At 42.6% G+C, this 72,089-nt stretch overlaps 1 protein-coding gene across 1 annotated transcript; it reads right to left on the bottom strand.

The window, feature by feature from the left end:
* Positions 1-13,322: 13,322 nt before the first annotated feature.
* Positions 13,323-68,293, bottom strand: LOC147683817 (retinoic acid receptor responder protein 1-like). Its single transcript, XM_086944221.1, has 6 exons — positions 67,988-68,293; positions 31,652-31,714; positions 28,384-28,558; positions 21,452-21,588; positions 15,088-15,150; positions 13,323-14,997 (listed from the first exon to the last, which is right to left on the bottom strand). The coding sequence occupies exons 1-6, from the start codon at positions 68,207-68,209 to the stop codon at positions 14,842-14,844; spliced, it is 816 nt and encodes a 271-aa protein (XP_086800347.1). The 5' UTR covers positions 68,210-68,293; the 3' UTR covers positions 13,323-14,841.
* Between the last annotated feature and the right edge of the window lie 3,796 nt (positions 68,294-72,089).

Below are 72,089 nucleotides of genomic sequence, written 5' to 3'. Positions count from 1 at the left end.
ACAATTTGAAAAATTTCTTTAGTTTGATTTTGGGATTTCAGAACTTTCTCCAAGAAATAAGATGTTTTCTTCTCAAGTAAGGTTTTCTTATATTTTTTTCTGGTTTGTAGATAAGTCTCCTTATCTGATGTATGATAATGAGATCGCCATTTCCTTTCACTCTGGCGGACTTCTAGTTTAAGTTGTTTTAGGTCGGGGGTGAACCATTTGTGAGCCTCACTGTGCCGGGAGCGGGAAAAGGTCGCAGCGGGTGCATGCATGTCAGCAGCTTTGAGAATGGCTGCAGTGAGGGTGGAATTCATGCAATCTACATCTCCGTCATTATCATGATGTGGCAGGGTGGCGGACAGGGTATCTAAGAAAGCTGGTAGATTTATATTCCTCCATTTACGGGTTGTCCCGGCCACTGCTGTTGACACTTTCTGGTACCCCTTAACCATAAGGGTGAAGTGAATAAGATGGTGGTCAGACCAGATACAGGGCAGAATCGTGATGGGGGGGACAGTAATGTTCTGTGACCAGATTTGATCCAAGTTGTGGCCTTTTTCGTGCGTTGGGGATAGTACATGCTGGATCATGTTGATGTCATTAAGAGATTCTAGGAGTTCTCTTGCCTGCAGATCGACATTAGGTTTGTCGAACCAGAGGTTTAAATCCCCCACTAGAACAGTTTTAGAATAGTTGGTTACCATTGAGGCCATTTGTTCTGTGAGACATGTAGTAAATGTGGGCATGGAGTGAGGGGGGCGGTAAAGTAGGACTATGGCTAAAGCACCGCTGTCGGTATCAGTTTTCAAGACAATGTTCTCCGTACCAGTCAGTGACAACTAGCCCACCAGGTGCCTCCAGTAAGCGCCACAGAGCTGTGTTGCAGAGAGGTGTAAAAAGGGGCGTTGACTCAGAACACCTCTCTGCAACACAGCCCCCTGGCGCATACTGGAGGTTCCTGGTGGGCTAGTTGGCCCCCAGGGACCCCCAGTATTCAAGGGGAGTTTGTTCCCCCCCTGCAAACGCACCAGGGGGCGCGTTTGCAGAGTGGTGCAAGGAGGGGGTGGGGCCTAGGGACGGTCGCGTGTTTTTAAAAGAAAAATAAATAAATTTGGGCCCTGGGGGTCCTTGTGGGACCCCCTGAGCAGGCCTAGGGGGTCAGGGTGTGTCTACCCTGCCCCATTTTCATACGTTCCACACATATTTCAATGACTTCCTCAGACTCGCTTCTATCGAGGCACAAAATGGCTGCCAACAGTTCCTGATTTCGAATGTTTACAACCACTTGACAGCCAATTAGAATGGAGCGCGTGATCAGGACGGTGCGCTTATCCTACATTGCCAATCCTTGCACAATCTGCGAATCCTCCACGCCCATAGATATATAAATGACTTTAACCGTAATTTTCAAAGAAACTACTGAACAAATTGACACCAGAAATACCAAAGGCACAAGTCGGAACTGAGGACTACCTCTCTGCCAAATTTGGTGTAATTCCGTTCAGCCGTTCGAGCTGTAGCCGTGGCTAAAGGTCCTATGGGAAATTGCATGGGGAAAACACGTTTTGGGACCCCCCCCTCTTTTCTCTGCCCCCGCTTCACCAATCACCCCCAAACTTTCAGGGAAGGAGCGGAACTGAGCTGGCATGTAAAGTTACTGGCATTCTCAACATCAATCTTAGATGGGGTCTGCTATTCATTTAGAACATTTATCATGTGGTGACATTTGAAATCGAAGAGTGAAAGGGATTACACCACGTGGCAGAGGAAGAGGGCTTGAGTAGAGGCCCTGGTAACTGTGCCAGAAGAGGTGCTTGAAGAAGAGTAGACTAACCCCTACCTCAGTGTTTGCATTCTGCTGTTTTGCAAAGTACTGGAAGACTCCCGAGTAATGATTTTTTTTTTTAAGTGGCTGGTACCCTAAACAATTGTTGAAGTATAGAGAAAACAACACAGGAAAGGAATGTACAAAACATCTGCAAAAAATTTCTTTATTTCATGAACCCCCCAAAATGTTTATTTTAGAGTTTATCTCCAATAAAACTTCAGCAGGTTGGTAAGGGGCATGGCTGCAAGACATAGCCTGAGCATAAGCACAGCTGACCACCGGCAAAGGCTGTGTGTACTAGACGTTTGGGTGGCAGGCCCTGCAGTCAACCTCCACTGTGGAATGCAGAGGGCCATAGCAGGTTGTGCACAGCGCTTGGCTACAGTAGACAGCCCAGAGGGCAGGGCGCTGTGTATTTAAAAGTTGGACAAGTACTTTTTGAGTTTTACATGTCCTGGTAGTAGAAACTCTAACTGATATGTATATGTATTCAAAAGGAAGGGTTGGGCCTTGTAATAATATTATTTTCTATGTTGAAATGTCAGTTTCAAACTGCACACACAAATTGCAGTGGCAGGCCCAAAACATATTTAATTGCCTACTCTTAAAGTTTTTCACTAATGCAAGGACTACCTCTTCCATAGGATAACATTGGAGCTAACTCGTTACATCTAATAAGCTGAAATATCTAAATGGGAGTAGGTACTCAGTACATGTTTGGTGTCTTTGACATTTTTATGAAAAATCCCAACTTATGGTGAAGTTGGATTTTAAATTTCACTTTTGAAAATGTCACTTTTAGAAAGTTAATCAAGGGGGTTGGATGCACACCAAGTTTACTCCAAGTTAATCCATTACATGCTGAGTCCTCAACACCAGCTTGCTTATCACTGGGAGCGTGCCTTGCCCTGTGGCGCGCATTTCAATGTAATCAAGTATGTGGAGCGGCATTTCACCCCACGACCCAGTGGCACAGCAAAACTTAATTTTCCAAAGTCATCTGAACATTCCACAATTTTTCAAAAAGCTATTCCATGCTACCTACTTTATCCCTCTTCAAGGCAGGAAGTGAGTGTGTTAAAGCTGGTGACATCAAGGGGAAGTTAATGCGTTTTTGAAATGTAAGGAGAGAGCGTTTTCTGGCAGGTATGTGCTGATGGATTTAGTTAAAAGAGATTTGAATGGTTAGATAAGAAGTACACAAGGGAGGATAATTTAGAGTGAATGGGAATAAGATAAGATAGATAGGAAATGCGAATGAGGAGGGTTTGATTTACAGCGGTAGAAGTTTAGAATAATTAACATGTGAAGGTGAAAGGGAACGGAGAAAGGAGATTCGGGTTCAGGAAGCAATAGAGTAGAATGTGTATAAAGAATGATAGGATTGGGTGATAATGAGCTTTATTAAACAGCACACAGGAGCTTTTGGAGACTTTGTGATAAATCACTTTAAGAGCAGAAAGGTCAAACGTAACTCGTAGGAGAAATATAAACTCCCTTTGAAGAGGGATAAAGTAGGTAGTAATGTTTGAATTTAGGTATAATGATGCAATGGTTGAGGAAATACATATTATATTGTGACATTATTTTGAGGTGAATAAAAGATTATTATTATGTTTTAGTGTAATACAAAAGTAATATTTACGAGTGAAATGTTCACTAAAAACATTTTTACTGAGAATGTTTGTTTGTTTACAGTAACCCCTGACGAAGGGCCTGTGATGTTGCCCGAAATGCATTGGGTTCAATAAAAGAACACTGCTTCGAACTACCTGCTTTTCAATTGTGTTCTTTAACAAGGTCTGGATGGACACATTCAGAGCACTAGAAGAGTGTGAAACAGCAGGGTTCCATCCACGTGGCAAAACATGAAAAAGTATCGACCAGATGAATTAAGCATGGAATAGCTTTTTGAAAAATTGTGGAATGTTCAGATGACTTTGGAAAATTACGTTTTGCAGTGCCACTGGGTCGTGGGGTGAAATGCCGCTCCACACACTTGATTACTTTTAGAAAGTTGGCATTTTCCTGCCTTAGTGTTTTAAGGCCTGTAGCCTGTGTCTGGGTTGCATGACTGGGTATAGCTGACAGTTGGACTTTGTGTATTTCTCTTAGACAGCCACACGCAATAGAAAGCTTAGGTGTGCCTGGATGGGCCATCACTGGCAGGATGGGAGCGTGGAACTGAGCACAGCCCTACTTACACTTGAATAGGCTGTGTCCTGCCTCCACACAAAGGGTTGCATACCCCCTGTAGTTAGTCTGGAGCCAGGACAAGGAAGGCGGGATGCCTGGGGACTTGAAAGGAAAACCTCTAGAAGCTTTTTCCCCACTACGAAAGCACAAGTGGGTATACATACTAGACATCACACATCAACTCTTCAGTACACTTCTGGACCTGTGGATACTCTGCTGGAAAGGACAGCTGTGCTGCGGAAAGGACTGCCACTGTGCTGGACTGCTGCTCTAAAGGATTGCTGCCCTGTTGTGCTACCCTGCTACCTTCTTGCCTGGATGAGAAGGACTGGCACTACATCTCTTCAACCTCAACTCCAGAGTGACACCAAGGTCTAGTTGGCTGGCCTCCTTACTAGAGCCTCAAGGACAGAAGGCTCTAACTTCCTTGAACCCAGCACCTGGACTTTGCCATCTGTGAGTCTACTCTGCCAAGTGGCGCCACCCTAGACCTGGATTGTTGGAAGTGGGCTTAAGTGCTCTGGCTGCGTCTGTGGATCCAGCAGAACAGACGCATTTTCTCTGCTTCACGGCGCAACCCCAAGCAGAACCAATGCATTGAGCAATGCGTCCTCTGCGCAGGCCCTTGCATCCCTCATTGACCACAGCCTCGACGATTACACCGGACTCTGCATTGCAGCCATGCATCTCATCGGAACCAATGCATCGCCCCGACTGCATCTCATATCTTCAACGCCAGACTTTTTTATCACAAGCCCTCATTAACAGGATCCTAGACAATGATGCAGGATCTGGCACCACATTCTTGCCGCATCTCAGAATCGTGCATTGCTTCAGCTGTGCAACACATCTTCAAAGCAGTCCCTCCCAAACCTCTGCAAACTAGGATTTAAGTATTTTGTTCGGTGGGTCTGACTGGGTCAGTGTACCCGACCCACACTCCATCACGGTCAGCCTGAACTTGCGACTCTGTCCGGGTCTTTTGCGACCAGATAGCCACCATTGACACTTCATGCCTTTTGGTGCTATTTGTACTAAAATCTTTAAACATGCTTATATCTGGTTCTACTGATTGGGTTTGTGTCATTTTGGTCTTGTTTTATTTATTAAAAATTACTCTTTTATCTAAATCTGGTGTGGGATCCGTTTGTGGTGTGTTCACTGTGCCACTGTTTGAAGTGCTGTACAAATAGTTTAAACTTTGCCTCTGAGTTAAGCCTGACTGCTTTGTGGTAAGCTACTGAGGGTTGCATAGGTTAATTTACAGTTGGCTTGCGACTTCCCCCTGAGAAGAATGGTGGTTGCTGCTTGAAATTGGTTTCAACCCCCTAACGTGTAACCCAATTTCTTACATTGGTCTATTTGCATAATACAGATTGTTAAGGGTTACAATAGTGATTCTATTATTTATTTGCATAAAATCATGGCACCCCGCATGTTTCAGACTTAGAGAATCTATGTGGCCCATGTGCTTTATCAGGGGTGACAAAAAATATTGGTCCTCTGGTAATCATCTATCTTGTTCAAACAGTCCATTCCTTGTAATTTTGGGCCTCACGTACAATGATCCCAATCACTGAAGTAGTTGCAAATTAAGCACCGGCTTTCTGTAAATGAAATCTAATTTTGTGACTGATTCTATATACTTATAGATCAGTTCACAAAAACAACCATAGGGGGTTGTAGAACATCCTGTCAAATTAATGTTCAGTAGAGTGCAATTTGTGACGCCTGCAATTTGGCTACAATCACTTGGGTGATGGCCTACAACTTGGTGCAGCAGATCACCATTCTTCTGATAGCATTTCAATACGAAAAACGTTTTTTAAAAGCAACCTCAAATGAAGGACATCTAACATGGGCTTCAATTGGAATTTCATAGAGCATATTATTAAGCTCATTATCGCCGTTTTAGCAGCAGTTTTCTGCCGCTAAAGCGGCGATAATTTTATTGCCTGTCTTGACAATGTGCCTGCATGTCTTTAATGCCTTTCTGAACTGCCCCTCCCGTTCAATTATAAGTTTCCTGGGCATACAGTTCCAAGCCTTTGCTCCCAGTACAATGGCTGATTTCCCACCTCTAGTTACTAATTTGAAGCCCGGCACTTTGAGCAAGCTTTCAGCAATAGATCTTAGTGTTCTTGCTGTAATATATGGCTTAAATGTTGCTGAAAGATATATCGGGCCCAAATGATGATGTGCTTTAAAAGTCGTCAGTAGTAGTTTGTACAAAATTCTTTTATGAACTGGAAGCCAGTGGAGGGTCTTCAGGGCAGCCGAGGCCAGCACCCTACGCGGAAGCCCTAGGACCAGTCTAGCTGCAGCGTGCTGTACTACCTGTAGTCTCCTCAGGATGGTTTTGTTAATTCCTGCGAGGAGGCTATTACAGTAGTCAAGCCGTGATAGTATAAGAGCCACCGCCACCGTTTTCTTGGTAGCCAACGGAATCAGATTAAAGAACTTTCTCAAAGTTTTTATAAGCCCAAAACAAGTCCCGGTTGTCTTCAGGACATGGGGCTTAAATGAAAGGGAAGAATCAAACCAAACCCCCAGATTTGTTGCTACCCCCACTGTCAATGGGTGGGGGGGTGGGGGGGCTGTAGTGTCGTCTGGCCACCAGTCCTTTGGTTGAAAACAATTGTTTTTATCGATAGGTAAAATCTCTGTTTTATCAGTGTTACAGCAAAGGCGATTATCTTTCATCCATTTTATAACTGCTGTAAAACAAGATTTAAAATTTTCTTCAGCATCGGTAGAATTTTATCCAGTGACAGAATCAACTGAGTGTCATCCGCGTATGATGTGATTTCGATCCCATAGGTCGAAATCAACGAGATAAGAGGGGCCATATATATATTGAATAAAAGTGGACTGAGTGAAGCCCCCTTTGGCACACCAGTGGAAACGGTCCGTGCTGGTGAAAGAAAAGATCCCAGTGAGATTACCTGCTTCCTATTTGACAGGAAAGATGTAATCCATGCCAATGCGGAATCAGAAACGCCACAAGATTTCAATCTGGCTAACAAGATGTTATGTGAAATGGAATCAAAAGCGGCGGACAAGTCTAAAAGAATCAAGACTGCCTTCTTGCCGTTGTCTGTTATAAATGTAATGGTGTCCGATATCTCGAGTAACGCAGACTCAGTTGAGAGTTTTGGTCGAAAACCGGATTGGCGGGAATGGAAAATCTGTGTTGACTCTGAGTTCTTTATATACTATTCTCTCTGTAGTCTTGCCCACAATTGGTCACAGGGATATAGGCCTGTAATTATAGAGATTAGAAGGATCAATGTTAGGTTTTTCCTTCAATGGCTTCACTGTGGCAAATTTCCATTCCTCTGGTACAATACTGGTAGAAAGTGATGAGTTCACAATATTATTGATCACCGATTCACAATATCGATGATGTGATGTAGTAAGATCGGGGGAAATGCGTCCAATGGGGAGCCCGATTTGCAGGCCAGTATCTTCTCCTTGGTCTGGGAGAGTGTGGCTATTTGAAAGGCATGGAGGCCAGACCTGTCATCTCTATTATCTGACACCTGACCCTCAATAAACTCCGAGGAATTATGGATCTCAAAGTTCTTTTGAATGGCCTTGATCTTGTCTTCGAAGATTTAGAGAATGTTATCCTGCATGGTCACAAATGTGAATGTATGTCAAAAGTCACTGTGTTATGAGAGAAGGCCCCATCTGCCCCAGTATATCTTGGATTCACCTGGTGGACACATCTGCAATATTATTTGATTAGAGGGTTCCATCGGATTCACAACTATTTTTCTCCTTCTTGTCGGAGCACCTTTCGAGTGAAACCTCATACTATCTTTAATAGTTATGCAGATCACTATTACACATTACAACGAAAGCAATCCAGCAGATGCTGAATGATGTACTACATATACTCCAAGAGAAACCTTGTTGACACTCCTGGATTTGATCATCTTCTTGTCCAAAATATCTTAAGTTAATTAGACTTCAAGTTAATTAGTCTTCTAGGTCACATTTTTTTGCTTACCACTTCTAATGCTGGATGTGATACCATTGTCACATGGTCAGGATAGGCCTAGCTAGCAACCCCACCATCTTACATGCTTCAGTTTCTTATGGGGCCTTCTCTCATAACACAGTGACTTTTGACATATATTCGCATGTGTGACCATGCAGGATAACATTCTCTATATCTGCATTGCTTGCATTTCCACTTCATAGGCACACAATCACAGCACCTTGAACATTCAGTACTAGGCCTGGGTGGAGTTTGTGAAGTTTCACTCCATGGTATTCGATGTAGTTAAGAAACAACTATGCCAAATTCTGTGACGTTGCACGAGTGGGTGGAGTAGTCACCTTAAACTATTCTATTGCGGATGTGTTTGAAAAAGGCAATTAGCCAGTGCGGTGGAACTCAACAGCTAACAATCTCCTGTTCATGTTGGTCTGTTGAGGTGGCTTATTCAGATATCTGTGTGCAGGTCATACCGTACCCAAACTAGATCTGTGTGGATAATAACAGCTACTGTTAAAGACACAATATGTAATTTAGTTTGTTCAGATGTGCACACACTACGTTCCATCACGCTCCACCTTCTCTGTGCATGGTATTCAACCTTTCACAGTGCCACCCCTACAGCCACGAACTGCTGATCAAGTACGATCTATCTATGGCAGGTGCCATTACTGGCAGTCAGTTTGTGCAGTCCATAGTGCAAGTCCCCTTCACTGCTCAATCAATTTATTAGCTGCAGCATCATGATTCATGATCAGACTCACCTCCTGGGTACGGCCCACACAACGATGTCTTCGGCCGGCCCAAGCTCCCACTGTGGCACAATTGCTTCTCAGAGCCGGCTGAGCCCCATGTCGGAGTCACACTCAAGACTAGTTCAACTTTCGTTGAAGGTAGGAAGAAGGGCCAATTGAGCATCCCGAGGCTAGGGTATGGACATAGAAGGTGGACAGGACCGCCTCTCTGAACACGACCCTCACCACCGTGATGACATTAATGGCCATCTTGACAGGTGTCACTCCTTCACGATATCATAGGAAAACATTGTAAGGGTGTTTTGGCTAAAACACACAATTGCCTTACTTAAATACTGTATGCCCTTTTTAAGGACATATGAGCTAAAACTGTCTAGGTAATGGTAGCTTATTTTTTGAGTTGGCTGTTATTTGTATTTATTAAATAAACATAAACAGTGTTAAACTGTGTTGGACCTGTTCTGAAATTGCAAAGCAACTTTGATTTCTCACACAAATATTATTCATCATTTCACAGCTACAGTTAATGTTTTTGGTTTTCTTTTGCATGTTTTATGTCAACCCATGACTACTAGAATCATAGGGACAAAAGCTTATTAGACTGGTAGCGGGCGGTTACAATAGCCTCTTTCTTCTTTCAGCGATCACTTGCAGGAAATAGGAGAAATTCTCTTTAGGTACTCAAAAATTGCAGGCTTGAAGTCTGAGACTTAAGAAAGAAAGAAACAATAAAGAAAGGGAACTGACGAACATAAGATAAGAGGAAGCACAAAAGGAAAGCAGAATCAGTATGTTAAGGTAGGATAGAGAGAAACAGTGCACGCAGCACAGCTAGTGTTGAAAACGCACAGTAGAAGCAGGTGCACCACAGCGGTCTGCCAGCTCTGACAACGTGACCCATATATGCACATGTAAAACGAGCACACAGTTCCTATGCTTTTGGAAACACTGGCATTTTGAAAGAATGTTTAGGGAAACATTCCGAACACTGGAGAGCAAGTAATGTTCTTTGGCTTCACACTTGTAGAATTGCTACAACTTAGCATGAAAGCTTCTGCCGCAGTCTTATTACATATTAATTGCAGTGTGACTGTGCATGCGGCTGGGTGATGCCAGCAAACTGTGCTCTCTCGGCGAATGGCAGAGTTTTTCTTGCCAAACTTTGGTGCAGTTTATTATATATACAGAACCACTTCCTTGCTTGGAGGAAAGGAGCACTCAGCGGACACTGAGAGGTCACTGCATGCGGGAGTTCCAGCTCAGCTGAATCCTTTTTACCGACACAAGGGTTGTCCAGCTTCACACCAAGAAGGACAGCCTGATGACACTTACCTCCAGGCAATGCAGACGTTAGACCACCCAGCAGGGATTTAGCAAATCACCTACCCTAGGAAAGACTAGGTTAAGGAGCGCCAGGTAAGAGTACATATACACAGTACTTCTATGCCATCATGCATTCACTGTTTTAGCACAATGATGGAATTGTTAATCTTTTTCACTATTCTCTTAATGCTAATTACGCTATTCTGTTTCCTTCTATTTCTCTTGCAGCATACATATTTTACTCAAGAATCACAATTCTTCATGTTGTGTATTTCTTTGGGTATGCGTGAGAGTCCGAACAAAAGGTTCTAGATCTGTTACCGTGATTCCCTGGGGAGTCAGAATTGTCATGTGCTGAGGTTCCATCGTCCAACTGTTACCTGGTTAGGTTTGGGCGTACAGATGGTACACTGTGGGCTAGCAGGACTTAGACCAACCTATCCTGAGGGTGTGCACATAATCAGTCTGGCAAAATCTTGATGTTTAAGTTGACTAATAAATGCGCAGTTTCACTTGGGAAAAGTACAAGCCATGCAAAATCATTGCCCCTACTTTATTGTTTTTTCATGAAACCTTTGGGGGGGGGGGGGTTCCTAAAAACAACCCTTATCTCACAAACTGCACACATTCAAAATTAGTATTTGCTATTTCGACCTCTATGGACACTCAAGGCAGTTCATTAGTCTGAAGATTATTTTGTCAGTGAAGCAACGGATCCATGTCGAATCACAATCCTCATGCTTTATTGCCTCTCTTAATGTTCCAAATTTGCTGTGTCTTCTCCAAGTGTCAATCAGTCTTTATGCTGCTACAAAAAGCTGAAATAAGTTCTGGCTTTGCTTGAAAACCACCTGGGTCACCACTGTCCATATCCAGTTGGGGTGTCTGAAAGCAGTACTCTGTTGTGCATTTAGTTAGGTCTGCTCTAAAAGTACCTGTAATATATGAATTCTAAATAAAGAGCAGCACAGGGCATGACTGACACATAAATAACTAAGTAAATGTGAGGGTGCTGCAAATACACCAGGGAGCGAAATCCGACACTGCGTAACGTCATGTAGAAGAAGAGTGGCATCTACTGACCAGGATCATTACACAACAATTGTAGCTCTTATCAACCACTATTTTCTACATTGCCTGAGACATTACCATTCACATTGTCTCCTGCTTCTTCTCTTGGACATATACCACTTTTCTTTAAAGAGTGCAGCATTACCTCTGCATTTTATTGATCGTTGTCTTGGTTACAGCTGAGAAAGGAAATATGATTAAAACTGAAATATTAGTGTGTGGTGGGGGGAGGTGGATCTACATGCAGATTTAGCTGGTTGTATTAACGTAAGACCAAAACGATATTATGTGGTTATGTTTTCTACCTTGGTATCAGATTTAGTTAAGCTGAACTTTGACCCACTTTTTAGAAAGGTACAATCCTTATTTACTAGATGGGATTATTTACCATTTACTATTATGGGACGGGTGGCACTCATAAAGATGTCTGTACTTCCACTATTTAATTTTTTATTTTCTGCTATTCCGTGTTTCTTACCTAGTAGGTTTTTTTCAAAAGTAGAATCATTATTTTCAAGCTTTATATGGGCTAAAAAACGCCCTAGGATTGCACTGAAGACACTTTACGTGGATATCGAATCAGGAGGCTTATCTGTTCCTAATCTTAAAGATTATTATAGTGGATATTTCGCCCAATATTTAGAACAATTTAAACAGGAACACTGAATCCCAAATTATTCATTAATTTTTTTAATGACAAAATTAGTCAAGAGGCTCAAACCCCAGTTCCTCTGCACATCCCTAAATCGCCAAAATTCACCCGATATAAAATAATGCATTGGTTCTTTAAACGTCGCAACTCTTCTAAAAAGGCATTCTCTCCCGCAGTTCAACTTTAGAACTCCTTTAAGAAATGCTCTCATTTTCAAGGGAATCAAAATTGGAGTAGATATTGTTTTTCTATGGGAGCGGGCTGGGTTTAGCACTCTTTCAGATTTTTTAATAGAAGGGTCCTGGCTGTTACCAGGAGAGATGCAGCAATTAATCTCAGGGAATTTTATGTTATTAAATTCATATGTTTCGATTTTCAAAGTACTGCGACAAGTTGAGCCAAGAATGATCGATTCTTCTTCCCAGTTGTGGGATGATCTGTTTTTGATTCCTCAGAGAAAGAAGCCAGGAGCATGGAAACGTTATTTAGCTCAACATATTGAATTAGACCTTAGCACAAGAGTTATTAAAAAATGGCAGGAGCAAGAAAATCATGTTCTTACTGTGAATACATGGAAATGTATAAATAAATTGAATTTTAGTGTTCTTCGAGGTTCTAACTGGAGGAGAATGTTTTTTTTTCACTAAATGGCTCCTATATCGAACTCCTGCCGTCATCTCTAAAATGCATCCGAATGTTAGTGCCACCTGTTTTAGATGTCAGCAATACAGTCCCGCTAATTGGTCCCACACTATAGCTCACTGTTAAAATTGTTCCTTACTGGAATGAGATTTTAGAATATTTACAAAAGTACTTTGGTGTTCAGATTGCTTACAACGTCAAATTAATACTTTATGGTTATGATTCTGATCTTGGATTGTCAGAACAGATGGTAAAACTATTATTTATTGTGATGGCAGTAGCAAGGTCTCTGGTGCTCCAGAACTGGAAATTAATACAAGCTCCTTCATTTAATGCCTGGCTTCAGAAAATGAGAAATGTTAGAATGAGTGAATTTTGTTATGCACAGCGAATTGGGGGGTTGAGGAAATTTGACAAAATTTGGAAATCGTTTTTCGAGTAATTTTGGAAATTGTATTCTGTAAACTATGATTTTGTATTCTTGGTTGTCAATATATGCATTTCTTGCTTATTAATTGAAATTATGATACAAGAACTTCAATAATAAAAAGTTTTTTTTTTTAAAAAGAGAAAGGAAATAGGAGTCGAAATGTGTACTATTTCTAAACATTTACAACTCAAATGACTCCTCCTTAGTATGATGAAGAACCAATCCACATCAAAGACACTGCAAAGTGTGTTAGGCCTACTCGGTAATGTGTATGTGCAGTACACTGACGTTTTAACTATTATAGCCTTGCCTAACCTTTCATGGAGAGACACTTCAACCAAAACCCTACTCGCCATCCTTGTACAAAAGTCAACACAGAGCTTATTTTTACGTAAGCCACCAATAATATGATGTCACAGAGATCCACGGAGTTGATTGAATTATAATTTATTGGCTTTACAAAGTGCTGACTGGTTCTCAGTGCGGTATAATGGACACATAAAACACAGTAAACGTTGTATGACATGATGGAATAAAGTAGACAGTTTTCAATGATCCATGACATATTTCAGTGTTGTGGACATGGTCCAAGGAGAAATACACTTCCTGACTCACAAATGCTTGCTCTGGAAGTCTAAGGATGAACAATTGTGGGTGCACATAGTACCAAATAAAAGTCTGGACTGAAGACATAGCGTACACATATATTCATAAACTGACAATGATAGAGGTGGAGTGTGGGATCAGAAACACTTTATCAGAATTACATAATTATCCTCTACAAAGATGGCGCCCCACTGGAGTTAGTGATAGAAATTCTACAACTGTGGGAAAATATATTTGTAAACGATATTCAGGACATGATAGTTATGTTGAGCAATATTTCATTATACAACACTCTGACATACAACTAGAAGTGTGCGTGTGTGTGTGTGTGTGTGTGTGTAGGGGGAGGGGGTGTTATAGAACAAGAAGCAGAGAAAGGCAGGAAAGAAAAGATTGAGTCAATGAAATAAGTGGCACTATTCTAGCATAATATAGCCCCTGATGAACAAGGATAGAAACCTGCTGAGGAACCCCTTTGGAGCCATGGAACATTGGTATGGTTGTTTTAGTGACGCCAAGTAGAAATAAAAGACTGCCGATCTTTATTCCTTTCTCAGCACCATCCAACGGGTTATTATCATATTGTAAAATGTGTAGAGCCAATGGTGGGCATTGTAGGACCTCAACTTGAGAATTGTTCATCGAAGCATAAAATGGAGTGGAGGCTGTAACTCTGAACAGAGCATAGGTCGTCTTATAAGAGGACCTATGTTTATATTTAATTCGCAATAGTGTATGTTCACAGCTCAAGCCACCATATGTTATCTGCTTCCAAGAAATAAAGTTGGAGCTTGAAAATATATTGGTTTGGCTTTTTGTTAAACAGTTTATCCTACTATTGTAGTGAGGGTAACCAACATGGATCACATAGTTTATATTTATTCACAAAAATGTGTTGTAGCACATTCATCTTTTTTTAAAAGTGAGACAAAGTATCTCTTGTTAAGCAATTATTGATGACGGTCTCTTTACTTTCCATTTCTGTTACAATAAGGCATTTTTAGTTCAGGAGTGCAATGAGATATTAACATACTAGAAAGATTTTCTGCATACCTTCTTGTGAAATTGGCATGCACTTTTACTGCTTTGTAATTCAACTTTGTGTTGAAAGGTCTTCGTATTTTCAGCCTTTACCTTTCGTATTCAAATTCCAAATATTTACCAAATATTACATAAATGTCAATGTTTTTCATAGTCAAACACCTGCATTGATCATTGCATTATGATATATCTCCAGGAACTGCAGCAATGCCGATTTGCTATTCTGTTGATATATAATCAGTCCTCTGTTATTTAGCATATATATATTAGTCTCCCAATTTTCCCCAAACCCAAACATTGTGACTAAAAATTTCCATAAAAAGCTGATCCTTCTTCTGATTGTGATCCCGTGCTTCCTTCTTCAGAACCTTCACTGGGAAACACTGGGAAACACTCGTACTTCACCTTCAGAGGCACACCGGGGTACCAGAACACACGAATGTGACATGGAACTATTTCCTATGAAAACAAAATAAAAAAGAGTTGATCTCCCATTTGTAACAGCAAGAGTCTGCAAAGGAAACTTTAGGATTCAGACTAACACCTCACCTCTGTTGGAATTTCATGGAGGAGGATATTGTAATCAAAGTCGATGAAGTCATCTCTTCTCGCCTAGGGGAAATAGCGATTTGTTAAATAATCATTACGATCATTTATGACATTTCTACTTTATGAGGCATCCCAAAGACCCCAGTAGTGCATGTAAAGAAAATGTGGAACCTTTAGCATTTGTGCACCGACAGTACAGTCCTGATAACACTGTTCAGGTTCATCTTTGCCACAACTGTTGTTGTCATGCCTTCTTTCCCCAAGACAAAACTATATTGTAATCCTCAACTACAGTTTTATATGGAATAAATAGAAGTCAAGTGTAAAGATGTTTGTGAGCAGTACCAATGGGACTTAAACGCCAAGGACATTGTTTTACTCAGTGTCCAGCATGAGTAGGCCTGGGTGGAGTTCGCAGAGTTTTACTTCGTAGACATTCTATTTAAGCAGCAGCTTCCTCAACACGAGCAGCAGATTTCTCAACACGAGCGGTCGTAACCTGCTGCGACCGAGGGTGTTGAGAAATCTCATTGGCGTGATTTTTTCGCGCAAGCGCTCACCAACTTAACGTTGCTAAGCCACTCGAGACAAAAAAACTCCACGTCACTTCGCAGAGTTTGTTGGAACTCTGCACAGAGCGCGGAGTAGTCAAAACTCAGCGAACTTCGCCAATGGAGTGGAACTATTCGCCCACCCCTAATCATGAGTAGATCATGACCTTAAAACTGTCTAGACCAGCACCAACATTGTAGGCAGGAAAAATAGAACCAGAAACCATAGAAACACACCTGAAAGTCAAATGTAAACAACTAGGGTCCTGTGGTGGCTGGCAGCCTTAACGATTTCAAATGATGGTTGCTTTAATGAACTCTGATCTGTCTCTCGCTGTAGAGCATAATGGTTGTCTTCCATAAAACACACCAAAGTAAAGATTCAACAAACCTCTGGGTTTAACTCACTCTGGTGATACACCAAAATGCAGAACCATCCTTGTGAAAGGTACATTTAATGATAATCAAGGCATTTCGGTCACAATGTATAATCGTGATATCGAACCGCAGGTCTGGGATAATGATAATGAAAAACTGCTGAAAAGTTTTCACATTTCATAAAAAGAAAAACATTATGAGGGCATGCGATTTAGGGCAAAGCAGAAAAAAACACCAGTTGCAGTGGGATGTTTCTTATACTTAATGTAAAACATATTGGGCCCAGACATCAAGAGTGGTATGAGGCCAGAGAGAGGAAATAAAACAAGAAAATGTAAGTAGGTTGGGGAAGAGTGTGCAGGGGCAAGGAGTACATAAGAATAATTGGCCGTAAGGGAAAATAATAAAAAGAAAAAATATAAATATATGTCAAAAGAGTGACAAGTAAACACAGTTTTGGATGAGAAAGCATGGTAGTGGAGTGAAGAAGGATGCTGGTTCACACCATTCTGATAAGCAAAAAGGACAAGCAGTGATGTGAGGGAAATGGCTATTGTGGACCCAGGGTAGAATGATCAGAAGGTGGTTCTATATTCTGTTTGGTAAAGCAAAAAAAGAAAAAATAGGAGGAGGGGGAAGAAGTAGTTTAAAAAAAATCTATCAAGAAAGAAAAAGGGAAAAAACATCTTGAGGAAACATGTTATGATATGACAGGCATTAACTGTGTTGGAATTGTTTACAATGCAAATGTTATTCATATTGAAAAGGTTTGGGATTGTGATACCACAATCATTCATATTGAAAAATGTAGGATTGTGGTGCAACACAAAGTTTCACCTAAATGGGATTCCTCAAGCTTGGCTCCGATCCAAAACCTCCACAAGCAGCCTAGGATCCCCAGAAAATGTTACAGGAAGCAGCCACGGCTGCTGCAGGTAAAAGCGGTGAGGCCGAGTGCGGAGGGTGGGGGGGGGGGTGATTTCAAGAGACAATCACAAGGGAAAATTAAATAAATAATTAAATTTCCCCTCATGGTTGTGTCTCGAAATTGCCCCGCTGCCCCACCATTCTTACCTGCAGTAGCCCCGGCTGAGAGGAAGAAGTAAAGCATGTAGAACACATTAGGACGTCACCGTCATACAGTATTTCTGCAGGACCTCAACCACTGCTAGAATTAAATAAGGGCTGATAGCCTAAGGACAATGCCAGGGTGAGATGATCCCATCCTAAACATGAGCCTCCACAGATCACCCTAACCAACCAGACAAGAATGCACTTGCATAGTACCCTACACTGAAACCCAAAAATCATCAATGGGGAATAACCACACCCTCCCCCACCACAACACGATATATCAAACTTAGTTGATCAGGTCGCAACAACTAGCAGAATATACAAAAGCCAATCATTCAAATCAGTGTGTGGAGCATTACCTAAAGTTTGTATGGTATACATAAAATATCTTTGAATCATGTAGAAGTAAAAACTCAATCATATACATGCAACTATAATATATATATTCGACTCCTTTTATAAGGACCTTTATACTTTATACTGAGTAGGAAGGAAAGCTATGCCATCTACATTTACTTTATTTACAAACCTCTGTCTGTCAGCCAGAAGAATTCCTGAATGGATAAGTCTTCCCTCTCTGAATGACATTACATGGGTGTTGCCTATTACCCTGGATGTTGTGAAAACCTCTGTACTAAGAGGTGGTCACCAGCAGACCAGCAATTGACTTTTACATGTCCTTCTGCAAGCAATAACAGCAGTTCTAGCTTATGTGTTTTGTCAGATAATTTTCTAGGGGCAGCTAACATCTTGCTTTTGAACATTTTTATATGGGGGGGCAGATGCAGCTTTTAAAAGCCATCATCACCCTTATATTCTGATAAGTCATTGAGATCAATCTGGTTTTGTGCCTGGCAAGTTCAAGCACCCTACCTTCATCAACTTTTTACATGAGAGCCCAAGTATACCATGATCTCACTGTGGTTGCAGTGTACCATGATATAGAGAATGTTGACTTTCGTGGTTCTGGTGTCTGTGGGTGGTTCTCAGGAAAAGGAGCATTGGGGATATCCTACTTGCTATGTTGAAGGTCATGTATGTTTCCCGTAAGGCCGGAGTGCCGACAATTGAGAACCCTTCCCTAAGTCTTGGGGTGGGGTGTAGAAGAGCCCTTGGGATAAAGACAAGCATTCCTAAACCACGGCCATACTATTCAGACAGGAGCTTATTACAAATGCAGATGATATGTTGTTTATATGAGGAACTCTGATGCTCAAACTCCATGGATTATCCCTGATATAACAATGTTTAGGAAACTGTCTAGACTGCATGTCTTCAGAAGTAAGTCCAAACTCTTCCCCCTTCGAAGTCAGGCTTGGCTGACCAGGTTTCTTGTTTTCGCTGGTGTCCAATCGGGATAAAATATCTAGAAATCATTGTTTAGACTTATGTCAGAGCGATGTTTGAAGAGAACCAAATCGGTACCCTACAAGATGTTGAGGCAATGGTGGAGAGATGGATTAAACCCCCATTGTTGTTATTGAAGAAGGTGTCCACTAGTAAAGTAACAGCAATACCTATGCTACTGTTCATGGAGCTCTCAACTGAGCTTTCTTCTCAATTTAAGTACTTGATAAGCTACACTAGTGCCTTGTCCGCCTGCTGCGAGGGCTGTTTATATGAGTCCAGGCATGCCGACTAGTTTTTATATGCAGTGTGCACTCTGTGTCCATGACAGGCACTTGTACTGGTTCATGGCTGCTGAACCCTGCTACATGTTGAGATTGATTAGGCAGCTGCATGCAATTTTTCTTTTGCCAAATCATTGGTCAGATATATCTGGACTCTTCCTGGCACCCAACCAGTATTGGGTTCATGTCTGACATACTCAACGTTTCTGGTACGGCTCTGAAATACACCCGTCTGTAAAATGTTTTAGCCAATTTATGTTTTCCTGACCAAAGTCAGACTCATTGAAAGGATGGAATCCTCCACTTATGAGGTGTATGAATATCACAGGATCAGAGACACGTTTAATGAGCTTCAGTCATTGCTAAATGCTAACTTTGGCCGCTTCCACTGGGGTTCAACACATTTTCAAAACTCTTGAATTCCCCAAATACTCTGTCATAGTGAGCGGGTGATTTGTGGATTTACTCGCCTGTGAGAGATGAGCCTGGGATTCTGACCTAGAGACCTGAAAAACATATCCAGGATTTACCAAGGACATATCGCTAGGCTCTAGGCTTTTGATGATGGTTTGAAAAGATGTGTACTCTGGAAATGATTACACAGCTTCAAGGATCCACAATGCAGACCTAGTCTGACATTAACACAATCCAGCAACGCTGATTTTATACACATGGAGTGGAACGGTCTCTTCTTCTTAGGAAGGCACGGTTATGACCCTCTCTGAGGTGGTAAATATGCAGATCATGGCTCGCCCTCTTCCAGCTGTGGTTATCTGATACACTGATTTTTCAGTTTTGAGACATGTTCCACTTCAAGCTTAATGGAGGTTTCCCCTCTGCTGGATGTTGCCCATTCCCACCAGGGATGAGGACTGAGTGGAAGATGGGTAGGTCCCAGGGTAACTGAATTTGCCTAAAGCTAATGTTTCAAGGCTTAGGGTAGATCTGAGTGGCGGTCTAGCACTAGTTAGACAATATTAACTGCTCAATATGCTCAATATCCTTTTACTCAAGGAGTCGGATTAATATTGAAGTCCATTCTGCCAGTCATACAGGCAATGTGTCATGCAGTCACCTTGTAAGCTCCCTACTTAGCCTACAATACCTCTGTTCATTGTATATCAGTAGGAAGGATTATTACAGGAAATAAAATATTATTCATTTCCCCCTTGTCCTATCGCCCTCTTACTCCATATTTCTCTGTTTTAAGTTTTCTTTGCCGGTGCTTACTACCTGCAACCATCGGCACAATTTAAGCATTGCACGCCGGGTTCGCTAAGTGGCTCCGCACTCGTGGTGGAGGCCCAGCAGTCATGGCGGGAGGTCCACACTCGTGGGAGGACCTCCGTAATGAGAACCTGCAATGCGGAGATCCAGCCACTACTGTGGGGCCCCCACCACGACTCTGAGGCCCCACCACAACTGTGGGGCCTCCTCCACAAGTGTGGAAGCCCTTTCTGAATCAAGTCTGAACAGTCTTGATGTGCAATATGATAGAAACTGTGTGTGCCTCAACAACGCAGTCCCAACAATGAATGCGTCTTAACCCCTTCGGGGCTCGCGTCGGCCAACTGCCATCGCAAGCACTGCCTCGCTAGTGCTGCGCACGTCCGTTGGCCGACGCAGCCCCGCCCACTCATTAGAAATCGCACACCACAGTGGAATTCGCGCTGCGTTTAAGGAGTTTTTCACACATTCCTTTCTCACGCATGCCTTTACCACGCAGATTTGTGGTAAAGGCATGATTAGTAAAGGAATGCATGGTGAAGATGCATTTGCCCTAAAACTTCTCCTAGCCCTGAAAATTGATAAGCCCTTAAACAGGACCCTTCCCCCGCCATGGGCCCTAAAACTTGCCGCCATGTCTTAAAACCTACCCCAACCCCAGCCCCCGATCCTGAGCCCTAAAACTACCCTTGCACTAAAAACTGTCTCTCCCCCACCCCGCCCTGAGACCTATATTTCGGACCCCATGTTGCAAAAATGCCCCGGCCCCAGGCTCACGGCTGGAGCCCTAAATTCTGGCCCCCAGCACTATAAACTAACCCGAACCCAGCCACCCCACCCTGAGCCCTACAAGCTGACCCCATCTCTGAAAACTACCCCCTCCCCCCCCACCCTGAGCCCTAAAATCCGGCTCCCAGCCCTAAAAACTACGCTACCCTGAGCCCGAAATCCAGCCCTAAAAACTACAACCCCCTCCTCCAAAACCCATCCCCAGCCCCACTTACCATACCGCGTCCAGGGGCCCTTCCTGTTTCTCTTGCAACCCATCTACACATCTAGACCGCAAACTGCCTTAACAATGCACATGCGTGATTAAAGCATATGCATGGTTAAGGCAAGCATGGTTCCGCTTGTGGGGAGACGGCATGCATGGCTCAGCCCGCATTGTTAAGGCCGCTTCCCTTTTTGGGCGCTAGGTTTTGTTTCTGGGCAAAAACAATCAGATCACGGTTAACATTCCCACAGGTCTAATTCATCCAATGATATGCCTGTTATTGATATGACGTGTGCCATTGATTCAGGAATGGATAGACGCAAGAACAAGTCAGATGATTGTTACTGCCAAATGAAAAAGTCATTATTTATCACAACCAAACAAAACAGGGATTCAACAAACTTGTTTTTAGCAAAACACTTTTCCTCATATCTGCTGATTTCATGTCAGAAATTAACCCATTAAAAATATACGTGTAGCAAAAATAATTCCAAGCCTCCGTCTCTTACCCATTGCTTAACACTCTTTATTTGAGCCATATTGTAATGCCGGTTCTCAGTTGACTTTTCCCACATCACCAAACTGCTTCCAGCAAGAGCCAAGTCCCGCAGGGGCTCATGGGAAGGATCAACATGCCCAAAACTGTCTGAAGGGGAGGAAATAAAAGAAGCATTGGTAAGGCGATTCTCCTTTCTGCCTTTGTAGCGTGTTTTCAATTTCGAGCAGTTACAAATTGTACTTTATTGATGTCACGTGCAAAAACCTTCGAAATACTTCATTTGTTCGAAAGATGTTGAGGAAATTAACATGCCCTAAAGAGGAATCAGATTTCACGCTCCTTGATAATGCATACATTTTAACTCTTAACCAGTTTGGATGTAAAATGAATTTAACCAAGACAAGTGGTGCGAAAGATGATAAAATAATTGGTTAATATTTAATTGGGTTGTGGAACTTAATCAGAGAAACTCTTGGCTCAGGCGGTGGAGGAGAAAATATCTTTGTTTTGAGTTTGTACCTGTAACAAGAACTAACATGTAAAACGCTGTTTTGACTGGATTACCGAAAATGAAATTATTTTATTATACAACTTTATGAAACGTTATGTTAAGTGATTCTATGTAGCACATTTAGTATATTGTTTTTACCAGTTTGATATCATGTTGCCCTCACAGATCGAGGTCTGCGATTTGAGGTTTTTCCCAGCTAAGGGTGTCTGAAGTGGGGGAGGGGATTAACAGGCCTATTTTTGTACCGATGACTGGTGGGTGATACTGTATGACTTGTCTGCACACTTTAATGGGGTAGACCAATTATTGGTTTTCCAATACCTGAGATGGTCGTTCTGACAGTCAAAAGACCATTACATTCCACGGAGAACGTCCGCAATGCAAGCCCTGCGTGACCTTCATTGGTTAAAAATTTCTGACCGTGTGGTTCTGCTCCCATCTACCTGCACAATCTTGCTCAGCCATATTTGCCTGGCCGCCCCCTTAGGTCCTCCAATAATGGCAATCTCGTGATTCCTAGAATCCGACTGGCAAAAATGGGAGGCCGCTCATTCGCATATCTGGGACCCAAGATGTGGAATGCTCTCCCGTTGGCACTAAAAACAGAAACCAGTCTTCTGGCCTTCCGAAAAAAATTGAAGACTTTTCTGTTCTAAGTTCTTCTGTTTTGTTTTTCCTTTTTCTTTTTTTCTCAGCAATTGCTTTTTCTTCTCCAGTCTGTCCCTGGCGCCGGGAAACCCATTGCGGGTAGCTGTGCGCAATACAAGTTCAATAAAAGAAAAATAAATAAACACATTTGTTTAAAGGGACCATCCTATTAATCATGTGACATTACACCTTAAAACCCCCAGGTGACGTCTTCGGAGAAAGCAGCATAGAGCCTTTCCTCATCTCCAAGAAGGGTGTCTGTGTAGTATCACAAAAGTCACCCATTAGTTCCACCCTCTTTAACTTTTAACATTTATCTGGCCTGCCTGGTTTAGTCCAATTCGAACTCTAAACCTAGAGTAGCGTTCAAAGTCTTATGGGCCTCAATATGATTTTGGCGATGCGAGGGCGGGACCTACCCGCACCGCCAAGCCCATGTTTAAATCGTCCTCCAGATTAGGAGTTTTCTTCTGTCTGACGGGTTGTTCTTTGGCATTTCCACCACAGTGCCTATGAAATATGGTCCGCTGTAGTCCAAACCGTGCAGGTACTGGGGTTCATGCACACAGGGGGTTACAACATGTGCCCCCCCCCCCCTCCCCTTCAAGCAACCCATGGTGCAGAGGCTGTAGGGCCCCCTTTTTTCCTCACCGCAACACTTTTCATAGCGGTTGCACCGCCATGAAAAGTGTAGCGGTGAGGAAACTCGTAATATATTCAGCAGGGACGCAGCGGCCCACCAAGGATATTGTGGCCTCATGACTGTGGCACCACCACCAAGGATCTCAGATCCCTGGCGGTTGAGGTGGTCCCAGGGTGGCCCAACTGCCTTGGTCGAATGCCTCTCTCAGGTATGTGCCATATCTACTTGTAGACTCCCAGATAGATTCAGGTGTCTGAAGTGTAGAGGGAGAGGATTTGTCTTTGAGGCAATTGAAGCCTGGATTGCCCTTCCCTTGTACATTAAAACCATCCCTAAGCTGCTTGCCTTCAGGAAATCTCTTAAAACTTGGCTTTTTTCTCTTTGATCATTTTTTTTCTGCTCCCTCCTTGTACATTTCTCAGCTAGCGCCAAGGCGCCCCATGGGTATGCAAGCACTCTACAAGATTAATAAATATAACATAACGATAGCTTACACGTCACCTTTTTGGCTCCTTTTACATGACTCATTCCTATCGCCTAAGACAACGCTCATAATATGGACAATTTCTGCTCATTTCTTTGTTGCCGCAAGGAATCTTGCTGCACTGCATTGCAACAAAACCTCAAAATCTATGGCACCTCAGTAGGTACTTCATGAAATACTGCTTCTTCCCATCCAACTGTTTCCGCTCTTGTTAGAGATCTTAACAGTCTATTGAAACAGATTGATTTCTGCATTTGTTTCCTCAGTCCCTTTTCTTACAATAAATGCCTTTTTATTACATTGTATTGCATCATGTCCATTTTCTCTTGATGACGTCTTGTATGGACAGATAATGCACCTCTGGTTCAAAATGTTTCTTGTTTCATTTTCAGTGATAACAAATAGGTTTACGGGATTCAAAAGCACAAAACTCATACCTACACTTCTCAGGTGCGGACGTGGTTACTGCAAGTAATCGCAAAGCCAATGAGTTTAGAGGCGAGATGTACAAAATCTTGCATTTGCGCTTTCCTAATTGCGAATTTTAGCGATTCACTATTAGAAAATCCCAAACTGCCATGTGTGTTTGACACTGTTAGCGATTTGCCGTGGGTCGCAAATGGATCTTCCTCATCAATATTCATGAGGCAGGTCACAATTTGCCACCCATTGTGAATGGCTACTATCACAGGGATGGTGGCCTGCGGGGGTCAGCAGACCACCATGTTTGCGATTGCTTTTTAAATAAAGCAATTTTTTTTTGTAATGCAGCCTGTCTTCCTGAAAGGAAAACGGGATTCATTTAAAAAATAAAAATGAAAAGCTACTTGCTCTTAAAAAATATTGTTGCCCACATTCTCAAAAGGGAATAGGGTCCCAATGGTACCCCTTCCCATTTGCGAATGGGTTACCACCACTTGAAGTTGGTGGTAACTGCGAATGCTTTGCGACCGCATTCCCGGCCGCAAAACATCATACATACTAGGGGTTTTCCGTATTAGGAAGGAACATCCTAAACACGCCCCTTCCTAATACTGAATCTCAAAAGCAAAATGTGATTCAGTAACAAGTCACAGAGTCACATTTTGCCTCTGTACATGGCAAAATGCATTTTACCAGCCGCAAACAGAAATACTTCATATATGTGGCCCTAGGTTTACCAATAACCTCTTTCTTTTTTGCAATGTTGTGGTACTCTCAGAGAGCTCATCTGCCCCCTCATCTCCTCCTTAACACTGCGTCTTTGTTCCTTCTATGGATGTTCTGGGAGGCTTCTGCAGTTCCTACCGTGGAGTCTGGTATTTGCGACAGTGTTGAAGATGCAGTGGGCAATGACTCCATTATCCAAACCATGCTTCTTATCTATGTGAGGGTACAGAGCAGGAATATCGTCGTAAAAATATCGACTTACCTAAATATCGCTGCAAAAATATCTACAGGAAGAAATATCGATGACAAAAATATCGTCTGACCAGAATATCGACAGACAGGTAAGTAATATCGTTAACATTAATATAGTTGTAATAAATATCGTTTACAAAAACATAGTTTACAATAATATCGTTTTTTAAATAATTATAAGTAATGTAGTGTTTTTAATGAATATTTGTAGTCAAAGTAGTATTTTTAGTAGTATATTATTATTTAATAATGTATTTTCAGTTGAATTTAGTATTAATAGTTCCGTAGCGGGTTGTGGGTTTATAGGGGAGTAGGGTGGGAAGTAATTTAAATATAATGAAATAATACATTAATTAATGTTTTAAATGAATATAAATAGTGTAATAAATAATAGTTAATTAATTTCAATTAGTTAATTGAATAATAATTATTAAAATTAATTATGTTATTTTTTTAATTAATTTTAGGTGTGTGTACAGGATTTTTTTAGTGAAAATGTTTTTGGGTAAAGGGGTATTTTTAGGGTTCAGGGTCAGTTTTCAGTTTTTGGGTAAAGGGGTATTTTTAGGGTTCAGGGTCAGTTTTCAGTTTTTGGGTAAAGGGGTATTTTTAGGGTTCAGGGTCAGTTTTCAGTTTTTGGGTAAAGGGGTATTTTTAGGGTTCAGGGTCAGTTTTCAGTTTTTGGGTAAAGGGGTATTTTCAGGGTTCAGGGTCAGTTTTCAGTTCTTGGGTAAAGGGGTATTTTTAGGGTTCAGGGTCAGTTTTCAGTTTTTGGGTAAAGGGGTATTTTTAGGGTTCAGGGTCAGTTTTCAGTTTTTGGGTAAAGGGGTATTTTTAGGGTTCAGGGTCAGTTTTCAGTTTTTGGGTAAAGGGGTATTTTTAGGGTTCAGGGTCAGTTTTCAGTTTTTGGGTAAAGGGGTATTTTTAGGGTTCAGGGTCAGTTTTCAGTTTTTGGGTAAAGGGGTATTTTCAGGGTTCAGGGTCAGTATTCAGTTCTTGGGTAAAGGGGTATTTTTTGGGTTCAGGGTCAGTTTTCAGTTTTTGGGTAATGGGGTATTTAAATATAATGAAATAATAGATTAATTAATGTTTTAAATGAATATAAATAGTGTAATAAATAATAGATAATTAATTTCAATTAGTTAATTGAATAATAATTATGTAATTAATTATGTTAATTTTTTATTTAATTTTAGGTGTGTGTACAGGATTTTTTTAGTGAAAATGTTTTTGGGTAAAGGGGTATTTTTAGGGTTCAGGGTCAGTTTTGGGTTTTTGGGTAAAGGGGTATTTTAATTATATGTATGTATTATTGTTGTTATATAAAGTAATGTGTAAAATCAATTTATATGTCCACATTTATTCAGTTTATAATTAAAAAGTGTAGTAAATTTTTTTGAAATAGTTAAAAAATAAAAGTAATGTAATGTATTTTGTTAATAGTACTCATATTTATTTATTATTTAATGTAATTTTAATTATTTTAAAAAGTCGATATTTTTTACATCTATATTAATTACAACGATATTTTGGAGTCGATATTTATGTACTTACCTGTTTAAGTATAGGGTGTCGATATTTTTGTAAACGATATTTTTACAACGATATTTATGTCAGCTATATTTTTGTAATCGATATTTTAACACCCTACCCTATGTGAGTATGTAGTCTATGGGCCATATGTATCAACATTCCGTTTTGCGATTCCTAAATAGCAATTTTTAAGGAATCGCTATTTAGAAATCGCAAAATGGTATGTATGTAGAAAATCGCTTCTTTTTAGCGATTCCTTAAAATTCCATAATTGTGATTAGCAAATTGCTAATCGCAATTAAGGACTAATTTCCCATTCATTTCAATGGGCCAGGAGGCCCATAGGAATGAAGGGGAAATTGCGAATCGCAATTTGCTAATTGCAAATTGTGAATATTTTCAGGGGTGCAGGGGTGTCTCAAGAACACCCTGCTGCACCCCTGAAAATGACATGTGTGCGCATATGGCGCACATACGTGCCCTAAGGGCATGTATGAGCGTCACATGGCACCTTTTGATTTTTAAAAAAATGCTTTTTTAAAAGAATTCGCAACTTACCACCAACTAGAATTTGGTGGTAATTTGCGATTCCTTAATGACATTTTGGAATGTTTTTTCCCTTGATACATTGCATATAAGGAATCGCAAAATTTGCAATTCCTTAAATGCAATCGCAAAATAAGGAATGGCAAATTTAGCGATTCCTTATTTCGCATCAAATAGGTTTCATACATACCATTTAGCGAAAATGGGTTCACAAACGCCGGAATTCTGCGAATTTCGGCGTTTGCGAACCCATTTGCCTTGATACATATGGCCCTATATCTCTTGTTGGGCTGTTAGGGTTTAGTGTTTCACTTTTCTGTTTTGTGTTTATGTCTTGGAGATCTAGAGGCTTATCTTTGGTACTTCAATATATCCCCAGATACCCATCACCAGATCCCATGATTTTTTTAAACTCTTTTTTTTTTTTACAAAGTCATGCTTCTCTTAAACATAGTAATGCATGCATGGTAAAGTACCCCAAAAAAATTCAGTTCTGAAAGCTAGTCTCTTCAAGTACTTTACATTTCACTGCATGGCCAAATGGCCATTTTGCCATCAGGCATTTTCCTAGGGGGCTGGAGGCGAGCCCGGTTTTTAAAGGCCTGTGGTTACTGGTGACGGCTCTGTTACTTTCTCTACCTACACAGGGATGATTGCAACAGATGGGATAAAGGGCTTCAGGACAAGAGAGAGAGAGAGAGAGAGAGAGAGAGAGCGAGAGAGAGAGAGAGAAGATCAGAGAGCAGAGAGAGAGAGACAGAGAAGGAGAAAAACAAAGAATAGACTAGATAGATGGAAAGAGTGAAAGGGAAAGAAAGAATTGGGTTTCAACATTTTGTTTCCAGTATGCTTCTAGTTCCCAGACCGGCCATGTATCAATGAACACTAAACAAACCTGATAGATTATAGACAACTCATACATGATTTTGTCATACACAAAGATTTAGAAGGACCATTATTTTACCAATTTGTAAGTCAATTTTCACATTTTGTTAACATTTGCAACCTTGGAGCACCTCCTAAATACATAAAAATTCACACCAAAACGGCAAAATCGATACAAACATTTTTACATTGCCTATATTAAAGTTAGGATTTTATTTAGTGCAAGTATGATTCTCACAACAGAATTAAGTAACAAAATAAAGGCTACTGACATGCAATATAAGTCAGTACCTGGAATTTCATTTGCAGTGATTGGCTTGCTCTGATCTTTAATTTGTTTGTACAAATTGTAATCATCTTCATTAACTTGTTTCTGGCTTTTGTTGTTTGTACAGTTTACATTTACAGCTGGGCGCTGTTTGTGGGACTGGAAGAACACAGTGCCAAAGCACGTTCCAACCTTTCGCTGGAAAACAAAAAACACATAGCAACGTATACGGTTTACTTAGTCACTGTACTGATGAATGCAAGATTTCGGTCAACTGTGTCAAAGCAAACAATGGTTTAGATTTCAGGTTCAGCGTTTCAGCCCTGTTTGTACAAACAGGCTCTTCTTCACGTACTGAAGATTCCAATGAAGGCGAAAGATGCAAGCTGAGACGAGGAAGTAAGTGCCCACCCTCCAGCAGCACTAACGCTGTTAGTGGTCCCGCTGTCTTCCATCCTCCCCCTTCCAAGAACCAAAGATATTTTCATGAGACTGAGAAGCATACAACACTAGCTGTTTTGCTATGTGGACCATAGCCCTAAGTAAAATAAAATTTTGCCAGATCCACAGTATTTGCTAATGTGAAAACCTGTTTTGTGCATATAATTTCTTCCATTCTGCCTTTGGATGATTTTAGAGAGAGCTTTGTGGATATACGTTGTTACAACGCATGCCTTTACCACGCAATCTTACAACACAAGTCGTTACAACGACTTGCGTTGTAGCACGTGGATTTAGGAATCTTATAATTTTATATTCCAACACCAGTCCCCGTAACAGTAGGGAAGGTGTTGCAATATAAAATTGCAAGATTCCTTATCCCACAGCGCCATCCAGCGCAAGTCGTAGTAACGACTTGCGTTGTAATAGCTGCGGGGTAAAGACACTGCGGTGTAAAAACTGCGTGGTAAACGATGTTCCCCGAGCTTTGTTTTTCATGAGGTCATACTAATGGTAATATAGTGTTACACAAATCTATGTGGTTAGTGGCCAATAAAGAGGATGTTTTCCATCGAGGGCTTGAGGTGGCTTCAGTCACTTGAAACACTGAGGTGAAAAAGATAACGATTATTTAAAACTACTCAACTATAAGTTTATACTATGCATTGCACTGGAAGCCTCTTCCACTGTGCAGCTAATCATTAGAATCCACTAGGGGCGGAAACAGTGTGAATGTGGGGATCCCTCCCTTGTTCGCCTCCCTCCCCTATGATCAGTTGCGGCCCGTGCAGGTAAGAATGGTGGAGCTGTGGGGGTGGATTGCGACAGATGACAACGAGGGAAATTTAATTATTTATTTAATTTTCCCTCCTGGTTGACTGTCGAATCCTCCCAAACCCGGTCCCACAGCACCACCGCTCTTACCTGCACGGGCCACGGCTGCCTAAGATTACTTTAAAATTAGCAAATGGCTGTTCTCCTACCACCCACCCATACAGCCCCTTTTAAATGCCTTATTCTTCCCCAGGCTCAGAGACCATACCTGGCTTCAACGTCCCTACCACGCCTTTCTTTTGTTTGTTGCAGTTTTATATAGCTCGTACTTGACCAGAAGGTATCCGAGTGCTTTACATGAGCACCTGTTGGATTACAGACGGACACATTCATTTCAAGGCACGGGGAGATTGAGTGATTTGCCCAGAATCACAGGATGCTTGAGCCTCCCGCCAGGCTTGAACCTGGTTCCCCAGCTTCAAAGTCGACTGCTCTAACCCTTAAGCCACATCCTCTCCCTTGCCCATTTTACTATTTAAAAAAAACAGACCCTCCCCTTGCCAAATTCACCTTAAAAAATAAATAAATAAATTGTGTCTTGCCATCTGGATATCTCCCTCCTCCACCAGTGCCAATATTTTATTTTAAAAGAATACCTGGAGTTGTGCAACCCTCCTGCTCCAACCTCTTTCTTTCCCTCGCCTTTCACCATTTAAAGATAAATGCCTGGTCTTAAGCCACTCCCCCACAGCACGCTCTGCAGCTCTTGTCTTGAACCAAAACCGTACTCTCTATTCGCCATTACAGGAGAGAGCTCACACTGCACTGACAGTCTCTCTCAGTGATGCTTTGTATTCCCTCTCAGCGCAGGTCTACTGAACCCTGTGTCTGACAGGGAAGATGGCGGGTCTGCCCTCATTCTCAGCCCCCTTGGGTGTCTAGAGCTCTTAAAATGTATTAGAATCTGGTATTCAGACTAATGGCTCTCTAGACTATAATGTCAAGCTAAGACCCCCTAGTTGCATCCCAGAAAAACTGGTTTATTCTTACAATGTATACACAAGGGGAGAAACTGGGTACTATGAGGTATCTACAATTTACCTTCATCTATATAATTTCTATCAAGCAATTGCATAGAAAATAGGCATACATTCTATAAAGTTTTTTTCAGCAAACCTGAGTACATGTATCTAAATATTCATGCTTTAAGTCACATAATAACAGAATAAGATCATTCCATTGAACTAATGTTTCAGTTTCACAGTCGCTCCTGTTTTAATCTATTTGCCCTCATGTATCTAAATAATTCTTATATCTGCCCCTACAATGAGCAAAGCAAATCCTTTTTAAATTATTCCAAAGTCATATATAGCAGATATTCCCAGTCTGTGAATTCTATTTATACAATTTTAGAGATTGCCTCTCTTGAAGGCAGGTTTTCCAAGTGCTGTGCTACATCATCCAATGGATAATCCTACCTTTGATATAATTGCTGTCAGAAAAGCTTGGGTGGAAAATGCCTCTACAAATCTATGCTCTTACAGAAATAACCAATGAGTTTCTGATAACCCGGGACAGCTGTTACCATTACCAACTTATCCATCACACTGAGGAATGTCTACAACCTGGAGACAGGTACCCACTACCTATAAAAAAAAAAAAAAACTCCTACCCCTCCAGCTTTGCCCATAAAGAGCCAACTCAACCCACCGCCCAGTAATTCCTGTGTCTGGTTGGGAGTCCCAGCTCTCTGTAAAAGTTCCATGAACCCTGCCTAAAAAAAAATCAGTTAAGAGAAAAAAAACTAAGATAAAATGCAGAAAGTAGCCTAGAAACAAGCGTTTCATTCAGTCATCTTTGATTTAGAAAAAAAGATCCCCACCTTTCCCCTCAAATGACATATACAAGTAGCAAGAAGAATGGCATATGTAAAAAATAAAACTTTCAATGAGGTGGAAAAGAACATGGGAAAGAGAATTTCTTATACTGGATATACTTGGTTGTGCTGCTCTTTTAAAAGAAATAATAACTGGTGAATATATTACCCTTCGGGCGCAATTTTGTGTACATACTTACACTGGTTCTGAAATCATCTGTTGTAAACTCAATGTAGTACTTGTGGCCAATTCCTGAAACACCCTGAAACAGAGGGACACAGTGTAAAAATAATATTTAAAGATTTCTGGCTAAGAAGATAAACTTCTAAAAATAATAAAACTCTATTATTATGCGAATTTCTTTCAGTTTAAAGGTCGTAATACATTCTTGTCATCTTACATTGTATAAGGTAGAAAGAAAAGGCCCATCACACAATTTTTTAATTAAAAGTACAATTCTGAAGCACGTTGAGATATAAATGTAAGGCAAAAATGCCTTGTCGTGCCAGACTTTCAGCTCTCTGGGCTCTGATGCTGAACACATCTATTTTGGGATACAAAAAAGTGGCTGCATCTCACCTTTATCTGTTTATCAGAGTACTTCATGACAAAGGAATACCCAGAGGGTTTGCTTGCACAATTGTTTGATTGACTGTGTTCAACCACACTAAATTAGTTCACTCGAACTCTAAAAGTAGGCACAGATGTTTAAACAGTTTCATTCTCTGCTGCGTTGCAAAAAAATGTGTTTATGTGTATTTTTCACAACTTGGCAAGATGTTTAAACATTGTGAGGTATGGTCAGCGTCAAATTAACCAGCGGTAGTTGCTCAAGCATGATGCATTGAGGAAGTTGCACAAGGCCTTGGCACAGCCATTCTGTGAAAACCAATCTTTATTTTTCTAATGTTCATTTCTTTCTGCCTTGGAATAATGGGAGAGGTCATGAAACGAAGTTCAGCCTGGTCTGGAAATCGAAGTTTACGGACAATGTTGCACTGTTTTGGCAGATAACTCGGGGCCATGCTCCCTGGGAATTTGGAAATCAGCCACAGTTACTTGCGTTGCAAGATCTCAGGCCCCCTTATAATAAGTTTATTTTTCCCTTTTGAACTTTAGCTGATTAAGAACCCAGCCGTGTTTGTTTTACTGTGTCTGCATGACAGTTTCAGATCTGCAAAAACTGTTTCCTGGCAGCGAATAGCAGAAGTTGAATTTTCCTCTGTTTCCACTGAAATCTGAAGATCAGCAAATAACGTTTAACTGGAACCTCAAAGGTTCATTCACTCACTCAGTAAGTCAGTTTCTTCATGGGAATACATGTGCTGATAAATGCTTGTCACTGTTGCTTCGAATTTAAATCCTGTCTGTCCAAAAGGGATGGGCCACCATCAGTACGCGTGACGCATTGTGGGGGATTTCACAATTTCCCAGAGGCCGATTACGGTAATCTGAAATACATACCTTTTGACAATTTTTATACACATTGATACATGTTCCAGTGAACTCAAAAAAGGATGTGACTATTTTATTTTGGTCATCTCACAAACCAAGGCTCATAAAAAGGCTTGAAATCCATTATCACCCTGGGCCAGAACTTTGCACTGGTGCATATTAGTTTTGCAACAACATTTCGCATGATTGACTGGCGTAAAAGCCTCTTTTGATCAACCAATTCGAACACAAATTCTATTTTTTGCATTCTTGGTTATTACAAAACTGCACTCAGGGGCGGCTCCTATATGCGGGCGGAGGAGCGTCGCCCCTCTGCTTTCTTGCAGTGCGAGAAGCGGTAACATAAACTGGTATAAATACCATTTTATGTTACTGCTTCTCACACTGCGAGAAAGCAGAAGGGTTTGGTTGGGGGGGATCGGGCGACTAAACCAGTCATGCGCACTCTGCCATTTTTGAGAAAATGGCCTGCCCATAGACGCCTGTGCGGTTGGCGTCCTAGCCAATCACAACACTGCCATTAGAGCGTTGTGATTGGCTTAGGGAAGGAGAGGGAGGCTGCCTCCTTCCTGCGGCTGTGAGGATCAGAGGCAACGAGGGACTGGATTGGTCCCGCTAAGGTAAGTTATTTTCATATTTAGAATTAAACCTCCCCCCTCGTGCCACCCCACCCGGGAATCATGCCAGCCACGACTGACTGCACTACCCCTCTTGAATGATATGTAATTAGTCCCACAGAATAATGACTAACAAGTTAACACAGAGGGCCTCGTTTACTATATTTTGACACACAGCAGCGCTGCTGTGCATCAAAAATAAAAGGGCAGGAATGCACCTCATCTACAAGATACAGAGCATTCCTGTCCATCTTTCCTACGCCAGCGCAAAAACAACAGCCGTGCGCCAACGCAGACAACATTGTGTCATGTTGCAAGGGTGCCTGTGTTCTGGGGATGATTGTTTTTGTGCAGGTACGGACACCATCCTGCATAAAAACTAATCAATGATGACATTTTGCTCTTCCTATGCATGCCTCTGAATGCATCACACATGGAAAGAGGAAAAAACAAGGAGAAATAAGTGTTTCTCCTCGTTGCGCCACTTCTATGCCTCCCCTGGGGAGGGTGGAGGATTCTGGTGCATTCCCAGCTTCACAAAACACTACAATTCTGGGAATGTGTCAGGTTCCACGGATGTTGGGTGGGAATATCCACAGCAACACCCATGGAATACCCCTTTCACGCAGAGTAATGCGTGAAAGGGCCCAATATTTACAAGGCCATGAAAAGTCACGCCGGATGACTTTACGCGGCCTTGTAAATATGGACAAGCCCATTGCGTTGCCAATGTGTCAAAAAATGTGACACATCGGCGGCGCAATGGGCTTGTAAATGAGGCCCAAAGTACAGTCAAAGGAGTGCATCAGTGGAAGTATGCATAATAACAGACCACCTCCTTGCAACCTGTGGTGGAGCACAGAAACTGTGATCTAACTGCCCATATGTAATCATGTAGAACTGATCTAGGCCACCTCAAAGATGTTCAAATGCCTTGTCCCAAACTTCTGGTGCCCTCCATTAAAGATGGAGGCTGGCTACCTTACCTCTCGGTCCCTAGTCTATAGTTTGTGTAATAATCTAACAACTGCCCCAACTAGCATCAGGCGGACACTTCATTCACTGGACATCTTAAATAGTAAATGAATTCAGCTTCAGTCAATGGTGCTGAAGATTTGCAGTGCAAAAAAGGTGAAAAAAGAAGAAATTGTGCAAATGTTAAAATTGACTACTAAGATACTACAGAAACTTTAACAAACACTATCCTAGTGTCAAATCTAAAAACAGTGCGCTGGCAGTTTGAAAGAATAACTATCATAAGCGATGAAACTGCCATTTCATTGATTATGATAGTTATTCTTTCACACTGTCAGCGCACTGTTTTTAGATTTGACACTAGGATAGTGTTTGTTAAAGTGTCTGTAGTATCTTAGTAGTCAATTTTAACAATTTTTTCTTTTTTCACCTTTTTTGCACTGAAAATCTTCAGCACCATTGACTGAAGCGGAGTAGTGGCTGTCCCAATCACTGGGGTATGAAGCAAGCACAGTTTCTCACCAATTCTTGCTGGCTGCACAAGTCGTGCAACCTACAGTAAATCCCAGATGATGAAGTTCTGCCACTGAGGGGGGCAGATGGGATTCTTTCTCACTCTGTGAATATGGTTTTTCTTTGAACCAAGGACTCTAGTTTCTCTGTCAATCTTTGTCTCACTGTTCTTAGACCGGTAGGTTCTTTGTGTTTTTTCACTTTAGACTAGGATTGCACCATAGGGCCTTATATCAAATATTTCATGCAAGACTGGTTGATGGCCTTGATCATTTATAAACTAGATGGTCAAAAACTTTTAATGCAGAAATAAAACAAGATACTCTATTTTGATCTGTCAAACTAAGACATGAGGTATTTAAAGCAGTCAATTGAAAGTTACAGAATTTCAGGAATCTACATAAACTATATTACATGCCCTTGTATGTTTGGAATTGCTGCAATCACTTTGTTATAGAGGTGGGCTTGAAATACTAGTAGTAGACATTTGCTTGTAAACTAATGCCTTTAAAGAGTTCTGGGTTGCGTTGACCAAACAAATGAGTATATACGGGGCGGGGTATGCTGTCACTCTAAGAGCAAGGCCCTCCAGACTGAGGAAAAGAGTTTCCTCAAAGTCCTGTTGTGCCTCCCTACGTCCGCCTCTACAGAGGTAGTACAAAGCGATATTGGTCTACAGTACCTAGCTGATATAACCGCAATCTGCCCTTTATTACACTGGCATGCTATTTGGACCAAAGAAGAAATTCATTTTACTAAGTCATTTATAGAAGATTGTTTGTCTTTGGAGAAAGAACTGTGCATCCCCTGGCTACATTAAATTCATTTATATTGAGTTGTTCAAGAAGCCAATCCTGCCTATTCCCCGATCAATATTAACATTCTCCAAATGGTCTATTAAAGATAATTTTATGTATTACAAAAGGGAAGCCAGGATGAGAAGAGAGGGAGGGAGACCCACTGTTGCACTTTATTTCTCACTTGCATTGAAGTAGGGCTATCAAAGTTATTTAACCCATGTTTTAAATGTATCGCATAGTTTTTTATTAACAAGATTAGATTCTGGATTGTCCACCATTTAGTTGCCTTTCCCTATATGAAAACTTGCCCACCTGACACAATCCCATGTCCTTGTGACGCCCGAATCAAACAAAGCACTATGCACTTTATGCTGTTCTGTGTCTTTTATACCAATTTTAGGTGTTACTATTAAAAATCACTATTGCTTACACAAGATCTTAGAAAGCATATCGTTGCCTTAAAATATTTGCTTGAGCTGAACGACTCCAGGGTATGCTTTAATGTTGCACTTTATAATTCGAAAGCAATTAACAAACGAAAAAGTATTGTTTTTGACTCTGTAATGAACCCTTCGGAGACTGGTTGGCAGCCGTTTAGTCATTTTAAGTATGTATCTCTGATAGTGTAATCTTTGATCATAATGAATTGTCATTGCTACCGTTTTTATTTTTCGATTTTAGTTATGTTTTATAGTTTTGTGATTGCTTTTATGATTGTTCATTTTAACATACCAAATAAAGTCTTTTCGATTCAGGTATATAAAATTAAAAAAGGGCACTATTTGCCAATGATTTGCTTCACCTTTGTGCCACACAGAAGGGAGCAAGAGTGACACAACTCATTTGTTTGGTTTACAAGGCCATGTAAAGCCCCCATGCATAGTAGCCCTGAGTGGCTTGATAAATCTAGAGTAACGTAATCCATCGCAAATCTCTGCTTTGCGTTATTCTGCCTCAGAGAGGTGTTCCATTGATGGTGCATGGGTGTTCCCACGCAACACCCATGGATTTTGGTACATTTCCAGATTCACCATTACTGTTAGACCTGGGAATATGTTAAAATGATAAGCCTCCCCAGGTGAGGTGTAACAAGGAGAAATATCTTTATTTCTCCTTGCTTTTTCCTCTTTCTATGTGTGCTGCATTTTGCAGTGCACACAGAAAGAGGACAATCCTCAGGGGATTACTTTTGTGCAGTAGGGTGTCTCTGCCTGCACAAAAACAATCTGCTTACAATGCAGGCACACCTGCATCATAGTACAAGGGTGCCTACGTTGGGACTAGGCAGCACATTCTGTGCCAGCACTGGAAAAATAAAGGAATGCGCCATATTATTTGTAAATTGATACTTGTATAGCGCACTACTCACCCGCAAGGGTCTCAAGGCGCTTGTACGAATACCGCTGTGGAACCCATCCTGGCTTTCCCAGTGAGGCGTCCACTCCTGGGCACCCCCAGGGTGAAGGCCAGGCATCCTTAGCGTTGTGGGGGCCGTTGTGGAGATTAAGCAAGCTATTGCCCAGAGTTGCAGAGTGGGACTCCATGATTGGAATACGCACCGAGGCGAGAATTATCAGGTCCGTGGAATTTTGAGCCCAAGACCCACCGAGGCAGGGAATTGAACCCTGGTCCCGGGCTCGACCTCTGCATCAGGGTCTGCCGCTCTAATCATTGAGCCACACTTCTCCACTTTTAAGTAGGATACATTACTGCCCTTTTCCTGTAGCACAGCAAGGTGGTTTGCTGTGCTGCTCTGAGTGACATTGTGGTAAATATACCTCTTGGTCTGACTACTTGTACTATCGTGCTTGGTATCATCAATAATATTCCACACGTAAATATCAGACTTTGCATGGTTGCTATTGTAACTGCTCAGTTATGTATTGCCATGCAATGGATTAGTCATTAGCCTCCAAAGGTTGGACAGTTTTGGGTGTTATTTCGGACAGTTGTTATAATTGAATCCGTTTTTATCAACTAGAAGCCTTCAGGGGCCTATGGAGTCGTATGTCTATATGGGCTCATTCACTAGTTTAGGATAAAATGAGTCATCCATGTTAAATGAATGTCTAATTTCAAATGGTGGGATGTATTTTATTCTTATGAATTGTTGTTGTATGTGTCTTTCTTTTTTTTCTCAATAAAACATTTTAGAAAGAAAATATAAATATTTCAATTCAGCTTAATCTTCATTTGGTTTTAAACATGACAAACCATAAATGAGCAAAAACGAGACACCATAAATACATACTTAAAAGATTAAACTATCCACAGTTAAAAAAAAAAAAACATTGGCATGAAGTGGCATAGAGGGCGTTGCGTAGAGTATCGTAGAGTGGAGTGGTGTCCTAGAATTGCATAGAGTACAGGGTACAGTGGAGCAGAGTTTAATGGAGTGGAGCATCATAGAGTGGAGTATCGTGGAGAGCAGTGTTGTAGAGGGGAGTATAGTGGAGTGGCCTGGAGTGAAGTGGCATGTAGTGAAGTGAAGTGACAGAGTGGAGTGGTCCAAGGTAGATTGAAGTAGTGTAGGGTAGAGAACAGAAGTGTACAGTAGAGTGGTGTAGAGTAAAGTGGTGAATAGTGCAGTGGCGTAGAGTAGAGTGATGCAGAGTGTAGTGGCATAGAGTGTAGTGTCGTAGAGTGACATAGAGTGGAGTGATTCAGGAGTGTAAAGTGCAGGGCTGTAGAGTGTAGGGGTATAGAGTGCAGGGCTAATAGAGAAGTGCAGAATAAAGTGGTGTAGAGAGGAGTGAAGAAGAGTAAAGTGGTGCGGAGTACAATAGAGTGACGTGGAGTGCAGTGACTTAGAGTGCAATGGTGTAGAGTGACATACCAGGCTGTAGCGCTGAGTGCAGTGGCATAGAGTAGAATAGTGTAGAGTATAGGCACTTTATAGGCATACAGTGCAGCGGCACAAAGTAATTGGCGTAGGAGCAGTGGCACAGGGTACATTGGTTTTTGAGTAAAGTGGTGTAGACAGCATTAGCATAGAGTGCATTGGTATAGGATACAGTGGCGTAGCGTAGAGTGCGAAGGCGTAGAGTGGCGCAGCATAGTGTGCAGTGGTGTAGCGTGGAGTAGAGAGGTATGAAGTCGAGTGTCATGGAGTGCAGTGGGATAGAGTAGATTGTTTCAGAGAAGAGTGGAGTGGAGTGGTGCAGGGTAGAGCATAGTGGTGCAGGATAAAATGCAGTGGCATAGAGTAATGGCATAGAGCCCAGCGGCATAGAGTATAGTGGATAGAGTAAAGCGGTGCAGCGTTGATTGCAGTGGCGCAGATTGTAGTGGTACACAGTGGGGTAGAGTGGCGTAGAGTGCTGTGGCATACAGTAGATTGTTTCAGAGTAGGGTGAAGTGATGTAGAGTGGAATGGTGCAGGGTAGAGTGGAGTGGTGCAGGGCAGAGTGCAGTGGTGTAGAGTAGTGGCGTAGAGTGCATTGGTGTTGTGTGAAATGTTGCAGAGTGGAGTGGCATAGAATCGAGTGGCGTAAAGTGAAGTGCATAAAGTGCAGTAGCTTAGAGTATATTGTTTCATCGTACAGTGAAGTAGCACCGAGTGGAGTAGTGCAGGGCAGAGTGGAGTGGTACCGAGTAGTAGCATAGAATGCATTGGCGTAAAGAACAATGTTTCAGGGAGGAGTGGTGCAGAGTGGATTAGTGCAGAGTGGAGTGGCCTAGACTGGAGTGGTGTAGAGTGTAGTGGTGAAGAGTGCAGTGGTGCATAGTAGAGACAGGTAGAGGGCACTGGCATAGAGTAGAGCAGTGCAGACTAGAGTAAAGAGGCATAGAGTGAAGTGACGTAGCGTATATTGTCATAGTGGTGCACAGTAGATTGTAGAGGCATAGAGTGCATTGGCTTAGAGCACAGTAGAGTTGCATAGAGTTGTGCAGAGTAGAGTGCAGTAGCATAGAGTAAAGTGGTGCAGAGAAGAGATGCATAGAGTAGAGTTCAGTAGCAGAGAGTGCAGTGCTGTAGAGTACAGTGTTGCAGAGTGCAGCGGTGTAGAGTAGAAGGGCATAGAGTTCATTGGTGTGCCGTGCAGTGGCGTAGAGTGCTGGAGATTAAAGTGACAGAGGGCAATGGTGTGGCATAGAGTAGAGTAGAGTGGCGTACAGTGAAGTGTTGCAGAGTAGATTGGCATAGAGTGCAGGGGCGTGGTGTATTGGTTTTGAGTAAAGTGGTGTACAGACAGGACCGGACTGGCCATAGCGGGCACCGGGCAATCCCGCGCTGCGCCGCATGGGTGGGGTGCCGGTTTGGGGCCCCTGGGGGCCGTTTTTGTTACAGGACCGTTTTTGCAGCATAAAACCATCAGCAGCAAAATCGCCCTGTATCAAAATGGCCGAAAACTAGCCCTGGCAAAGAGCTCAGCAGCACCTACAACCCCCCCGGAGGGGGGGTGGTGGAGCCGAGCACTTTGACAGGGCCGTTTTGGTTCCCAGCCGGCCCTGTGTAGAGAGCATTGGTATAGAGTGCAGAAGTGTAGAATAGAGTGACATAGTGTGGAGTGAGGTAGAGCGGAGTGACGCTGAGTGGAATATGGTGGCATAGACTGCAGTGGCATAGACTAGATTATTTCAGAGTGGAGTGCAGTGGTGCAGAGTGCAGTGGTATAGAGTAGAGTGTCATATGCTCTGGTGCACAGTATATTAAAGGGACTTTGAGTGGATTGGCGTAGGGTACATTGGTGAGTGGAGCGATGCAGAGTAGAGTGGCATAGAGTCCAGTTGCAGGGAGAGCATTGTTGCAGAGTACAGTGACAGAGTGTAGTGGCATAGAGTGGGTGATGCAGAGTAGAGTGGCACAGAGTGCATTGGCTTAGAGTGGTGCAGATGACAGTGCAGTGAAATAGAGTGCACTTGTGTATAGTGGTGTAGAGCAGAACAGTGACGTAGAGTACAGTGCTGTAGAGTAGAGTGTATTGGCATAAAGCACAGTGGAGTAGAGTGATGTAGTGTGCAGTGCCACAAAGTGCAGTGGCATTGAGTAGAATATTGTAGAGTTAGTGGCATAAAGTGCAGTGGTGCAAAGTAGCTGGCTTGGATGCAGTGGCGTAGGGTGCATTGGCTTTGAGTAAAGTGCTGTAGAGTGCAGTGGTTTAGATTAGAGTGGTGAAGCATTGAGTGCAATGCATGGAATGGTGCAGCATAGGGTGCAGTGGTGTAGAGTTGAGTGGTGTGGACTAGAGTGGCATAGAGTGCAGTGCCATAGAGCAGATTGTTTCAGAGTAGACAGAAGTGGCATAGAGTGGAGTGATGCAGGGTACAGTAGAGTGGCATAGCAGTGGTGTAGAGTGCCTTGGCAAAGAGTGAAATGTTGCAGAGTAGAGTGGCATAGAGTGGAGTAGTGCAGAGTGAATTGGCCTAGACTGGAGTGGTGTAGAGTGCACTGACTAAGAGTGCAGTGGTGCATGGTAGAGTGGGGTGGCATAGAGTAGACTAGAGTGGCGTGGAGTGGCATAGAGTGCAGTGGAATAGAGTAGATTGTTTAAGAGTAGAGTGAAGTGGTGTAGAGTGGAGTGATGCAGGGTACAGTAGGTTTCTACAAGTGCCACTACTACTCAGTATGTAAATGTTGCAAATGTAAGAAAATGGAGTTTACTTAAAATGGGAACAAGGCATATAGATTAAATGAATGGCTGTCTCATGTAACAGTACCCATGCCATCTCCTTAATACTGTTAAGTGCCATCAAACATACACAGGAAGCACATTAAGATCCTTCAAATCAAGGTACAAGAACTCTACTGCAAAATGTATTAACATGATCGTAAGATTCCCTTATCTGAACTTTTTAATAAACAACATGAACATCAGAAACGTTGTGTTCTTCACAACTGACCACATCCCAAAAACAAACAGGGGTGACAATTGTGAACTCTCACATGGAGGAAGGGAGAGTTTTGGGATGCTGAAACTAGACACTGTTAAACATGGTCTGAATAAAGAAGCAGAAGTAAACTATTGGCTATAAGGCCCTGCTTCCTCTTATAGAACCACTTAGTACTCCTAGCTATCAATCGTTCAGATGTAGAGGAGTGCATAACAGTTAACCAAATCATGAAATGCAGATTGTGAACAATGGAAAAATAATCTAGGTTGGGTGCCGTATCCCTAGACCTAACCTATGATGACGGTGAGACTCAAGTTCCTCTTTATTGGTACACCAGCGCCTCATCTTTGTTCATCTATAATATTATGCAACTTTTTATAGACTACGTGCCACCATTCTAGAAGTGATATAAGTCACCATTGAGTAAGATTTTCTGAATAATATATTGATGGCTTGATTACAGCCCTGTCATTTGAATTTACCCGTAGGTAGCCATATCTGAATATACAGCTATACGAACATCTTTTCACATACTATTTTCATTTACTTGCAATAATCCAAGTGTTACAACTCACAACTCTTCTTCCTAGGAATATTCATGAACTGAATCTTATTTGTGACTTCAGTATTACATTGTTGATTAATAATAAGGCATAGCAAGATGTAATCAAATTAATTTACACAAAACCCAGACTAGCTATGTAAACACCATTATTTCAAACCTCATCCTAGGGACTAATTTATCATTTTTACCAGTACTCCTATTATCAACAGAAGAAAATCTTAGGGGCATATTTACAAGCCTCTTGCGCCATGGTGCGGGGTATTTACAACGTGACGCATCTGGGAGATGCGTCACATCGTAAAGCTCTGCGCCAGAAGGAGGCGTTCCTGTGCAGGGGGGGGGAGTTCCGGCGCAGGAACGCTTCCTGAAAGAGGCTGAGTGAAATCTACAAGATTTTACTCAGTCACTTTGGGGGCCATGCTGCGTCAAAACCCTGCACCTGCTTGAAGCCGGCGTAAGGATTGACGCAGCATTAGAAGAATAGGGCCCCCCCGAGCATTGCTGGAGCTGCGTCGTGCTTGCGACGCAACTCCAGCAATGCCACACTTTTACGGGACAGATGCATGACGCATCTGTGCCGTTTTTGCCCCATGGTGCGCCGCATTTTAAACGCAGCGCAACCATGTTGGCGTAGGCATGGTGCACAATAAGTGGCGCATCCCTGCTGATATGCAGGGATGCGCCACTCATTGTAAATATGCCCCTAAGTCTGTTCCCCACATCAGACCTCCCAGCTCCAATGTCAGCACTTCACTCACGTGTCACCCCTTTAGTGTGGCTCTGAATAGGCCCTGGCTGCACAGTTGATGCAATCATTAAACAGTATCGGTCTTATGGCTACACAATTTAGTACAGTTGCAAGAATATGGGATCATGCCTCAGATATTGGAAACTGATTATACAGGTTTCCTAAGTGTTTTCAAGGGTAATTTTAGCCATGATACTTTACATACTATGTTTTTGTTTTGGATTATTCTCCAAGTTTTGCACAGAAATTGTCTTTTGTAGCTGGTGGCTCCCAGTTCAAAGGGAGTTCCCACAAGTGACAGCCTTACGGCATAAAACCCTAAAACGTTTTCACATCCACTGATCATAGCTGAATATTTCTGAAAAATGCTCTATTTCTCATTTAGTTTAACTGCTTCTATTTTCTCCTTTATGAGGGAACTAAAAGTACACTTTTTGCCTATGAATTTGGGTTAAAGCTTTATTATTATCTGTGCTGTTGGATGGAGTAACTTGAAATTTGAAAGGATTGAATATGTATGGAATCAAGCGATGAATACAGTTTGCATAAGGGGTCTACGATTTTTATTTTTTTATTTGATCTGTTTTTGGTAGGTCTTAAACTTTGTATATACCATCCCAAAGGTGCACAGTACTCTGTAGGCTACCCATTGCAAGGTATGCATTCATCCCAAAACTTTTTTTTTAAATGTGTCCTATTCACAAACATGTTTTGCAGTGAATACTTCAGTAGTACTCTCTTACATACTCATACATGCCCTTGATATTTGTCTACAAAACATATAAAATGGGGATAAAGTGGGAATATTGGGCGATTATACTTATTCAATTAGTAAAAACTGAAAATAGGGTACCTGCTTTGTACTTCTACTAATAAGAAGTTGGATGTTGCAGCGGATTCGCAAAGGCATGTAAGTGTATGTAAAACAGTCCTCGTGTAGCACTACTTCCCATTCTCGTAAATTATTTTTATGAATTATTAGAACATTGGAATGTTGGGAGTGCTCCGAGCTTATAATGATTTAGAAATGGGGGTGGTGATATAATGGCTGGTATAAGCCTGGAGCTCCAACATTCCAATGTTTCTTTGTTCACAGCTCTGGCTGTGAACAAAGGCTTCAGGGACTCGGAGGGGATTCCAATCCCCTCACGCTCCCAAAAGGCTTTGTTTTTTTGTTAGAACATTCTGTCCTCTAGTGACAGAATGTTCTAATAGCCTTATAGCCCTTCGTAGATGGGCTATACCGCTATTAAAGTCCCTCTCCCTTGTTAAAGGCCCTCGCCTTCGGCTCGGGGCCTTTAACGCTGGAGAGGGCCTTTAATAGCCGGTATAGCCCTCTACGGCGGGCTATAAGGCTATATTATAAATGCAGTAAATGTGTGCCCCTGGGTATCCGGAATGATGCCTTGTCACAGAATGTTACCACTGTCAGGAAATGTGGATGGAACTTTCTCATTCTGTAGGAATACCAGGCTAGAGTATGGGGGCTACATAAAGGTACCACTCACCCTAAAGTGTGTAATGATGTGTTAATATGATTGTTCTCTTTTTAAATTTTGATATGCAAAGTTATATGAGTAATTTATTAACCAAAATAAATAAATGACACATTAGAATAACAGTGGTCCTAAAAAAATTAAGGACAACAGTTATTCCTTACATTAACAGCAATGTGAAACCCATAAAAGTAATCCAGATATATGCAGAACATTTTAGTAACTCTAACCCTTTTGATAGTCTATACTTTTACTACAACTTGAGTCAGACCATAAATAGAGTTATGTGCATCCTTATGGAAATCAAACAGTTACTTAAAATATCAGACATCTTAGAAAGTACTCTGAACATTAGCTCGCAAGGCACTGCCGTATAAGAGCAATGTTTACCCACAAAAATGATCATGTGGACATTAAAGTCCCATTTCAACTTGTTAGGGTTGACTGGCATTAATCCATCAGTCTTGTAGTGCCATGAAGGAAACATAAAACAGTGTCTATGAATAATAAAACAATTGTATTCGTTCTCTCGACTAGGTTATCCCCAGTGCTTGATTTGTATAACAGTATTGGGCATATTTACAAGTCCCTATCACCACCGGAGCGTCACTTTTTTCGACACTTCTGTGGCGTAGCGCCATTTTATATATTTACAAGGTGGTGCTAAGCCACTTACCGTGGCTTTAAGCCACCTTGAAAATATGCCCCTTTCCGCCACAGTCCTCTGAGGCAAAAGTGTGAGTAATTGGTGTTGCTGTAGAAGTTAACGCTGCAACACCCTTTGCTTTTCAACACTGTCCCAGATTTAGAGGGCTGAGGCAGCGTAAAAAATTAACGGCATGGAATACCTGGTCTTAGACTGGCGATATCAGAAGAAATTATTAATTTCTCCTAATTTTTTGCTCTTTCCATGTGAACTGCATTCTGTAGCATACGTGGAAAATGCAAATCGCCATTATTGATTGTGTATGTGCCGGAAGGTGTCCCTTCTTGCACATAAACAATCTTCTATGCAGCGCAGGCACCTTAGCAACATGGCGGCTGGGTGCCTGCGCTGGTGCCAGGCAGCTTTTTTTACGTCAGCACTAGGGGAAACACAGGGGTGCGCCGTATTCTTGTGAATACAGAGCATAACTGCATTTTCAAAATGTCGGAGCGCTGTGCTACCAAATTTGGTGCAGCTCCATGCTCAAACATTTCTTTGTAAATATGCCGCTAAGTTCTCTCTCTCTCGCTATAGATCAAAGTGTGTTAACCCCTTCACTGCGGCGGCTATTCCGCCGCAGTGCTAAGGGGGCGGGGCGGCCACATGGCGGCCGCATGCTGGTGACGGAACCGCTCCGTCACCAGAGTCGGTTGCGCTGTGCTTATGACGGTGCGGTTCCGTCATGGCCCGCGCCGCTCAATAGAACGCTCAGCGCAGGCGCAAAATACGCGCCGCGCAGGAGCGTCGGGCGGGCCATGACGGAACCGCTCCGTCATCAGCACAGCGCCACCGCAGTTGATGACGGAGCGGTTCCGTCATCAGCAGGGGAGGGGTTAAAGAAAAAGTAAGTGCTGGTTCCCAAAACTCGGTGCCGGTGGGCCCCACCTGCAACCACTAGCTCGAATTAAGCCCTGGTTATCTCCCACCATATTCCCCCTTCAACATCTGAGCCGAGCCTGCTATAGTTTCTTGTTCACATTCTGTCCATCACAGATACATCTTACAACCTATACCGCCATTTTGTTTTGCTCACTTCCTGCCCAGACAGGAAGTGGCGTCTAGTGTCTGAAGCCTTCTTCTGGCCCTGCCCCAGAGCCCTGTATTCCCTGAACATGCCGCAAGCATCGCCTTTTCAAAAATATCCAGTCTAAATTTCAGTAGGCCAGCTATTTAGTTTTTTTTGGTCCCGAGTAAACTAATATAATCTTAGTGAGCGTTTTCAATTTTTTTGGGATGGCATAATTTTGTCTCAGTATGATAACCTATTCTTCTCAAACTATCACTATATATTAATAGCAACATTCTGAAGTAAGCAATTTTAGTGCCACTGTTATTTATTTAGGGTACTATATGAGTCAATATGATTCTCAGGCTGTTAGACTGCCTTTTTATTTCTATTGCTTAAAGCTACCCAAAGGTGTTAAGGCTTTTTATGTGTCACTGGCGGAATAGAGGGAAAAAATAGGGAGAAAAAGGGTGCCATAAGGAAAAATAAAGTGTGATGAGTAGTACCGATAGTCAAAGTAATGGTAAATGTAAAGGTACCCATCTGCTCAAAGCTATCTCCATTAATTAGTATTTATTTTTAACAGTTAATGAGGCGAGTAGCATACCACGAATATAATACAGTATATTTTGTAAAAGGCAGCACATTTCTGTAAACATGCCCCAGAGCATTTTAAAAGTTTGAGAGATTTCCAATTTCACAAACATTGAAATATTTAAGGAATTTGATCTATGGGTACATTTTATCCTGAAAACTGAGCTGCCCAATCTCCTGGAGTTAAAATAATTCTTGCCCTTTTGACCAGCCACAGCATTCAGTGGAAAACAAAGACCAGCACAGGAAGCTGCATTCCCAGCATTGCAACATAATGAGAGGAATGAAAGAAGCTGCCATCCAATGAGTCGTTCATGAATGATAGATTAAAATACAGGAACTGGATCCGCACCAAAGGCTGGCGAGCTTCAAGTCGCAAGAGATTGTGCAATATCCAAAACACACAGGTTGCCAATATTTGACGCAACGCAGCAAGACCACTTTCTGAGCTGCGCCAAATGGAAAGAGCAGGAATGTGCCACATTTACTAACATATACATCCTGCTCTCTGTCTATGCTGGCAAGCACCAACGCAGGCACCTCTGCGCCATGGGGCAAGGGTGCCTGTGTTGTAGTCTGAATTGTTTTTGTGCAGGAAGGGACACCAACCAAAACAATCCTTAGAGGCATTTTCCTTTTTCTAAGTACTTAGGGCCATATGTATCCTCAACCTGTTTTGCGATTCTCAAATAGCGATTTTTAGGAAATCGCTATTTGAGAATCGCAAATAGGTATGTACGTACAAAATCGCATTTTTTTTGTGATTCCTTAATTGCGATTAACAAATTGCGAATCGCAATTAAGGAATACTTTCCCATTCATTTATATGGGCCAGGGGGGCCATAGGAATGAATGGGAAGTTATTCTCAATTTGCGATTCGCAATTTGCTAATCACAAATTGAGAATAATTTTAAGGGTGCAGGGGTGTCCAAAGGACACCCTTTTGCACCCCTGAAATATGCATGGGTGCACATGTGGCGCACATACAGGCCCTAATGGCATGTATGTGCGTCACATGGCACTTTGAAAAATGCAAAAATGTGCTTTTTTCAAAGAATTCGCAACTTACCACCAACTAGAAGTTGGTGGTAATTTGCGATTCCTTAAGGACAATTTGCAATTTTTTTTGGTTTCATACATTGCATTTAAGGAATCGCAAAATTTGCGATTCCTTGAATGCAATTGCAAAATAAGGAATCGCAAATTTAGCGATTCCCTATTTTGCACCAGATTTTCCATAATACATACCATTTAGAAAATTTGGATTCGCAAAGGCCGAAATTCGCAGAATTTGCTTGATACATAGGGCCCTTAGTGACAGGAAAGAAACTAGGCAAAATAAGACTGTTTCTCCTCATTGCGCTACTGTCGGGGAGGCGTTCAATTTTGACGCATTCCCAGGTTTACTTGTCGTAGTAAATCTTGGAATGAGCAAAAAAGCATGGGTTGATGCGTGGGAACTCCCATGATCCACCCATGACATGCCTGTCCAGCACAGGGTAACGCAAAGCAGAGACTTGTGCTGCCTTGCTTTTCCCTAGGTTTACCAAGCCAAGCAGGATGGCTTTGTGTGGCTTTGTAAATCTGACTTAAGGATTGTGTTGGCTTGTGTCACCCTCCAATCCTCCAGTAAATCTTGCCCACAGGGACTGCTTCTTCACAAATGACACTCGGTAATTACTGAGTGGAGGAAATACCACCCAGCTTGCAGTTCTGCCCCCTGCACAAATAGGAGTTTCTTCTCTTCTAATGCTATTACTGAATCATTATGTTCTTAAGGAGATCTTGCATTGCAATGCATGATGAACGCTTTTACAGCTAAAATGTGTGCTCAGTCTTCAGACATCCAGCATTATTTAAATAAAGTACACCTTTTTTCACAGCAGTCTTTGTCAGGACTCAAATGTGAGCCTGTTCCTAACATGGCTGCCCATTTGCATTCTTCCTTTGCAGGAGGAAAACCTGACCTCAACAGGGCCCAACTGGCAATTTTCTCGGACCAGCCCCCGCATGGTGCATAGTGAGCTTGTCGGACCACTACAACGGGAGTTTCTTTAAGGACGGGGCAACATGTGAAGCACTGACCGGCTTTGGGAGGCTAGAAACGGAAGCGAGTGAATTATGCCCGCTTTCTGCTTTTGTTACTGGGGAGTGATATTGCAACACCGCTGCCAAACTGACCCCCAGTGAAAAAAAAAAAAAACTGTCCTTACCCTTACAGCTGCCAGGGGAAACACCCGATGCCCATACCACCAGTCCGACCCTGGGGCCTCATTTATGAGGCCGTGCGTCACTTTTACGCCGCCGGTGCTTCACTTTTTGTGATGCACCAGCAGCGTAAAAAATGTGCCTTGTTGCACCAAATTTACAAAGTGACGCATCTAGGTAGACGAGTCACTTTGTAAACCCCTGCGCTACATTATACCTACGCCAGGTATAATGTATGCAGAGGGGGCGTTCTGACGCAAGAAAGGGTCATAGAAGTGACGCAGTAAAATCTATAAGATTTCGCTGCGCCACTTCTAGGACACAAATGCGTCAAGTTCTTACGCCTGCCTCACAGCAGACGTAAGACTGACGCAGGCCCTTTCACATGGGGCTTGCCCCATTTGAAAGGACACATTGCTGGAGTTGTGTCACTTTTGTGACACACTCCAGCAATGCGTCACTTTTGCGCTATACAGATACGTCAGAGATACGGACGTATCTGTAACTCCTTGTGCCATGATGGGTCATACTGTAAATATGACGCATCATTGATGTCGCAAGGATGGATGAATTGATTGGTTGGTGAGTGGGTGGGTAAAAAGACTTATGAATGTTTGGAAGTGTGAGGGGAAGGATGGAAGTAAGGAAGGAAAGCTAATAATGAAAAGGTAGATAGTTGGAATGGTGATTGGATGGATGAAAGTAGGAAAATATGGATAGATGGATGTGCACATGAAAGGCTTAAAGATGAACGGAAGGGTTTAATTAGTGACCTCATCTAGATTCTGCAGGGGTTGCTCTCTTCACTCACCCAATGGCATTTGAGGTATGAATCAAACTGGGGGTATTTTAATTTGCCGGCTACTTTCTTGAATATCAGGGTGAGTTTACAAAGCACTATGGGTATGCAGATATCATGCCAGAGGCATATGCCTCACTGTGTGAAAGAACTACGTACCCACAGTCCTTTCCTAGCTCACCCTTACATTCTGGATGGTTAAAACAACACATCTGTACGGTGTATAGACAGCAAGCTAAACCACTCATCTGTCGAAAGATGGTGGGACATGGCAAAGCCAGTGGGTTTTCCTTTAATATGATTTTGCATGCAAGCATTATTTATGCATGCAAGTCTCTCACATCAACCTGCATTAAAGAAAATCCTTTTGGCTTTGTGAATGTTTGCTCCTAGCTGACTTCACATTTGGCACTAAGCAGTGCTTAATTTGAGCCAGTCTGAAATGACCAAAACATCACTTGCTGCCCAAGTCATTCTTAGCGGCCATTCTTATAGCTTTGAGGGCCTTGAATAGACTGAAGTCTCACACTTGTAGGAGTGTTGGGTTGGTAGTTTTGTAAATACGGTCACTGGCAGCTCTGTCAGGGGCAATGCGTGGTGCAAGCTGCAGTGGCCTCCTGAGAGCCCTGGCATTTATTTATTTTGACAAATTAAGCACTGGCATTAGGAAACTAATCTCTCTTCGTTTTATAAAATATATTTCAATTCCTTTCAATTAACCAAGTAGACTAATCAAAGCACTATCCTGTAACATAAATGTAGACATACATTGAAAGATCGCCTGCAGCCACGACCTAAAAGCGTGTTGTGGTATCAGGCGCGGTTCGTCCATTGGGGCGTGGGGGCGTAGCCCCCCCTGCCCAACGCCGCCCGCAGCTCCCTCATGACAATCATGTCAATGAATCAACATGACGTCAGACCGCCGGGCGGGCGTCATGTTGATTCATTGACATGATAATGTACAGACGGCAACACAAGTACGCATGCGTGGGGACTGAGGGTGAATTTTTACCCGTGCCCACGCATGCGCACTTGTGTTTTGGCGGCGTTGCGCATGCCCATCAGGAGCCCTAATGGGCGTGCTGCGGGCGAGAGGGTACCTGTGCCCCTGGCGCCAGGATTGGCCAGGGGCGCTGTGAGCCTGTGACGTGTGCGGGACCGGCAGCAAGGTAAGAGTGTGTTTTTCGGTGTTTAGCTTGCACAAATGACTTGCGATAGTTCAGTGTGTTAAAGCATCTGCTGCAGAAATGTGTAAATACATGAATGATGGATGGATGCAGGGTGGGTGCATTAATGATTGTTCGGTGGATGGGTGGGTGGATGGGTGCATGCATAATGGGTGGATGGATGGATGCATGAATGATGGATGCAGGATGGATGGGTGGATGCATGAATGAATGATGTATGGATGCAGGATGGATGGGTGGATGGATGGGTGGATGCATGCATGATGGGTGGATGCATGATGGATGGATGGGTGGATGGATGCATGAATGATGTATGGATGGATGCATGGATGCATGCATGATTGGTGGATGCATGATGGATGGATGGATGGATGGATGGGTGGATGGATGGATGGGTGGGTGCATGAATGAATGATGTATGGATGCAGGATGGGTGGGTGGATGGATGGGTGGATGCATGAATGATGTATGGATGGATGCTTGCATGATGGGTGGATGCATGATGGATGGATGGGTGGATGGATGGATGGGTGCATGAATGAATGATGTATGGATGCAGGATGGTTGGGTGGGTGGATGGGTGGATGCATGAATGATGTATGGATGGATGCATGCATGATGGGTGGATGCATGATGGATGGATGGGTGGATGCATGAAGGATGGATGGATGGGTGGGTGAATGGATGGATGCATAAATGATGTATGGATGGATGCTTGCATGATGGGTGGATGCATGATGGATGGATGGGTGGATCGATGGGTGGGTGCATGAATGAATGATGTATGGATGCAGGATGGGTGGGTGGATGGATGGGTGGATGGATGGGTGGATGCATGAATGATGTATGGATGGATGCATGCATGCATGATGGATTAATGCATGATGGATGGATGGGTGGGTGGATGGATGGGTGGGTGCATGAATGATGTATGGATGCAGGATGGTTGGGTGGATGGATGGGTGGATGCATGAATGAATGATGTATGCAGGGTGGGTGGATGGATGGGTGGATGCATGAATGATGTATGGATGGATGCAAGGTGGTTCGGGCTCGCTCACTGCGCTCGATCGCTGCGGTGCAATATGCAAATTAGTTTACGCCCCACCACTTTCAAATGTCACCAGCCGCCCCTGTGTGGTATTGTTTATTTTCAAGTCTATCCTTCTGCCTTTAACTCACTTCCATGTAAGCATAGCCATCTAACGTTGCCCTTAATATCGATTTATTAGTATTTAAGTTCATTTTATATTCATGCTCATCACTTTCCAAGCATGACTGCACGTAAGAGGTGGTAGTGTGCGTTTTTGGTTTCGTAAAGCCAGGTGAAGACCACCAGGCATAGTCAAAATAAAGTCGAAACTTTACTTCATTGTGCAATGTAAAAGATCCCTGTGCGCAACAGGTAAACCCAACACCGCCTTTAGTTGTATATCCAAATCATCAACTCAAGAACGCTAGTTAACCAGGATTTGACAATGGCACCGGGAACAGGTAACACACATCACAAGACCATCATTTATAAATGCATTAGGATTCAATTCAATTTAAAAAAATGTTATTCGAATACCAGAGGTATCCATAAAAGTACAGAAAATACAATAAAATACGTAAGATAAAATACGTTTTTTTTAAAACCATAAAACTGTTGAAAGTTCCAATCTTCGACAGCCACATTCAAAACAGTACTTCCAATAATTACAGCATAACCAGGCCACAATTTATAAATGCATTAGCACTAATACCACCAGTAGTAATTAAACCAGCAGTACATTACAACAGCTTTGCAGCAAACTAGGAGAATGAACAGTTTTTGAACAGCAATAAACAAGAACAGACTCTATAGTAGATACTGAGTTTCAGGAGATCTTCAAAAGGTCAGATAAGTCTGGGTGGAGATGGTGTGAGCACTTTTATTAGTTTCCTTACTGCTAGGAGTTGCTATTCACTTCATATTTATGGAGGCAAATTTCCAAAGGTTAGTTGCAGCCCCTGACAAGAGTGCTTCAAATCTTGCAGGTTTTAAATTTAGGAGTTTACAAAAGGAGTGAGTATATGCTCACATGGCCCTGCTTTCTACCAGGAGTCGTAAGCAGGATGACCAGATAAGAGGGGGGGCTCAGATGAATCACTTTTTTGTGTTAGACCACAAATTTTAAATATTATTCTATCTTCCACTGATAGCCAGTTTTTAAGTCTCTCTGGATCAGAGAGATGTGGTCATGGCATTCGAGACATCAGAGAACTGAAGCATGAAAATGTGACACGATGAAAACCTCCATGTCATATTTTCAGACATGACATTAAAAATAATAAATCAGTAACCACTAATACTCTCATTCTTGGTTCTGGCAGAAACAGCTATAGTTGGCTCACAGAGCTTAGACCACCAATATATGGATACAGCAGCACTAGGTCACCTTCCTCAACCTAATTTAGAAAAATAGAGTAAAATTTAATAAACAAAGACATCAAACCACCAAAAATCTGCTGCAAGGAACCGGAGATATGATTTTTAGAACTTTTAAGTCAAAAAAGCACCTAATGGCGCAACGCGCCAGTCACGGTTATCTACTCACGCTAGACCAGGTCCAATTCAAAAGTTAAGGCCTAGAGGTTAGATAGAGGGACCAGGTTTGTCCCAGTGGAAAGTTTACATTCTGACTTAGAAGATTTTCTGGAGAAAAGTTCTTCTCAATGGGTCGGCGGCGGGTTTGGGCTGCGAGATGGATCCGATAAAGGGATTGACAATGGCAGCCAGGTAAACTGCAGGTCCTCAGTGGGAGCCTTGATGCCGGCAGTAAGCTTGGCATGCTTATCGTTAATGGCCAGAAAGCTCAGTGCGAGCAAAGTCTGGATTTTGTGCCCAAGTAGGTCTCGTTGGACGTTGGATGCTGTTCAATGATGGTGTCAGTAAAGTCCCTCTACGTTCAGACATAGAGACTGTTCTAGAAGTCGAAATTTCAGTGAGGGAAACCTGCCTGCGCAGTCCAATGGGCAATCCAACATCGGTGGCTATGGCTTTGGCGTCGGTCCCAGTCTCCGAAGGTTCTCTGGAGGAAAAGTTTTCATGAAGTTTCTAAGTGTCCAGTTTTGCAGGTTTTAGGGTCAGATGAGTACAGTCTAATAACAGCCAGTGGACTGTAACCTTGTGACTACCACTTGGGGTTTAGCACTCATTCACCCAGAGGACACCAGCAGGGTCCAGGGAAAATCCAGTTGCAAATGCTCACTTGGGATCTTGGAAAAAGTAAGGTATTTGCGGTTTTTGTGGACCTGCAGCGTAACTGTTCTTTGCCCTGGGTACAAGAGGGAGACGGCCCGGCCATTGGGGTCTCTTTCCACAATATCATTCACTTTGGAGGAATCCCTCCTGAAAATGTCCCCACCCAATCCATCCAGCATGCTGGTAGAATCCAGTTGCAGAGATTGCGGTGATGCCAAATGGTTTACTCTAGTTGGATATGGTCATTTTATCTTGCAGTACAATTACAAGCAGGAGTCTCAAATATTGGTAAGAGCTGCAATTGACGGCACGGGAATGGTGGACTTCGAGATTTCCCAATACTTGAGTGGATGGTAAAAAAAAAAGAAACGAATAATCAGCCACAAACTTGATACACATGTTTGGAGAAGTCCCACAGCATGAGTTTAACAGGCATAGCCCTGATGAAGTTCTAGTGACAGAACAAAACTCATTAGCTGGGCTGATTTTGCAATGAAGTCTACGATTTGTTAAATGCGGAGTAGACTTTTTACTGGTTATCGATTTGAAATCTTACAAGATGGATTGCCCCAACATAAATGATATTGTTGAAGTAGACAAATACATAACAATAGGAACACTTATGGTGTGCTTCCTTTGCATATTTGGTATTTTCTTTCGTTTATTTGGTCATTTAGGCAATAACATGACCTATGGATGGTTAAGCAACCACAACGGAATGAGTACTGTTGCTTGTGCATGGCTATTAGCAAGGTTGCAATGTTTGCGCATTCAGAATTTCGCCAAAATAAAATCAGCATATCGGTCTTGAGTCTGCTCCAATGGGAACAATCCAGTCTGAACTCCCAGGCTGGATCCTTCCTGAACTAGGCACAAGCAACCCAAGACCAGTTTTCCCCTTATTAGGGCTGGACTGTTCCCATCGGAGCAGGGTCCGTTTTAGGGGTTGGGTAGTTTTTAGGGCTCAGGGGGAGTTGGGGTTGTTTATAGGACAGGGGGCCGGGATTAGGGCTCAGGGCGGGGTCAGGGTAGTGTTAGGGTTGGGGGTAGTTTATAGGGCTCGGGGGGATTGGGTTGTTTATAGGGCAGGGTCTGGGGTTTTAGGGCTCAGGGTGGAGAGGCTGAGGTGTGAGCTTTACCACACATCCCTTTACCAATCATGCCTTTACCACAGAATTGTGTGGTAAATGCATGCATGGAAAAGGAATGCATTGTTCAGGCGTATTCATAGTTTGAGTTGCATTGTAGAGGCACAAATGGTTTAGCCATGCGTGCCTCTGTCATACAACCAGCCCACAGCAATAACAGAGACTGAGATTAATCCAGTGAAACAAAACAGGAGTGGAACCCATAAACCACGTCGGGGTTGGGTATAGTATATACGTAAAAAACAATATCCCAACAGGTATCAGTTCAAAGACAGTTATGCATGTATGTGGAAAGCATTACACAAACAAGAAACAAGGAGACTCAATTGGTTTGTCTAAAGTTTGTTATTCACCAAAATATATAAAAAACAGTTACATAGGGGTATACAGTTAAAGCAGCACTGTATAGAGAAAATCATATGACAACCCGAAGGCACTTGGTGTATAGTGATATATACAAGTGGATCAAGGTGACGACGCTAGTGATCTGAGAGAACCGCGTGAACGGCGCAAGGTGAACAATAGTAAAAAAATAATATACAGTGGTGGCTCAAAGAGTAACAATTTACATCAATTGCATTCATTATTTTCCATTTTTTAGTGAGCCAAACGGAAGAAATATGCCAAAAATTGCTCTGTGGTGTCCACGGCATTTCTTCATACCAACGTGCCGTCCTGCCGTCTTTCCCGCCCGGGACTCAGCCCCTTGCCAGCTGCCACGATTTAATCAGGCGCTGCAACGTTCGCCCTGGACTTTACCCCACACCTCACGTGAATCCACCAGGTGCAGCTCAATTCACTTGACCGCTCCCCCGGACCCGCTCAGAAACACGTCCAGATTCCTCTGATTTCAATCAAGTCACAGAGACGCTGCCGTTCCGTTCGGCTCTCCAGGCAGCCAAGACCCAGGGTGGTGCCTCTTAGCACTCAGCAAATTTGACAACCCCGACCTGAAGAAGATCCCTAGTTAAGAGGATCGAAACGCCGTCGACACCACAGCGCAATTTTTGGCGTATTTCTTCCATTTGGCTCACGAAAAAATTGAAAATATTGAATGCAATTGATGTAAATTGTTACTCTTTGAGCCACCACTGTATACTATTTTTTTACTATTGTTTACCTTGCGCCGTTCACGCTGTTCACTCTGATCACTTGCGTCGTCACCTTGATTCACTTGTATATATCACTATACACCAAGTGCCTTCGGGTTGTCATATGATTTTCTCTATACAGTGCTGCTTTAACTGTATACCCCTATGTAACTGTTTTTGATATATTTTGGTGAATAACAACCTTTAGACAAACCAATTGAGTCTCCTTGTTTCCTGTTTGTGGAATGCTTTCCGCATACATGCATAACTGCCTTTGAAATGATACCTGTTGGGATATTGTATTTTACGTATATGAGATTAATCCAAGCATTCCATCCATCACTTCTTTGTGTACTCTAGGGTGAAAACGCCATCAGAAGTTGGTGTCCACCTTCAAACCTGTGACCTTGTGGCATTATTATAGTAGTTACTGAACTGTTCTTACACATAATAACATGGGCTTCGATTGGAATTCCATAAAGCATATTATCAAGCCCATTATCGCCGCTTTATCAGCAGTTTCTTGCCGATAAAAGCGGCGATAATGTATCGAGCTTTCTTGATAATATGCCCATTAGGGTGATGGAAACACATCCTGGTAAAATCGGAAACCGTGTCCCTCTCCTGCCTTGCCGCAGAGTGTTGGCATGGCAGGCGTGTGTGTGTAGCATGAACGGTCTAAAACGAGGCTCTAAACCAGCACGTAACATGCTTCCAAATATACTACTTTCTTATCTCTGGCAAAAAAAGTCTTGCTCCTTGAAGTGTATTCTAAGCGCTGCAATCAGAGCGGGCAATGCCCTCTGTCCCACTTTACGGTACCATCCCCCGGAATTGCACTTTTGCTCAAGTTTGGAGCCTCATTAAAGCCCGTCTGTGTTCCAGCACACTTTCTTATCTCTGGCGAAAAACGTCTTGCTCCTTGAAGTGTTTACTAAGCACTGCAATCAAAGTGGGTAATGCCCTCAGTCCCACTTTATGGTACTATTCCCCGGACTTGCACTTTTGCTCGCGTTTGGACTGGAGCCTCATGACAGGCCGTCTGTGTCTCCAGCACCCAATGGGGAGCGACTGCCATTACATCTGATTACAATTAGATGATGTAATACGAAGTTGTTACTTACAGTGCTTATAAACAGCATGTGTGATATGAACAGGTATATAAACGAGCATTGGCAAATACAATAGGCCTCGTCTTTTAGCCCTATTGGTTGTGACAATCCGTTTTAGTGGTGATTTACATACTGGTACTCGTAAACATTTTCCCATGGGTCAAAATTATATGGTCTATGATGTGACTGAGGGTCACATAGATGCCAGCAGGATTGGGGTCAGTGGAGAGAAGGATGTAAGGTGGGCGTAGGTGGAGCGAAGCATGTAAATGGTGTGGACTGCGAGAAGTGTAGTTAATTTGAGGATTTCGTTCCATTCCATATTGCCCTCTATATTGGGCCCCTTGTCTACAGAAGAGACACAGATCTAGCAATACCTTGTTACGCTGTGTTTCAGTCAGTATCAATGTACCACACCCTGGGGTAAGCCTTCTCTGCTTTCTATTGCTACCTTTAGCGAGTCAAGTGTGTATTGGAGGTATCTTGATTGCTGAACTGGAATGAAATTGAATCTTCTGCCTCACAATCTCCTTATTTCTTTAGTTTATCTGTAAACAGTAAGAATGTTTATAAACAGACACAGTTAAGGGTTATAAGAACTGACAGAAACCTCCTGCTTTGTTAAGCCTTGCACTATGTGTTTCTGGTAAAAAGAGCATATTGAGTGTTTTGGTTGCTTGTAAAGTCTGTGCACACACTTCCTTTTTTGCTTTTGATTATATCACTGAATATTTTTAGATTCTTGTGAAAAGTCCTCTAAACGTCCGCCTCCACTGTTTTCAGCAGGTTCTATTTAACATCCGTTCTGATGTTTTGTTGAGATGTGAATTACAGATAGTAATACAGTCATCTGTATATATGCTAAAATTGATGAAGACTAGACTTTTCCAGCACTTGGTAGCACTTAATACTGAAGTAAAAGCTGTACTCAATGCAACATACATACACTCCACATAATACCACTCAGTGCCACATAATTATATGCTACATAATAACACTGAGCTCAATGCAACATACACTCCAAATAATACCACTCATTGCCACATAATTACAAGCCACATAATTACACTCTACTGAATGCAACATACACTCCACACAATAACACTCAGTGCTACTTAATTACACGCCACATAATTACACTCTACTTAATGCAACATAAATACTCTCCAGATAATACCACTCATTACCACATAATCACACATCACAATTATACCGTATTCAATGCAACATAAATACACTCCACATAATACCACTTAGTGCCACATAATTACACTCTACTCAATGCAACATAAATACACTACACATAAATGCACTCTATGCCACATACCACTAATCAACATAAATGCACTCCACACCATGACACATTTTCACTAAGCATAATTTCACTCAACACCACAGTTCCAGGCCACACAGTTCAACTCCACAAATCCAATACACACCTCATAATTGCACACCAAACAACATATTTCAACTCCACAATCCACAACGTACCTCCAATTCACACCATACAGTGGCACCACCTGAGCACCAAACATCACTCACCACCACCATTTTGCATCATCGCACCACCTAAGCATCACCTAAACATCAACTAAGCATCACGACAGTCTGCCCTCGGAATCTGGCATCTGTTGATTCTCCCCTAGTGTCCGTCCTCTGCTTGTGTCCTAATTAAATTACTGTTTTCCAACCTCCACTCCCCTGTTATTTATCCGCTCCCCCATAAAAAAAAATATAACAAACAAGTTTGAGAACAGGCAGGAAGAAATTGCCAGCAGTGCAAGTACAAAAAAACTAGAATACATTTTTAATGTTTAAATCTTTTTGACTCAGGTTGTTCAGTTGTATATAATGGCACCTTGGTTTGTTTAAAGGTAACAAAAATGCTTAACACTTTTTAATATACATTTTCAACATGATGCACAGCAGCCACAATGCTCTACAACATAGCCAAAAGTTCTGGCTAAACACATAAGGTACCGAAGTCGAGACCTAATGGCTATGCCAATGCTTGTTCTTGTTTGGGGGGTATATGCAGAGGGTGGTATGGATGGGTGGCAAGAGGCCAAGTATATTTGTCTTGTTTGGGGGTATATGCAGAGGGTGGTATGGATGGGTGGCAGGAGGCCATGTATATTTTTCTTGTTTGGAGTGGGGGTATATGCAGAGGGTGGTATGGATGGGTGGCAAGAGGCCAGGTATGTTTTTCTTGTTTGGGGGTATATGCAGAGGGTGGTATAGATGGGTGGCAAGAGGCCAGGTATGTTTTTCTTGTTTGGGGGTATATGCAGAGGGTGGTATGGATGGGTGGCAAGAGGCCAAGTATATTTGTCTTGTTTGGGGGTATATGCAGAGGGTGGTATGGATGGGTGGCAGGAGGCCATGTATATTTTTCTTGTTTGGAGTGGGGGTATATGCAGAGGGTGGTATGGATGGGTGGCAAGTGGCCAGGTATGTTTTTCTTGTTTGGGGGTATATGCAGAGGGTGGTATAGATGGGTGGCAAGAGGCCAGGTATGTTTTTCTTGTTTGGGGGTATATGCAGAGGGTGGTATGGATGGGTGGCAAGAGGCCAAGTATATTTGTCTTGTTTGGGGGTATATGCAGAGGGTGGTATGGATGGGTGGCAGGAGGCCATGTATATTTTTCTTGTTTGGAGTGGGGGTATATGCAGAGGGTGGTATGGATGGGTGGCAAGAGGCCAGGTATGTTTTTCTTGTTTGGGGGTATATGCAGAGGGTGGTATAGATGGGTGGCAAGAGGCCAGGTATGTTTTTCTTGTTTGGGGGTATATGCAGAGGGTGGTATGCATGGGTGGCAGGAGGCCAGGTATATTTTTCTTCTTTGTGGACATATGCAGAGAGTATTATGGATGGGTATCAGGAGGCCAAGTATATTTTTCTTGTTTCGGGGTATATGCAGAGGGTGGTATGGGTGGGTACCAGAAGAGCCAGGTATATTTTTCTTGTTTGGAGTTTTTATGCAGAGTGTGACATGGATGTGTGGCAAGAGACCATGTATATTTTTCTTGTTTTGGGGAGGCTATATGCAGAGGGTGGTATGGATGGGTGGCAGGGGGCCAGATATATTTTTCTTGTTTGTGGGGTATATGCAGAGTGTGACATGGATGTGTGGCAAGAGGCCTTGTATATTTTTCTTGTTTGGGGGAGGGTATATGCAGAGGGTGATATGCATGGGTGGCAAGAGATCACGTATATTTTTATGTTTGGATTTGGAAAGGAGATACGTTTTCAGAGGGTGTGGGGTACAAGGAGGTGAGGTACGTGTTTTTATTTGGGTTAGGAGGGGGTATTTTAAGTGGGGTGCATTGGGAGGAAGGAGGCCAGGTTTTTAAGTTTTTCTTTTTACATATTACATATTACATACAGCTCCCTCCATGCTCCTCAATGCTCATCACTGTATATTTTTAGATTCTTGTGAAGTCCTCTGAATGTCCCCCTCCACTGTTTTCAGCAGGTTCCATTTAACATCCGTTCTAATGTTTTGTTGAGATGTGAATTATAGATAGTAATACAGTAATCTGTATATATGCTAAAATTGATGAAGACTAGACTTTTCCAGCACTTGGTATCACTTAATACTGAAGTAAAAGCTGTACTCAATGTAACATAAATAAACTCCACATAATACCACTCAGTGCCACATAATTATATGCTACATAATAACACTGCACCCAATGCAACATACACTCCAATTAATAACATTCAGTGCCACATAATTACAAGCCACATAATTACACTCTACTGAATGCAACATACACTCCGCACAATACCACATAGTGCTACTTAATTACGCGCCACATAATTACACTCTACTTAATGCAGCATAAATACACTCCACATAATACCACTCAGTGCCACGTAATAACATGCCACATAATTACACTCTACTCAATGCAATATAAATACACTCCACATAATACCACTCAGTACCACATAATTACACACCACGTAATTACACTCTACTCAATGCAACATAAATACTCTCCAGATAATACCACTCAGTACCACATAATCACACATTACAATTACACTGTATTCAATGCAACATAAATACACTCCACATAACACCACTCAGTGCCACATAATTACACACCACATAATTACACTCTACTCAATACAACATAAATACACTGCACATAAATGCACTCTATGCCACATACCACTAATCAACATAAATGCACTCCACACCATGACACATTTTCACTAAGCATAATTTCACTCAACACCACAGTTCCAGGCCACACAATCCAACTCCACACATTTTCAATACACACCTCATAATTGCACACCAAACAACATATTTCGACTCCACAGTCCACAACGTACCTCCAATTCACACCATATAGTTGCACCACCTGAGCACCAAACATCACTCACCACCACCATTTTGCATCATCGCACCACCTAAGCATCACCTAAACATCAACTAAGCATCACGACAGTCTGCCCTTGGAATCTGGCATCTGTTGATTCTCCCCTAGTGTCCGTCCGCTGCTTGTGTTCTAAATAAATTTCTGTTTTCCAACCTCCACTCCCCTGTTATTTATGTCCCGCTCCCCCATAACAAAAAATATATAACAAACAAGTATGAGAACAGGCAGGAAGGTTGCCAGCAGTGCAAGTACAAAAAAAACTAGAATACATTTTTAATGTTTAAATGTTTTGACTCAGGTTGTTCAATTGTATATAATGGCACCTTGGTTTGTTTAAAGGTACCAAAAATGCTTAACACTTTTTATTAAACATTTTCAACATGATGCACAGCAGCCACAATGCTCTACAACATAGCCAAAAGTTCTGACTAAACACATAAGGTACCAAAGTGGAGACCTAATGGCTATGCCAATGCTTGTTCTTGTTTGGGGGGTATATGCAGACGGTGGTATGGATGGGTGGCAAGAGGCCAAGTATATTTGTCTTGTTTGGGGGTATATGCAGAGGGTGGTATGGATGGGTGGCAAGAGGCCAGGTATGTTTTTCTTGTTTGGGGGTATATGCAGAGGGTGGTATGGATGGGTGGCAAGAGGCCAAGTATATTTGTCTTGTTTGGGGGTATATGCAGAGGGTGGTATGGATGGGTGGCAGGAGGCCAGGTATATTTGTCTTGTTTGGGGGTATATGCAGAGGGTGGTATGGATGGGTGGCAAGAGGCCAGGTATGTTTTTCTTGTTTGGGGGTATATGCAGAGGGTGGTATGGATGGGTGGCAGGAGGCCAGGTATATTTTTCATGTTTATGGGTATATGCAGAGGGTGGTATGCATGGGTGGCAAGAGGCCAGGTATATTTTTCTTCTTTGTGGGCATATGCAGAGGGTATTATGGATAGGTGGCAGGAGACAATAAATATTTTTCTTGTTGGGGGGGGTATATGCAGAGGGTAGTATGGATGGGTGTCAGGAGGCCAAGTATATTATTCTTGTTTGGGGGGTATATGCAGAGGCTGGTATGGGTGGGTACCAGAAGAGCCAGGTATATTTTTTTTGTTTGTGGTTTATATACAGAGTGTGACATGGATGTTTGGCAAGAGGCCAGGTATATTTTTCTTGTTTTGTAGAGGGTATATGCAGAGGGTATATGCATGGGTGGCAAGATATCACGTATATTTTTATATTTGGATTTGGAAAGGAGATGCTTTTTCAGAGGGTGTGGGGTAAGAGGAGGTGAGGTACGTGTTTTTATTTGGGTTAGGAGGGGGTATCTTAAGGGCGGTGCATTGGGAGGAAGGACGCCAGGCTTTTAAGTTTTTCTTTTTACATCTTCTATACTAATATAAGAAAGAGAGAACCCAAACCTTTGAGGCGGGTAATCTGAGGAACCACAGCACCAATCACAACACCCAATACAGCGTTGGAAAGGGCAGTTGCAGCAGAAGGACATAGGCTATGCAGACGCCCACCATATACATTTAAAAGGTAAAAGAACTGTGTCAGCAAAGTAGTAACTTGTGGGCGTGTCTGCATTGTGCTGGGGGCGTGACAAACTCTGGGGGCGTGTGGTACGTTCCGCTCTTCATGCCATGTCTCATATCGTGTGCTGTGGGCGTGTGCTGGGCGCGGGATTACGGAAAAAAATAAGCGAGCGTTGTGCCCAATATTTCATTGTTTTTACTTCCCAGGTTCTGTACATTCCAGCTCCGGGTGTGCTTGACCAGAGCTCCCAGTGACGTGCACCTGCTTTACTGTATGGAGGTCAGGCATGGCGCTATTCCCAAGGGCCGGAAGGAGCGCACACAGGGGCCATTGTGCAGGAAATGTAATCTCGCTTTAACTTCCGGTGACCCCTGAAGCGCACACTGGAGATTTTCCACTTCTGTTGCGCACAGGCCTCGCGCCACGCACATCCGGACACAAGGCCCGCCTCCACGGAAATAGCAAGAAAGGGACTATCCCTCCCCCGGGAATATGTGATGATATTCCACAAACCAACATCCTGCATACCATCACTCTGCAATTTTTATAATGCGGGACTATTACTCCGCAAAGACATCATTCCTAAAACTTTTACAACGCATATGACTTTATCACACATGCCATTATAACGCAAATGCATGTGTTGTAAAGTCATATACATTGTAAAAGTACATTATTAAAACATCAAATATATGTTTGTATATATGTGTATTTATATACATATATATATATATATACATTTTTTAATTTAATTTAAACATTTATTCTTTTAAATAGCATTATTTATATTATTTTTATTTAATATTTTATTACCCTTTACACCCTAAGAAATTAATCCCACCCTGCTCCCTTTAAATACCCCTGCACCCCATAATCATAACCCACCCTTACCCCCAAAATACCCCAACACCCTTAAACACTAACCCATCTTAACCCTATAAATATACCCTGTACCCCAAAACCCAAACCTATCCCTAAACCCTAAACTTACCCCTGTACCCCAAAACCCAAACCTAGCACTGAACCATATAAATACCCCTGTACCTCAAAACCCAAACCTACCCCTGAACCCTAAAAATACCCCTGTACCCCCAAACCTAGCCCTGAACCCTAAAAATACCCCTGTACTCCAAAATCCAAACCTACCCCTGAACCCTTAAAATAACCCTGTACCCCAAAACCCAAACCTAGCCCTGAACCCCAAAAATAACCCTGTACCCTAAAACCCAAACCTATCCCTGAACCCTAAAATAACCCTGTACCCCAAAACCTAAACCTAGCACTGAACCCTAAAAATACCCCTGTACCCCAAAACCCAAACCTAGCCCTGTACCCTTAAAATACCCCTGTACCCCAAAACCCAAACCTACCCCATAACCCTAATACCCCTATACCCCAAAACCCAAACCTAGCCCTGAAACCTAAAAATACCCCTGTACCCCAAAACCAATACCTATCCATAATCCCTAAAACTACCCCTGTACCCCATAACCCAAAACTATATCTGAACCCTTAAAATACCCAAACACCCCAAAACATATACCTCAGTACCCCAAAACATATACCCCTATACCCATACTTACCTTATCCAAACATTTTAAAAAACATGCTTTTATCATTCATGCATTTTCAACAAATTTTGTTGTAAATGTATGGGTGGTAAAAGCATATAAAATGTAATGCCATGCGTTATAATGGCATTGCGGAGTCATGGTACTTTTGTAATGAAAGTATGCGGAGTGATGGTATGCGGAAAGAAAGTTGCGGAATAATGGGTCTTTACCCTCCCCCGGTAAGTACATTGGTGGCACGGCGGCCCACATCTCCAGCAACATACTCATATTTTTTCACCACCCATTTGAAAAATGCACAGGTCTCTCTCATTGATGGCCAGCACCGACATACACTTTTAGACACACCTCCCGCCACAAGTTCTAGAATTGCGAACTTTAGAGCTGGGGAGCTACGTTCGAATCTCGGCATCAGCTCAACATCCTGTGGTTCCAGGCAAATCGCTTTGTCTCCCCATGCCTACCACAAATGAATGTGTTCTTCTGTAATGTAAATTGTGCTCATGCCATGTTCGCGCTATATAATATTGCGAGGAAAAATAACGTAGGGAAACTCGAGTTCACACACTACTGAACGCGCACTCTTAAGTGCATCAGCAGTGCACTGTGAATCGGAGCGTTTCACAGGCCTGCCACAGATAAGAAATGCTATCAAAACGAAATCCTACAAAACAATATACTACTGGCCGGCAGCAATTCATACCCGGACAACGTCGGGACGGGCTACTAGTATTCCATATAGCTCCCTCAATGCTCCTCTTCCCCCCCCTCCAACACCCCCCCCCCCCCACCCCTCCCCAGCGTATATGTTGGATGCAGGGTCAGATGATTTGGGAGGGCCATATAGCACAAAAAATATATAGATTGGTGAAAATATGAGTTACGGTGATTTTTTTTCACTTTGGGGTTACTGGCGTCACAGATGACGCGAACTTTGCTCTCGTTGCCTATTTGATGTCACTCATAACCCCTTGGTGAAAAACATCCCCATCATTCACACGTTATCCAGCTACAATTCTATATGTACCCTACTGAATTTTGTGCAATAAAAGCACCCACATATGATGTGTGAACAGTCACAGAATAACAGTCTTCTGGGCACTCGCAGACACAAAACGTGTAATGCATGTGAGATAGATTGCGGAATACAAGATTTACACAGGAAACGGCCTGTCGTAAAATGAGTGAAAATGTGTGTCAAGAGCACAAAACAATCTAAAAAACGCGTCTGGTGTGTCAATGAAGGGTTGACGTATACAGGGTAAGAATCCTGATAGGAGGAAAGAAACTGCACGAAAAAAGTATGGAATGAAATGTTCGCTTTAAACCCGAGCATACGCAAGTTTAGTTTACCCATAGGTGTGAAAGCCTCAGTCAACTTATTTAGCAGGTCCTACATTTTCTGTCACGCTTTATGCCTAAGATGCGTCACAAAACCAATAAATACACGGAACTAATTTTCAAAACTGTATTTAAGCATTAGAAGACGTGCATTGTATGTTGTGCCCCTTTCGTTGCTTTGCTTCCTATCCTCGCAAACCAAGAGTTGCTCAGCGAGACATTTGAACTGCATTTGCGTCACGAAACACGAGTGCGTTGTTAGTTGTCACATACATTCAGAGTGACCTCTATGAGAGAGATTCCGATCTGCCTGAATGCGCCCGGCTGCGTCTCTGGATAAATGTCCTTCCGCACTTTCCTTGTGATGCAACTACTTTAGAATGTTAGGTGGCTGCTAGCTCCTACACTTTAAATGCCCCCGCTTCTGGGCGCTGTTGGTCATGAAAGTCTCGTTGAAGGCGTGAGCTTGTAAAGGCTTCTGAAAAGATCTCTGAGCAGTGCTTTAAATGAGCCGGTACTATCCTGTACGGAGTACCGGCACTTTTTTTTATTTTGAAAGGGAGAGTACCAGCACTTTTCAAGAGAAATTCAATACCTTTAATTGGAGAGTACCAGCACTTCTCAGGAAACAAGCAGGTACTCTGGTTTCAGAGTACCTGCACGTCTATTTTTCCATTTCAAGCACTGCTTGTGAGCAAATAAAATTACATCACTAAATCAAACTGGCAAGCAGAAAAAAGCTCCACGATGCACACTTGTGAGCAAAAGGGGGCTGTCTGAAGCGGACTTGTGAACAGGGGAAGTTTCCTTAAAGTGGGCTTATGTGTAGTGAAGGCTCCCGTAGCTAGGCCTGCGGGTGGTGAAAGCTTTCTAAAGCAGATATTTGCATAGACAAAGAAAACAGATTTGTCAACGTGGGGGAAGGCCCCTCAAATGGGAGTAGGAAAGGTTCTCTCTACCGAGGAACTGTGATCAGCCTAGTGCTTCTGAAAGCAGACATCTGAGCAGCGTCTCCTAAAGCGCACTGGGAGCGGAGAAAGGTTTAAAGCGCCTGTCTCAGCTCCCAGCGCTTTACGTGCGGGGAGGGAGGGGGATGAGGGAGGGGGGGGGGGGGGGGGTTGGCTGTCGAACGCTTTCTTGCGCGCAGGGAAAGGGGCCATGGCTGAGACTTGTGAACGGGGAAAGGCTCCATGAAGTGGACTTGTGAGAAGTGCGTCCTTCAGCATACATGCCACGAGGGAAAGGTTTCCTAAAGGGGATGTATGCTCAGGAAAGTAGACCCGCGAGAAGAGAACGTTTCCTTGAAGTGAGAAGAAAACAGCAGAAGAAATATGATGTGGGAGGGACGCCAGAAAGTACTTTCAGAGCCTGGAAAATGAAGATTAGAGGAGAGAATTGCTCTCTAAATGGACCGGTGCGGACGGACAGCCGCCAGAAGCAGAGCCCTGGGTGGGGGGATGTCTCCAGAAGTGGCCCTGGGACAAGGGGCAGCGCCAGACACTTTGCTCAACTCCCCATCCGCTGGCTCATAGGAGACACGCATATCTTGGCTTCACCGTAACCCTAGTGACCCCCCCCCCCTCCCTCGGGTCAGCAGGTGCACAGCTTACCTTCACCGTGGCCTTGGTCACCTCCCCCAGGGTCACCAAGTTGTTGGGCGAAGCGGCGAGATAGTTGAGATAGTGGACGGCCACCCTGGCCGTCTGCCGGGCATGTCTGTGGGACGTGGGGATGTCCAGGACTGAGTCCGACTTGAGGGGGAACGGCAGTAACCTAGCGGCGCACAGGGACAGGAGCCCGCAGAGGGCGGAGAGGCAGAGGTACCCCTGCATGGCTGGGCGGAGGGAGGGTCGCTGTGCCAAGGTAACAGAAGAGAGACGTCCGTGAACTGCTGCAGGTCTTCAGACTCACTCCTCGGGAGCTCTGCGAGGGTTCGCTGCTCTTATGCAACAGGGCGCACACACGGCCCTCCGGCCCTCCTCCGGCCCGCCTCCCGAGGTGGCTGTCACCGCCAAGAAACGGCCCTCTTCGCCCACCCCATTGGCATCACCTCGCTTACTTCACGCATGCCGCGGCGCAGCGCTTTGCACTTTGACGTAGCACGTTCTATGTGTAACGATACTCGCCCTTTCCAGACCACGTATAATCCGTAGCATCCCGCGAGAACAGGGGTTTAAGTGGGCCGGGTCCTGCCGGAGCTCAGCACCGGCAGTTCTAAAAAGCAGGTGCCGAGACGAGTCCCTCTCGGGATATCCAATTTGCCCTCACCCTCTGTGTAAAAAAAATCTAAAGTCTGCAGCAGTGCCGCTCTTCACTGCCTTTCATACTACTTCAAAGAGACTTGTTATAGTTCTTTCACACTCTCATCATGTCAGAAGTGAAACATTTTCAATGTCATATTCAACGAAGCCGTAGTTGGTGATTATTAATCCTAGGCGCATAACAACCATTGAGAAAGCCAACAGTCCTGGCTTGTTGTTGGTGCAATGCTACTTGTTGTATTATATGTCTGGATGCAATGATAGAAGGAGCAACATACCAGTCGAGTGGCACACTATGCTAAGGACAGATTTTTAGCTTATGTGTTTTTAGGCCATGCCCTTAATTGCAATGGCCACCCCCCTTTGAGAGACCCCTCACATTTTTTATCCCACTTTAAACCCTGCCCGAGACCATTTCAAGGAGCGTAGATAAATGTCAGTGCAGCAGGTGCAGTGGCACCGGCGCCCCAGGTGGAGTGAGGCTCAGTCACTGCTCTCTAACTATGTATTTCGCCGCTCAGCAGCGGGCAGAGGTGCTCATATTCTTTGCTGTCAATGGGGCCAATCAGAGGCGCAACTAGACCCGAATTTCAGGGGGGGCTAACACTCCCAGCCAGGGCTCGCCCTAGCACTGATCGCAGAGGGTGCAACAGTCTTTTTTAGCACCCCTTACCCCATTTCCTCCTTCTCCACGAATTCCCTCACTACCACTCAGAAACAATGCACCTCCTCTCTCTATAGCACCTTTCTGACAAACATTTCATTTTTTATAGCACTACTCATAGTTTACTCACAATCAGTTCTGTGATCAGCATGGTACACGTTATTTGTTAATGTAGGGTGCTGTGTGGGTGGCAGGAGTGCCCATGTAAGTGGACGGTGAGCAATGCGACAGTGTGGGAGTAGGGTAAGAGGAGTGACTGCAGGGTGAGATGACCATATGAATTTGGGTGCAGATGTTAAGGTACGTGTCTAGAAAGGAAATCAGTTAACGGCAACCATAACAAGTCTTTTTTTTTTAGTAAAGGTGCAATAGTGGCAAAGACGCGATCAAGCCTATGATGAGGACATAACAAGTTCCACCAGGCATTATATGAGATCTTTGAGGTATCTTTCCAGTTGGTTGTAATTATCTGAAAATAAATTGCTATAAAAAGATCTATAAATATACGTACATTACAATGAACATTCCATATAGTTGAGGAACCACCCAAGAAAATATGAACAATCTCAAAGGAATAGTCAGTGGATAAAATGTCGTTCAGTTTTGATCAGAGGAGAGACCAAAAGGACTTAAGCAACGGGCACTGAAAAAACATGTATATAAATTCACTATTGTCATATGAGCAGGACCAACATGTTTTGGAATCAAGTAACGTGAATTTGTGTAAATCAGAAGGAGTAAAATGATATATATTGTAAAAAAAATAAAAAGTTTGTGTGGTGCTGGCAGATCGGTAAACAGTATGTATTTTGGACCAAATAGTATCCCAAACCTGTAGAGAAAAATTTTGAGCTATGCCTTTTTCCCATAATAACTCAAGATTAGATTTGAGCCTATCATTAGTGAGATGGGAAAGTTTTTTATAGACAGCAGCAGCTCTGAAAGGAATAGAAACATCTGGTGGAGATGAGAGAGTCGGGTGGTGGTGGTGGTTAGGGAGCTACTCTGAGAATTAATAAAGGTTAGGGCATGTTTAAGTAGGGGAAATTGGGAAGAGTGTGCGTTGGATAGGTGAAAAGTGTCGCGGATGTCTGGAAAAGTTCTCAAGGAACTGTCTTTAAGTAAGTGGTCATAGGTGATGATACCTTTCTCAATCCTTTCTTTCCAGAAAAGCGCTCTATTGTTAATCTTTAGGAATTTATTATATCGGAGTGAGGAGGTGAAGGTTAGCTTGTGAGAGAAAGGAGCGAAACAATGAAAGAGCGAGTACTTTGGAGTGTTTAAATGTGGGGGTAAGAAATCTCTTCGGAGGTTGAGATAAACGAGTAGCAGTAAGGAAAGAAAAAGGAGCAATTTGCGCAAGTTCAATTGAGCTCCAGGCTGTTAAGGGAGGAGAAGATGAATCTGTTAGGAAAGGCCAAATTAGTTTCAAAGTAAAGGCCAAGTGAAATCGATAAATATTAGGGAAATTGACCCCTCCTAAATCCTTGAGTTGTTGGAGGCGAGCGAGAGAAATCATATCTTTACGATTATTCCATAAGAATTTTGTTAGGAGGCGATGAATGGTTTTGAGAAAAAAAATGCGGGAGAGAGATGGGAAGCATTGAAAGATAAAAATTGACAATAGGAAGTAGCATCATTTTAACAGTTGCTAGCCTTCCCCACCAAGATAACAAGAGGGGGGGCCAACCATCTATGAGTGAGGAGACTTTTTTAAGTATATCCTTATGATTGATGTTGATGGTTTCTCTAATAGTATTGGCATTAAGAATACCTAGACACTTAATATTTCTAGGATTCCAATCAAAACCAGATCCCTGGAACATATGGGAGAGGCAGAATTTAAGAGGTAGAACTTTAGATTTGTCTATATTCAATTTATATCCAGAAACTAAGGAATAATTGTTTAGTAAAGAAAAACGTGCAGGCAAAGAAGTGGCTGGATTAGAAATATGAAGTAAAATATCGTCTGCATAAGCAGTAAACTTAATCTCATTATTCTTATACGCAAAGCCAGTATAAGAAGGTGAACACCATATTTTTTCTAAGAAAGGTTCTAAAGCAAGGATGAAAAGAAGGGGAAAGAGGGGGCAACCCTGTCTGGTTCCTCTATGAAGGGAGAAATATTTTGATTGTGCGCCATTTACCCAAATAGAAGTAGAGGGATCATAATATAGTAGTTGAATATACTGAATAATGGGGGGACTAAAACATGCCCTCTCAATGCTCCAAACATAAAATCCCAGTTGACCCCATTGAATGCTTTTTCAGCATCTAATTTGATAGTTGCGATAGGGTAATCCATCTTAGAAGCGAGGTGTATGATATTAAGGAGAGTTCTTGAATTATCAGTAATAGATCTACCTTTGACGAATCCAGACTGATAGATAGAGTCAGGGTGTTTCTAACCTGTCCCCTTTCCTTTTATTAATGTTTTTTTCGAGTGACTCAGTTTAACCGAGTCACAAGATGGCTGCCAACACTTATTGGTTTGAAGTATTGGCAGCCAATCAGATCTCAGGACGAGATCAGGAGGGGTCGCGGATCTACTGTGGCCCCAGATACACAACTGGGAATTTCTTTCAATTTCCCAGCAGCTACTTAACAGATTTACACCATTTAAAAAAAGGTTGCTTTCTGGACCATGAGCTACCTTTCTGCCAAATTTGGTGTCTTTCCGTTCAGCAATTCTGGCTGTAGCTGCGTCTTCAGTTTCCTATGGAAATTATAATGGAGAAAAAAAGTTTTCGGAACCCCCCCCCCTTTTCTCAGTGCCCGCTTGACGGA

The sequence above is a fragment of the Lissotriton vulgaris genome, chromosome 11, assembly GCF_964263255.1.
Source record: "Lissotriton vulgaris chromosome 11, aLisVul1.2, whole genome shotgun sequence".
Lineage (NCBI taxonomy): Eukaryota > Metazoa > Chordata > Amphibia > Caudata > Salamandridae > Lissotriton > Lissotriton vulgaris.
This window is presented reverse-complemented; position numbering and strand designations above follow the sequence as displayed.

Excerpts from the sequence above, each read along its gene's own strand:
- LOC147683817 (XM_086944221.1), bottom strand. The coding sequence starts at position 68,209 with ATGCAGGGGTACCTCTGCCTCTCCGCCCTCTGCGGGCTCCTGTCCCTG. Across the intron at positions 31,715-67,987 it reads TGACCAAGGCCACGGTGAAG|GGTGTTTCAGGAATTGGCCA; the intron begins GTAAGCTGTGCA and ends CCTCTGTTTCAG. Across the intron at positions 21,589-28,383 it reads CACTGCAAATGAAATTCCAG|ACAGTTTTGGGCATGTTGAT; the intron begins GTACTGACTTAT and ends CCTCCCCTTCAG.